The sequence below is a fragment of the Neoarius graeffei genome, chromosome 5 (genome assembly GCF_027579695.1).
Source record: "Neoarius graeffei isolate fNeoGra1 chromosome 5, fNeoGra1.pri, whole genome shotgun sequence".
Lineage (NCBI taxonomy): Eukaryota > Metazoa > Chordata > Actinopteri > Siluriformes > Ariidae > Neoarius > Neoarius graeffei.
In genome coordinates, this window is record NC_083573.1 from 50480116 (window position 1) to 50530800 (window position 50685).

Sequence of the window (50685 nt, forward strand, 5' to 3'; positions counted from 1 at the left end):
TTTTTCATCCACATACTCACACATGCACGTCATGTTGGCAAACAGTATTCTTCTCAAGGGACTTAGTAGACCAAGAGCATACTTTTAAACCTCAAACAGACCCCTTAAAACAATTCCAAAGTTAAGTAATGATCAATTTGTAGTGTCCATCTTACCAGGGCTGCAAGTGGGAATGCTGAAAAACTGCATGTTTTCGGGAGGCAATAAAGTCAAAGACTAGTCTTCTAATATTAGCATAATCTTTGCATAATAATTAATTAGGTAACATTTTCTTTATTTCAGAGTTACCAAATCAACACATCTATACAACATTCAAATTGGTGCAGGGTTAAAAATAGATATGTCTAACTGGTAACCTTTCCATCAGCACCCACTGTTTCCAAACCATTACTCGGAAAGTATGAACTTGTATCAAAAGAGCCTAGCTTTAGCATACCACATCTACAGTTGTGTCTGCCATCACCTTCCAGCAAGACTAAAGTTTCCCAGCCAAAATAATTTGATTCTTCTAAAGGAAATATGAGACAATCTTTACACAAACTCAATGATATTAAATATATGATCCAGTTGTTCTCTCTTGTCACAGTTTGGCAAGTAGAACTTACAATTTGGTGTAATGTGTGTTGAAAAAAAAATGCTGAACAGCCTTTTCTTTTTGACCACCCAGTGAAAATAGATGGCCAGTAGCTGACTCAGAACCCTATTTGCCAACTGTGAAGAACTGTTTAGCAACCACATACTATACAAGCTGACTATTACTCAAATATTAAAAAGACAAAAAAAGTCAGTGATATATGGTATGGAATGAATGAGTAAGCGATATATAAGTAGGATTTAAGAACAGAAGGGCTTCAGTGATTATCCATTGAAGAATTGGTGATGAAGCCAGCTTTGGACGTAGTTTGTTCCTCTTTTACAGAATTTACAAGAGCCAAAAAATGCAAGCCACAGTCTTTAAAAAAAAAAAAGAGAGAGAGAGAGAGAGAGGTAGACAGGGTGTGGAGGCTAACCCACCCAGATGTTCTTAGACATGCTGCTGTCCTGGTTCCACACCACCACACCCTCCAGATGTGCCACCAACCTGCTTCCACATCCCCACCCCTTAGACACAAACTGTAGGTACACAGAAATTGATTTGCCACCACTAGATTAAGCAAATCTTACATCTAGAAAGACAACTGAAATCAGGGTTGAACTCAACAAATCTTTACTAACCACTGACTTGTGGTGCAGTTATTGTTTTTTTTTTTTAAATAAGCTGCACATGTGGATTAACAAGAATGCCTTATAAACAAGAATTATTTCAAACTGTATAAATAGCATAAAATATTTAAAATTGGTTGTAGAGGTTTTTTGTTAATTAAAACTAACTAAAAGTTTAAATTCTAAAATCTCATTTTAAACTTCTGAGCTTTAAGTTAAAAACTTGGCATCATCCAGCAGTTTCTTCTCTAGGAAGCAGTTTTTGAAGCCAAAGTCCTCTCCCATTTCACTGCTACAATTTTATATAGCTCCATGGTGGCTTTTGCATCTTCTACTGAAGAGTGGCCCTTGTTTCCCATCTGAGGATACAAAGAAGATTTTTGTGAATGCTTCAAAGCAAGATTAAAACGATGCATCTTTAAATAAAAGCTGTTAATGTCACATCTGGCTGGACCAAGAGTTTTACAAAGCCAGGTTGGCTGAACGTATATCGTTTACTTGGATGGGGAATGAGGACATCTATATTTCCTGAATAAGTGTAATAATAAAAGACAAAGTGGCACACAGAACACTGCCAAAACTACATAGTCCCATTGGGAGTGGAGGAGAGAAACTGAATATGCATGAAGTTGATAATGACTTGATTATAACCATCCCCCAAAATATTTGCAACTAATTTTATTACACAGAATTAATGATCAGGTTTTGCACAAACACTTTTTCTTTAATGTGTGACAAACCTGTATATCCTTCTTTAATAGAACCTTTGTGAGGGTCTTCAGAGAGGCAGCTTGGTGCTCTGGCAGACCAGCTTTCTGATTCAGTATGGGAATGCGTGAAGTATCTCGTATGAGGTGGACAGGATGGAAATAATGCAAAGCCTTAAAATCATTCTGGACAGCATGACCCACAACCACTTTCCCTGTGAGGATCTTTAAAATCTGGGGGGTAGAGGTGTATTTGGAATTACTTTTCTACAGATTCACACATTTAGGAGAAATACATTGCAGTTCACCATGCTGCCAATTATGAAGCAGTTCAGAAAATATGACAATGCTTTACTTCTTTACCTCTCCCTGGGCTTTGTTGAAGGGTGTGGCATTACGGAGATCTTGCCAACGCACTCCACTCCAGCGAGTGCGGAAATCTGTGACTGGATTAACAGGCTTGATGAACTTGTCATAAATTACATCCCCATCATAGGAAACTATGCTGCAGCGGGCCAGCTCACTACAACGACCTTTGGGCCCGGTCCCTACCATCTCACAGTCAAGGGCTACATATTTCATTGGGTTGTGCAGTATTGAAGTGGATCCTGTTTGAGGTGTTGCCTTTGAAGACACCATGAATTTTTTGATGGTCACAGAGTTTCCATGGTGGGCTTGCGTGGAATTGGAGGGATTTGTGGACAGTTCGGGCTGTTGAGTTGTAAATTTGGGTAAAACAGCTCTGTCTTGTGAATGGTCATTTCTGTTCCAATGCAATTTATTCTTTTTGCAACTTCCATTTTTACTTTTGTTTTGCTTTTTGTTTAGAAAACCCCTACGCTCCAGGAAGCCCCTCTTTATAACAAATTGTTTGTGTCTAGCTTTTTTTTGGCCGTCATTATGGCTTGGGTCATCGAAATTTAAGTTAAGAGTAATTGTTGACATACTTCAAGAGAACATATGTCCCAGAGGAATAACTGCAATGTTACAAGAAGTTCTCTTCATTACAGGGTAGCGTTGTTAAGTCCAGTGGTGATGCTTAGCTGAACTGCTTACTCAGCCCATACATGTGGATGTTCTGTGCATCCTGAAAAAGAAAGAACAAGATGTTAATAAATGTAGTTCTTTTTTTTCTGCCATTTATTAGACGAGACTATAGAAAGCCAGTTTGTGTAAACTGTACCCATGCCAACTTAAAAGGATATATTTGGTGTGTAAAGTAACAAACATTATTGGACACCAATATTATTGACCTGATAGTGTTAGGTGTAGCTTCAGTGCAGTATAATTCAAACGAACTCTTTCACATACTTTTACAAGGAATATCAAGGATCAACAACCTATAACAGCAGTAAATGGAAAAAAATCTTTTTGGTTAAAATCTTATACTGGAAGCTACATTTACTCATACTTGTTTGTTAAATAAATAAACAAATAAATGCTACAATACCAATATCTAATACATAGGTACTACTATAGCACATAAGCCTTGAGTATGTTGTCATGCTAATAAGCTAACAGCTCTGTGTATATTTTAGTCAGTCATTCTGTTTTTCTTTCAGAAAAATAAATGAGAAAATGAAAAACAAATGGTGTTTTGATTTTCATTTCCATCCATTATCTGTAGCCACTTATCCTGTTCTATGGGCTATGGGCGAGAGGCGGGGTACACCCTGGAAAGTCGCCAGGTTATCGCAGGGCTGACGCAGAGACAAACAACCATTCACACTCACATTCACACCTACGGTCAATTTAGAGCCACCAATTAACCTAACCTGCATGTCTTTGGACTGTGTGGGAAACCGGAGCACCCGGAGGAAACCCACGCAGACACGATGAGAACGTGCAAAGTCCACACAGAAAGGCCCTTGCCGGCTGCTAGGCTCGAACCCAGGACCTTCTTGCTGTGAGGCAACAGTGCTAACCACTACACCACCATGCCGCCTGATTTTCATTTCAAAATCCAAAAATGAATATCTAAATAAGTCATATTTCATTTTCCTGCCCAGAACCAGCATATTCAAAATTTAAAAAAGGACTTCATTTTCTCCTTTGTAAAACAGAAAATAAGACTGCATGAAATAAAAACAAAAAATAGCCCGTTTTTTCATTTTTCTGAAACTGGAAGGGGGTGGCACGGTGGTGTAATGGTTAGCACTGTTACCTCACAGCAAGAAGGTTCTGGGTTTGAGCCCATTGGCCGACAGGGGTCTTTCTGTGTGGAGTTTGCATGTTCTCCCCGTGTCTGTGTGGGTTTCCTCCGGGTGCTCCGTTTTCCCCCACAGTCCAAAGACATGCAGGTCAGGCTAATTGGTGACTCTAAATTGACCGTAGGTGTGAATGTGAGTGTGAATGGTTGTCTGTGTCTATGTGTCAGCCCTGTGATGGTCTGGTGACTTGTCTAGTGTGTACCCCACCTCTCGCCCATAGTCAGCTGGGATAGGCTCCAGCTTGCGTGCGACCCTGCACAGGATAAGCGGTTACGGATAATGGATGAATGGATGAAACTGGAAGCCAACCACATGCGTGTGTCCCATATAAAAGTAAATTACCCAGAAGTTACAGCAAAAACTTACATAGCCTAGGGAGAAATTAACTTGCTGTTTGCTAATGGTGGCTTTGGATGAATATTCAAACATTGTCGAAAATAATGTGAAACAACACCTGTCATCAACTGAAATCTCGGAGCATATCTCACATGAGTATGGGGAAGTGAGAGCATTTTCCACAAGAAATAAATTAGGAGGTTTTGCGCTGAACATGGCTCAGGCTTGAGTCGACTCTGACACACATTTGGAGTTAGAGGTGGCAAAAACGATAAATAAGCCAAGTCAAGGACCTGCTATATCCCCCTTTCTGTGTGTGTGGGGGTGTATTCCGCATGTTCTTTTCTAAAGTTTTAATTACCTCACCCAGCATGGAGTCCACCAGGGGGCGAGGCACTGTTTTCGGTTGGGTTTCTTTGTTTTTTTGTTAACAATATTACGGGAAAACGGCTGGAACAATCTTCATGAAAATTTCAGGATAGATGGGCATAGGTCTCAAATAGAACCCCCAACATTTTGGGGGTTATCCAGGCAAGGTCAAGGTTTTTGTGGCTACTGCCTTATACACTCATAAGTAAGAGTGTAACAATCGTGCATTGTGCATGCGGATCACCAGAACGGTGAATCGTGATCTCGTGATATGAACAGCTGAGCTCACTTTATCATCGTTTTGTAAGAATGAGTGTAACAATAGCACACTGCACATGCACATAAGTATTACAATTATTACATAAGCATTACAATAGTACACAAGAACGAGTATAAGAATGTAAGAATCAGTGTAACAATAGCGAAAGTTCCCCTGTCCCAAATCACTCCCTACTCATTACATAGTGGACTATATAGCCAGGTCGCCATTTTGTAGTGCCTTACGAATGTATAATGAGCATTATTACACCTTATATAGTGCACTCAAAGTATTTCATAATGCATCACAAAAAGTAGTGCCACGGCAAAGAAGAAAAAAAAGGCCACAGCAAAGAAGTTGTTTTATCATTTAATCAATGAGCTCACTATGTAGTCCTTTACATAGTAATTTCCTATATAGTAAGTAGGGCGTAGTGAATGAGTGAGTGATTTACAACCCAGATTCCAAAAAAGTTGGGACAAAGAACAAATTGTAAATAAAAACGGAACGCAATAATTTACAAATCTCAAAAACTGATATTGTATTCACAATAGAACATAGACAACATATCAAATGTCGAAAGTAAGACATTTTGAAATTTCATGCCAAATATTGGCTTATTTGAAATTTTATGACAGCAACACATCTCAAAAAAGTTGGGACAGGGGCAATAAGAGACCTGAAAAGTTAAAGGTACAAAAAAGGAACAGCTGGAGGACCAAATTGCAACTCATTAGGTCAATTGGCAATAGGTCATTAACATGACTGGGTATAAAAAGAGCATCTTGGAGTGGCAGCGGCTCTCAGAAGTAAAGATGGGAAGAGGATCACCAATCCCCCTAATTCTGCGCCAACAAATAGTGGAGCAATATCAGAAAGGAGTTTGACAGTGTAAAATTGCAAAGAGTTTGAACATATCATCATCTACAGTGCATAATATCATCAAAAGATTCAGAGAATCTGGAAGAATCTCTGTGAGTAAGGGTCAAGGCCGGAAAACCATACTGGGTGCCCGTGATCTTTGGGCCCTTAGACGGCACTGCATCATATACAGGCATGCTTCTGTATTGGAAATCACAAAATGGGCTCAGGAATATTTCCAGAGAACGTTATCTGTGAACACAATTCACCGTGCCATCCGCCGTTGCCAGCTAAAACTCTATAGTTCAAAGAAGAAGCCGTATCTAAACATGAGCCAGAAGCGCAGACGTCTTCTCTGGGTCAAGGCTCATTTAAAATGGACTGTGGCAAAGTGGAAAATTGTTCTCTGGTCAGACGAATCAAAATTTGAAGTTCTTTATGGAAATCAGGGACGCCGTGTCATTCGGACTACAGAGGAGAAGGACGGCCCAAGTTGTTATCAGCGCTCGGTTCAGAAGCCTGCATCTCTGATGGTATGGGGTTGCATTAGTGCATGTGGCATGGGCAGCTTACACATCTGGAAAGACACCATCAATGCTGAAAGGTATATCCAGGTTCTAGAGCAACATATGCTCCCATCCAGACGACGTCCCTTTCTTGGAAGACCTTGCATTTTCCAACATGACAATGCCAAACCACATACTGCATCAATTACAGCATCATGGCTGCGTAGAAGAAGGGTCCGGGTACTGAACTGGCCAGTCTGCAGTCCAGATCTTTCACCCATAGAAAACATTTGGCGCGTCATAAAACGGAAGATATGACAAAAAAGACCTAAGAGAGTTGAGCAACTAGAATCCTATATTAGACAAGAATGGGTTAACATTCCTACCCCTAAACTTGAGCAACTTGTCTCCTCAGTCCCCAGACGTTTACAGTCTGTTGTAAAGAGAAAAGGGGATGTCTCACAGTGGTAAACATGGCCTTGTCCCAACTTTTTTGAGATGTGTTGTTGTCATGAAATTTAAAATCACCTAATTTTTCTCTTTAAATGATACATTTTCTCAGTTTAAACATTTGATATGTCATCTATGTTCTATTCTGAATAAAATATGGAATTTTGAAACTTCCACATCATTGCATTCCATTTTTATTTACAATTTGTCCTTTGTCCCAACTTTTTTGGAATCAGGGTTGTAGGACACAGCATTTGTAACCAATCAGCACTTATCCTGATCAAGTTCGATTACCTGTTCTATTTCTTGATAAACTTCAGAACAAGTCAGAACTAGAAACAAAATAAGAAAAACCTCATTATAACTCTGTAGTATTGGAAGATAATCGGCAGATAAAAAGACAAACGAAATTCACCTCGTTGTTCGCCGAGGCTACTGATTCAATATCAAGTAAGTGGTGTTTATTTTAAGAAAACTTACCATTTGATTATAATAGCTTTTGTTTGGTTCTTCTGAAAGGTCAAATGAAAGGTTTTGTAAGGTTTTTTTTTTTTAGCTTTTTGGCAGATATTTAGGCTTTACACTATACTTGTGAAACAAAATGTTCTTATTAGTATTAAAGAAAGCTTCTAAGACAATTCACTAGACTAAAGAAATCGCTTTCAGACATGTTTATGCTTATTACAAAGGGAAAGTGCGTTCCACTGAGCTCTAGTGCCAGGCCATTTCCGGGAAATAAGAGTTTCGGTCATGGCGACAGAGTGTGTATGTCAGCCTCGGTTCGGAGGTTTCAGTTTCGAAAATCGTAAGAGGTAAGAGTAGAATAATATAAAGTACAGACACTTGGTATATTTTACTTCTGTGATTTTTAAATTGCTCATTTTTTGATTACGCTTCATTTTTGTGGCTACTGCCTCATAGAGTAAATATATATGCTACAGTATATTTACTGTATGGACATGGTATCAGAAAACAATTTTATTTATAAACAGTAGCCACATGTACCAATAGGGTAGCTATATTTTTTTTGCGATATCTTCCTTCATATTCATTACAAGCACTACTGGGTGAGGTTTGTTTTGCCTGGCAACACTTGTTGATATTTGTACTGTAGTGTGGCAGCGGGGCCGTGGTCAAGCGTCGGTCTGTGACTGGAGGGCGGAGTCAGGGAAGGTAAGTGGCAGAATCACTACACCTGATGTCAATTAACCGGTGTTTGTGTGTCTTCCCAGTGACCGCGCCCTATATAAGGAGAGAGGGAGCAGAGGAAGAGAGCTCTCTCCCCAAGCAGATGACCTGTGTGTGTGCGTGCGTGCGTGTGTGGCTGGGAGAGTGTAAAAATCACTGAAAAGTGACAATAAAGAGTTTTTTTTTAACTCAGTTCTGGCCTGCCGTCCTTCTGTGCTCCACCCACCCGTCCAAATTTCTACATGTAGCTATGCATACAACGATGACAAAAAGTGTAACTGATCACAGTAAGCCTTTTCTTTTTAAAGTAGTTATTAATACAATACACCAGGGGTGTTCAAATTGATCCATAAAGGGCCGTGTGGCTGCAGGTTTTCATTCCAGCCATGCAGCAGCACACCTGACTTGGCTCATTCAATCAACTGAACTGTCTTCACACAGTCAAATACTTGCAGCTACACCCACCCTTGATTAAAGGGTGGGTGTGTCAGTTGATTGAATAAGCCAAATCAGGGTGCTGCTGCATGGCTGGAATGAAAACCTGCAGCCACACGGCCCTTTATGGATCAATTTGAACACCCCTGCAATACACAATACAATGCTTATCAACATTAATAAATAAGATAAAAAATAATATTCCCTAGACTTTTCGTATCAAATATAAAAGTTCACCATCAGAATGTACATAATAATGGTAATGAATAAAACAAATCATTATTAATAATATTAGTAAACATAAATCCAATTAAATGTGAAGTATATATTTATGTTTTATCGATGAAACCAACATATGGCTGGAAAATGATGAAGGGGTATTTGTCTATGAAAGGAGTTCATGCTGCAGAGGGATGAACTGGATCAATGCTTCGGACCATGCCTCAGTCTTACCATGAAGCAAGATACTGCATATGCTGTTTCTGAGCAGGAAAACGAAATATGACTTGTTATTTCGTTATTCATTTTTGGATTTTGAAATGAAAATCAAAACATTCATTTTCTCATTTTTCTTGCTCAAAGGAAAATAGAATGACTAAAATATACACGGCCTCTAACAGTACAAAATGACAGTGATCTGGACATAGTTTAGAATTAATGAAGGCAATAAAAGCAAAGCAGACTGCAAACTGTGCTCTGTGAAAATGTCAAGAGGAGGAACTACAACAACATCTTACAGTATAAGAAACCCTTAACTCTTTACCCCTTAATCAGACCCTCCAGGATTTTGCGATGTTGCGATTTGCAACTTCAATGCAAATTCAACCAATCCCTGCGAATTCAGGGAACTGTTGCAATTATATCCAATCACCGCAACTTTCCCGCAAATTTGACCAATCGTTGGCGTCGTCTTGAGGTGATGTCGACAAACTACCTTCCGCCTTACTTCCGTGTGTACGTTCAAGAGAAGCAGCATGTGCGAGTCAGTGTTTATATAGGCTTAAATTCTGTTACTGAAAGTGTGTTATGTTTACAGTGAAGGACTGTGTGCACTTTACATTATTTTTTTACTTAATACAAGAAATTAATGGATGCCAACATTTTTGCAAAAATGGTATTTTATTTTCCATTGTTTAGGCAGCTTCAGCATCATACTGTGAGATTCTGTTCAAATTATTATTTTTTTCTTCTATGAAGCCTGAGCCATTTATTGTATTAGTTTATAATTATTGTTTAATTTAGTCTTCAGGAGAGACTGCCTGCACACAGTACTAGTATTAATAGTTTTTTTTCCTTACATGAAAGCTGAGGCATTTATATTATATTTTAAGGTAACTTCATGTTGTGCTGTGAGGTTCTATGCACTTTAACTTTTGAACCAACAGGTGCATTTGGATAAGTAAAGCCTATTTTTTCTGCATTTTTGTAGTCCTAGTAATCTTTTATATTGGTAAAGATGTTTAAAGGACCATTTCTCAGTGTCTTTGTTTTTTTAATCAATAGTTTTTCAGTAATAACTTAATATTTAACATATCACTCAATTTTAATCACAAAAAGAGAAAATCGCAACAATTTCTCGCAACTTTCACTTCCTCCCGCAATGTAATCGCAACAAAAACCTAAAAAACACCGCAACTTTCATCGCAATTTTTTGGAAACCCCCCCCCGCAACATCAGACATTTTAGCCCACAACAATCACAAAAAAGACCCGCGAAATCCTGGGGGGACTGATTAATGACGACATATGACGCTGGCGTGTATGCACCATAATGACATTTGACAACTCTGAATTTGCCTCTGCATACATATTTGACCCTTTACAGGTATCCCAGGTGGGCAGCACGGTGGTGTAGTGGTTAGCGCTGTCGCCTCACAGCAAGAAGGTCCTGGGTTCGAGCCCCGGGGCCGGCGAGGGCCTTTCTGTGTGGAGTTTGCATGTTCTCCCTGTGTCCGCGTGGGTTTCCTCCGGGTGCTCCGGTTTCCCCCACAGTCCAAAGACATGCAGGTTAGGTTAACTGGTGACTCTAAATTGACTGTAGGTGTGAGTGTGAATGGTTGTCTGTGTCTATGTGTCAGCCCTGTGATGACCTGGCGACTTGTCCAGGGTGTACCCCGCCTTTCGCCCATAGTCAGCTGGGATAGGCTCCAGCTTGCCTGCGACCCTGTAGAAGGATAAAGCGGCTAGAGATAATGAGATGAGATGAGGTATCCCAGGTGAATATTTATGATAAAATGTATGAATTTTGAAAAGATAATTGAACAACGTTATATAAAGCATCTTTGTAAAGTTGCAGTAATCATTTATTGTACACCATTTGACATGAATTCTTCATGTAAAATGTGAAGATTGGTTTTCACACAGGTATTGCTCACGTTTCAGACACTACCTGTGAGTTGGTGAATGTTGAAACATAACTTTGAGTGATTTTTGCATTCTGTCATGGCCTCTTTTCAAAAATGTATAATATGTCCTGATTGTTTCAACATAATGAAGGAGAAAACTGATACGAACAAAACCTTGTCTTTAGACTTTTTTTCTTGTAAATATGTTCTAAGGGTGAACAGTATATACATATACAAGGGTGGCTGTAGCAACTGCTTTAAGGGGTAAAGAGTTAAGAAACGGGTGTACAACAGAAAGGGCCTAGAACTTTTTGTGTGCTCAAAAAGTTCATCTGACTCCGGCATTCCAGCTCACATCACATCTCCTGATACAGGAGTTAAGAGAGCAGATTGGCTCGACTCACCCTCAGTGTATGACGCCTAACTGTGTTGCGCTTGCGACCAATCACTGATCGCTACTCTTCCCAATGACCAATCACTGAAGACCAATATTCCCCACCGGCCAATCAGAGAGCACCACTATTTCCCAACAACCAATCACTGATCACCACCTGTTTGTCTCACTCACAATTCTTTTTAAACTCTGGTCTTGGAGATAATAATAAAAGCGAGCAAGCCTTTTTTTTCAGGACTAACTCACTGTCTCTTCTTCTGTTTGTCTGCATTCTTGGTAGAAATCACCAAAGCAAATTCCTTGTATGTGAGAACGGACTTCAGCTCGATTCTGATACGTAAACTAGTCTGTGACGTCATCCAACTACTTTTTGAGCATGCTTTAGTTATTTCCCTCAGAAAAGAGTTGGCAACCCCCCCCCAAAAAAAGGCCTGATGTGCCCAGGCATGTTACTATTAAAGTCCGATGCCACGAGTACTGATTTGATAGAGGCAATTTGTAGAAGAAAATCTAAGCGAGCAGTAATGCAGTAGAAATATGAGGCATGTTAAAATCAGGAAGACATTTGGTACAAGACAAACGAGAGCAACAACAGTATTAATAATCTTATTCAACTATACAGCAAAACGTAGATTACTGACTGAATCCTGCATTACTGAACCAGCTAAATAACTAGATTTTTTTTTTAAATTATCTCGTGAATACATAGTTAACTAAACAACCCATAAACAAAATAAACAGACAAATCTTTCGATCATTGTCTGTATGTTTAGCTCTCAGGCTAAAGTATGATCTCGGTATGTCTGTTCTGCCAAGCACTGCTTATCTTTTACAACAAAACAAATATGTCAAATTTAACATTAACTTATTTGAAATGAACACATTACCTTCCATGTGCCCGAGTCAGGTTTTATACACTTCCGGGTTGGAGGGCAAGCTTTCCTCAGAGGCCGACTTCCAAACAAGCCTCTAATTCAAGTGCACTAGTTAGGGTATGAAACAATAGCTTCTACACGCTATATAGTGCACATATTTAAGCCAACAGGACGTGATATGGGATTGAACCAGGATAGTAACAATTCTAGTTAGCTGTGGTTGTGAGTAGTGGCTCTCTGGTGGACAGTCAAGCAGATTCATGATGAAAAGTGCGTTAATGAAAAAGCCAGAGATGATGAGGAGACGGTGATGTTGTCAGGAAGTGATGTGAACATGTTTTCACTTTCAGAGCAGCAGCAGAAGGATTTAGCGAAGAGCCTTGTAACGTTCTTGTCGAGACATAAGCACATATCCGACTCCTACATTATTGTAACTATCACTTTTTAAAGTCTTATTTAAAACAAATATTTTTCTGTTTTCATTCTTTCTCTTAGTCCCTGAACAAAGTATTCTTGCTCAAAGTCTGTACCTCCAGTAAGTGGGTAGGATGGATGTGGGACCATGCTGCTGATAAAGCTTTAAAATTCCTTTCATGGTGTAACATTATTTACTGTATTATTTACTCTCAGGAGTTTTTCAGTGAGAACCTGTGGGAGACACTACCTGAAAGATGGCAGAAAGCTTTGCAAGATTTATCACCACCTCAGGTAGCAAACCTGCTGCTGGAAAGAGAGACCAAGAACAGAGTGTAAGTATAAACGGGGTGGCTGGAAAATATCAGAATCAGAAACACTTTTATTGCCAGGTATGTGGACACACATGAGGAATTTGACTCCGGTTCACTTAGCTCTCATAGTACAAAACAGAAAAAAAAAGCATATACATAAAACAAGCAAACAACAAAAATATGGGAATTCAATGCTGTTTGTATCATGCTTTTAAAGGGGAACTGAAGTTATTTTTAAACTTGCTTTATTTCTTAACGTGTTATTCAATTACGTTTTCTGTTTTATTAACCTTATATCGTGACTCGTATTGGCATATTATATTACACTGATCAGCCTTTTCGGTTTTTAGCCATGTTGAATGTAGTTCTTTTGGTCCACGGCAGGCGTCGCTTATCCACGCGATCTTCACGAGACTTGTGCGAGACTTCAAACGTGAAGTGTCAGCGCCGCCATTTTGAAAACTGTTTACACAACGGCCAGATTGCCATGTCATTCCAATTTAGATTAATTTCGAGATTTGCCAGCTACATCAGTAATGGAGTGTTAGTCCAGCGTGTGGCCGCCGGCCGGAGTGGAGTCCAGCGTGTGGCCGCCGGCCGGAGTGGAGTCCAGCGTGTGGCCGCCGGCCGGAGTGGAGTCCAGCGTGTGGCCGCCGGCCGGAGTGGAGTCCAGCGTGTGGCCGCCGGCCGGAGTGGAGTCCAGCGTGTGGCCGCCGGCCGGAGTGGAGTCCAGCGTGTGGCCGCCGGCCGGAGTGGAGTCCAGCGTGTGGCCGCCGGCCGGAGTGGAGTCCAGCGTGTGGCCGCCGGCCGGAGTGGAGTCCAGCGTGTGGCCGCCGGCCGGAGTGGAGTCCAGCGTGTGGCCGCCGGCCGGAGTGGAGTCCAGCGTGTGGCCGCCGGCCGGAGTGGAGTCCAGCGTGTGGCCGCCGGCCGGAGTGGAGTCCAGCGTGTGGCCGCCGGCCGGAGTGGAGTCCAGCGTGTGGCCGCCGGCCGGAGTGGAGTCCAGCGTGTGGCCGCCGGCCGGAGTGGAGTCCAGCGTGTGGCCGCCGGCCGGAGTGGAGTCCAGCGTGTGGCCGCCGGCCGGAGTGGAGTCCAGCGTGTGGCCGCCGGCCGGAGTGGAGTCCAGCGTGTGGCCGCCGGCCGGAGTGGAGTCCAGCGTGTGGCCGCCGGCCGGAGTGGAGTCCAGCGTGTGGCCGCCGGCCGGAGTGGAGTCCAGCGTGTGGCCGCCGGCCGGAGTGGAGTCCAGCGTGTGGCCGCCGGCCGGAGTGGAGTCCAGCGTGTGGCCGCCGGCCGGAGTGGAGTCCAGCGTGTGGCCGCCGGCCGGAGTGGAGTCCAGCGTGTGGCCGCCGGCCGGAGTGGAGTCCAGCGTGTGGCCGCCGGCCGGAGTGGAGTCCAGCGTGTGGCCGCCGGCCGGAGTGGAGTCCAGCGTGTGGCCGCCGGCCGGAGTGGAGTCCAGCGTGTGGCCGCCGGCCGGAGTGGAGTCCAGCGTGTGGCCGCCGGCCGGAGTGGAGTCCAGCGTGTGGCCGCCGGCCGGAGTGGAGTCCAGCGTGTGGCCGCCGGCCGGAGTGGAGTCCAGCGTGTGGCCGCCGGCCGGAGTGGAGTCCAGCGTGTGGCCGCCGGCCGGAGTGGAGTCCAGCGTGTGGCCGCCGGCCGGAGTGGAGTCCAGCGTGTGGCCGCCGGCCGGAGTGGAGTCCAGCGTGTGGCCGCCGGCCGGAGTGGAGTCCAGCGTGTGGCCGCCGGCCGGAGTGGAGTCCAGCGTGTGGCCGCCGGCCGGAGTGGAGTCCAGCGTGTGGCCGCCGGCCGGAGTGGAGTCCAGCGTGTGGCCGCCGGCCGGAGTGGAGTCCAGCGTGTGGCCGCCGGCCGGAGTGGAGTCCAGCGTGTGGCCGCCGGCCGGAGTGGAGTCCAGCGTGTGGCCGCCGGCCGGAGTGGAGTCCAGCGTGTGGCCGCCGGCCGGAGTGGAGTCCAGCGTGTGGCCGCCGGCCGGAGTGGAGTCCAGCGTGTGGCCGCCGGCCGGAGTGGAGTCCAGCGTGTGGCCGCCGGCCGGAGTGGAGTCCAGCGTGTGGCCGCCGGCCGGAGTGGAGTCCAGCGTGTGGCCGCCGGCCGGAGTGGAGTCCAGCGTGTGGCCGCCGGCCGGAGTGGAGTCCAGCGTGTGGCCGCCGGCCGGAGTGGAGTCCAGCGTGTGGCCGCCGGCCGGAGTGGACCTGAGCTCAATTAAGGAACTATGTCTTTGCCTATTTAAGGACTGTGCTGATGCATTTGCATCGCGAAGTATTACGATACACATTACCAAGCTTTTCTACCTGTTGTCTTGATTTCCTGTTTCTCATTTTTGTCCTCGCTTAGCCTTTGATATACTGTTTGTGCCTCGACTGACCCTTTTGCCTGTATTCTTGTTTGTGATCTAGCCTGCCATTTTGGATTGTTTGTTTGCCTGTGTATATATTGTCTCACTGTATACATATTCTGCACTTTATTAAACTGTATACTTCTGCACATACATCCGCCTCTCTCGCATACATGACCTGGAGATTATTCCATACGACTTCGAACCAACGTGGAATAGAGAAGAGTTGGAAAGACAACAGGAGAAGGACTAGTCCGTTACGCTGGTATTTACGTTATTACTGTCGCACAATTAAAACATGCTAAATCAGGTGGCTGGTGGGTTTTCAAAATAATAAATACATGCATGTATTTTTGTGATGCATACATGTTATACTGGGCACATTTCCCACATAATCCTCATTAAGGTTTCGGACAGCACTACAAAATGGCATCCCCATTATACAGTGAGTAGGAAGTGATTTCGGACACAGGGAAAACTTCAGCTTGATTACGTCAGCATTTGAAGGAGGGCGCGCATGCGCGTCTTTTGACAATGTTGGCAGATGTTGGTCACTTTGATTTCCGCTGTACATTTTACTTCCGTCCTATGATGTCTCGCACAAGTCTCAGTGAATCTTGTTTACAGCCATTGCTTTGACATATGGACTGATATATATTACATAGCATATTTCAAACACTCATAACTTGCTATAGCAGTGATAAAATAGCTATCAAAAAATGTATTTCTGCATTTTATAAAATGAGAGAAATAGAATTTTGATGATAAAAAAATTTCCCTTCAGTTCCCTTTTAACAATGGACACTGTCACAAAGCAGCTGTACATAAATATATAAATTTATCCTGAACGAGCAAGTCAAGAGATGTCAGTGGTGAGGGAAAATTTCCTGAGACGACATGAGGAAGAAACCTTTTTGATTTAGAAACCTTTATTATCCCTCTAGGGGAAACTTGATTTGCAGCAGAGGACACAACTCCTTGATCACAACATACAAAAAGAAACATACAAATGAGACAATAACCATATAGTTAAAAAGCAACCAATAAGAAGAAATATTAACCATAAAGTACTAATAATAGTGCAAACTGAGCACGTTACTTGCACTTGGCACAAAGTAAAATTTAAATCGGTTGCTCTTGACCTTGGGGTACTTGTATCTCTGTCCAGAAGGGAGAAGAACAAACTCCTCTAGAGGAGTTTGAGAGGAACCAGACTTAAAAGGGATCCCATCCTCATGTAGGCGACACTGGATAGTGTGGTTATAAATAATTTCCTTCTATAACTGTGTGATTTATATTATATGGTCAAAAAGTGCCATGGCGTAACCAGGAAATTCACTATAATTTTAACTTGTCTGTTTTGTTGACGTTATCAGCCATTCACTGATGGAGACTTGGGAGTAAAACTGTTCATATCAATTGCAGTCCAAAGCATCTTCATGGTTTCTAAGTGTATCTTTAGGCTGTCTGTATAGGGCCATCCTCACCAGGAGTGAGTCATTTCCAAGTCATGAGGGCTCCAACCAGAAGTAGGGCATCAGAATAGATCGCTGCCATCTTGGGAGAGGACGTCATTATTAAGTTTCATTTTTGGCATCCACAATTGGATTTTTGTGGGACCAAGCGCAACAGTACCATCAGTAGGGTGTGTTTTTTTTTTTTTTTTGTCTTGGGGAAAAAAATACACAGAATGGTGTATTATCAGGCTGCTGCACTCTCAGGAGTAGTGATATTGTGCATGAGCTGTCCAAAAATTGTGTATAATTGTGTGGAGAAACTGTTAAATATAAATGAAAATTTTCAGGTTCAAATATAACAATATTTACATTGCTATGTGTAAAAACTATAGAGTCTGTGCATAATATCAAAATTCAAATGACAACTAGACTATTAGTAAATTTCACATTCAATAGGTAAAACAGACAGGTTGGCTATTATTACTCTACTCTAAAGGTCTCACTTACAGTATAAGTTGTAAGCCAATGAAACCTGCTTTGTACACTTTAAGTGTCATAATAGTCCTCCAGCTGTTTGCTATCGCTGTGCATACAAGAGATAAACACCATTAATAGTCTGCAATATTGTGTACAAGGTTAGCGTGTGCTAGCCAGCGACGTATAGTGTTTTTAGTGCTGTTCACTATCTTCTCTTCTGCAGATTGCTGAAACTAGCACTTAGTAGCTCATTATCACTCATCTTGAAAGTACAGTAGCCTGAGAGTGCAGCATCTCCAAAGGTTGTAGCAATACTTGGCAGGTCTGATTTCTTTTTAGCCCAGATTGTAGATGACGGCTGTGTCAGGTGATTACACTGAATGAAACGCCCCCAGATTGGGGCTGATATTTTTCATTCCATGTTGCTGAATACATCCATAACACGTCATCAGTGCTGATTGAGAAGACGTGAAATACAGTCACAAATGTAATGAACATGAATGAGATGGATTATTTCACATATTTTTTTTCCCTAAAATGCATTTGGATGAGAAATTAAAAGTAGTTAGATTACGCACACATTATCCAGTCCAAGTACAAATTACACATGTGTAATTTACACAGATAGCAGAACAGTAAGTTTCCCGTTTTTATTTATTTATTTTTTTAAATCCGAAATGCGCCTGTCTGTGTGAAATGGTTTGCTCCGCACTGATCTTAATTATTCCATGAATGAGACTTCACAATATAATGCATTGCACCTCTTTAATTGTGGAGCTATTGAAATATATTATAGATAGATTTATCCCTCCTGTCTAATATCATGACCATCTATCACTGCATAAACAGCTCTTTTTTTTTTATAGTAGCTTCTGAGTTGACTGTAAATGGCACGTTAAAATATTCCTTTAATAAAAAATAAACACCTTGATTTTTGTGTTTAACGACATTTTGACCATTTTTTTTTAAGCTACCCTTCAGTGTGGCCTCTTTCTTTACTGGCGCTACGGGTCACAGCTCACACACTGGTGTTTCCCCGGATGTCTCCAGACCACCAGTCTGAGGACACGGTAAAGCCAGATGAATTTCACTCGAACAGCAGTCAAAGCTCTTTGCTTGGTCATATCTTCCGCAAACATGTGAAACCCAAGAAACAACACGAGATTCGTAAGCTTGGCATGGTAAGTTAAGATCTAGTACAGATTTGGTAATTTGCCTGTGCTTATTCACCATTATTTCATGAACATAAAAATAAATTTTCACCACTTTATTTCAGTTGGTTAAGCAGCTGTGTGACCGGACTCAGTGTAGCAGTGTGGTTGATGTTGGGTCTGGGCAGGTAAAACTTCTGTCACTTTCTGGTTGATTTTACTTTGGTTTGTACTGACAAAAATGTGGATGCTCACCAAACATCTGAACCATGGTTCATAGAAAATCGAGTGTCCCTGTGAAATGAATCATGTTTCAATGTTTCACACTATCATGACACGATAAAAGAGACTGAGGGCTGTCACTGTGGTAAAGTTGGTTCATTTTTGTCATTCATGTTTTTAGACTAAAATTACTGTTTGAATCGATGTTGTTTGTCAATACAGTTCCACAGATTCACAACAGTATGACCACAAAGAATGATGCATACTAACTGTTTTGGGAAATGCAATATATGACTGTTTGTCAATACAGAAAAATAATTTAACCATCTCTTATTTGTATAGCATACAAAAATCACTGCTTATGCATTTGTTTACCTTTAAATACATTAAGGAATATTTTGTCATCCCAATCAGAAATGGGTCAGTAAATAATTGTGGTGAGAAATTGATTTATTGGTCTTAAACTAAGGGAAATATATTCACTGTATTAACTGGTGGTTAATTATTCTAGCATTCTGTATTTTCACCAATAAAAATGAACTAGCATGATCTACAAAGGTGACGCAACAGCTATGATAACGTACAAATAAAAAATCCTGACGAATCAAGGAAAAACTACATAAAATTCAAATTCTAACAGTAATTTATTACTCTAAAATGGTCACTGCACTTACTATGTTACCCTGTCCCTCTATCCAAGTGTGGCTTCTTTGTGAACTGTTTTCATTGACAGAACAAAAATAAACAAAATATTTGGCCATTTTGTGTCTAAAATGTCACTCTTTTTTTAAATAGAACAATTGTATCAATGCAATAACACACTCGCATTTGTGCTTTTGTACTATTTATCAGCATACGGCCAAATCACATCTGTGCTGATGTTCAGTACAGTAGCACTCTTGTTTGTGTGAAATTGCTTAAGTGAAACAAAACAAACCAACTGAATAAAATGTTAAGAAAAAAATCTAATTCTGTAGTTGACATTAGTGAACTAGGTGTGAAAACAGCTGTATAATTCTTTATTTGTAGTTTTGAGTCTGTCATACTTTTGCACTGTTGACAACTCCATTACTTATTTATTTCATTATCATAGGGCCATTTGACCCGTTTCCTGTCGTTTGGACTTGGCCTGGATGTTACTGCTATTGAGGCTGATCCCAATCTAGTTTCAACGGCCTCTAAATTTGATGGACAGCTCCTGTCGACCTTAGCCAAAGAGACTCGAAAGGTATTTTTAAATCAGCATATTATGTTTCATCTATAGTTAACCAGAGAGAAATAAATACTCAGTGACTGCAATTGCAATTTTTCACTTTTTCAGACAGGCATCGCTCACACAACACTTGATCCTGTACCCCGGCATATAGGTGGCTGGGTTAACCCCAGAGACACCTGGGAGACTTTCCTTCAGCAGTTGGGGAAGAGGGAGAAAAACAGTGAGAGCTATCCAGGCATGCCAGGACCATGTAAAAAGAGACAGCGGGTATCAATGACATCAGGCAAGGAATGTGAGCTTGAAACGGAGCTCGTTTGTGGAGGCCAGCACTTGTGCACAGAGGAATACAGTTTGGTAGCTGATGAGAATCCAGCTAGGCCTGTTCTTCAGCAACATGAAAAGGAAAGCAATGACTGTGTAGCTCTGTCAGGCACTGTGATGTCAGAACATCGCCTTCAAGCAGGTTTTGGATGGACTTCATCTGTGCATTCCAAGGTCTCTTCTAGTGTTAAAGAACTGACGTGCTCAGATTTTATACTGACTGGACTTCATGCTTGTGGTGACCTTAGTGCTACTCTCCTCCGCCATTTTGCTAACTGCCCCCATGTTCGAGGAATCACCTCTGTAGCATGCTGCTATATGAAAATCACTACCAAGGAGAACCCTACACCTCCTGGTGTCTTGCTTCCCTCTCTGTCTGATAACATCAATGAAGCATCACCATTAGAATATGGCTACCCAATGAGCAAGTGGGTGAGACAGTTGCCCGGACATGAGCTGTCCTATAAGGCCCGTGAAGGAGCATGCCATGCAGTTGAGGACTATCTCCATAGGTTGAGAGATGAGAGCTCGTTACTTAAAACGCACTGCTACCGAGCAGCTTTGGAGAGCATCATCAGAGCAGAGAGGCCTCAGCTACGCAGAGCAGGAATCCAGACCATTAAAAAAGCCCATATGCTACCTTTCACAGAGTCAGTACCATTCCAACATTCTTATTAACAATATGCAGTTGTGTCGTAATAGTAAGTCAAGATGATTGATCTTGTTCTGCAACCTTGACCTTTTACCATTTCCTCAAGGGAGCTTTATCTGTTCTACCTCTCAGACACACCTCAGCAAAAGTGCAGTACTGCCAAACTTTATGCATGTTGTGTAGGAGCTCTGCATTTTTAATATCAGTGTCCTTTGAGTTACCACTCAAAAAAGCACCTAGGAAAGTGATTAAAATGCTGTTTTTGCTGACTGGAGTAGAACAACAGACATATTCAGATGGTGCAGTCAAGCCCAGGGAGGTCGATACTGAAGTGCACCTACTGTATATATGGTGTTTTATAGTAACCACCAGGTACTTGGGAGGAAAAAAGCTGCCTCTTGGCTATTTTAGTTATGATGTAGACACTAGAAAGGCCTAAATGCCCAATTTTTTTTTAATTAATTGCTGTACATCTTTTTCCTTGAATAGAAATAAAGAAATATTTTTCCTCTCATGGGCCTGGGAGTTACCCTAAAGCCCAATATATACGGACATACCAGCTTTTACCTTAGACATACAGTGGTGCTAGAAAGTTTGTGAACCCTTTAGAATTTTCTATATTTCTGCATAAATATGACCGAAAACATCATCAGATTTTCACACAAGTCCTAAAAGTAGATAAAGAGAATCCAGTTAAACAAATGAGACAAAAATATTAAACTTGGTCATTTATTTATTCAGAAAAATGATCCAATATTACATATCTGTGAGTGGCAAAAATATGTGAACCTTTGCTTTCAGTATTTGGTGTGACCCCCTTGTGCAGCAATAACTGCAACTAAACGTTTCCGGTAACTGTTAATCAGTCCTGCACACCGGCTTGGAGGAATTTTAGCCCATTCCTCCATACAGAACAGCTTCAACTCTGGGATGTTGGTGGGTTTCCTCACATGAACTGCTCGCTTCAGGTCCTTCCACAACATTTCGATTGGATTAAGGTCAGGACTTTGACTTGGCCATTCCAAAATATTAACTTTATTCTTCTTGAACCATTCTTTGGTAGAATGACTTGTGTGCTTAGGGTCATTGTCTTGCTGCATGACCCACCTTATCTTGCGATTCAGTTCATGGACAGATGTCCTGACATTATCCTTCAGAATTTGCTGATATAATTCAGAATTCATTGTTCTATCAATGATGGCAAGCCATCCTGGTGTAGATAAAGCAAAACAGGCCCAAACCATGATACTACCACCACCCATTTCACAGATGGGATAAGGTTCTTATGCTGGAATGTAGTGTTTTCCTTTCTCCAAACATAACACTTCTCATTTAAACCAAAATGTTCTATTTTGGTCTCATCCATCCACAAAACATTTTTCCAATAGCCTTCTGGCTTGTCCATGTGATCTTTAGCAAACTGCAGACGAGCAGCAATGTTCTTTTTGGAGAGCAGTGGCTTTTTCCTTGCAACCCTGCCATGCACACCATTGTTGTTCAGTGTTCTCCTGATGGTGGACTCATGAACATTAACATTAGCCAATGTGGGAGAGGCCTTCAGTTGCTTAGAAGTTACCCTGGGGTCCTTTGTGACCTCGCCAACTATTACACGCCTTGCTCTTGGAGTGATCTTTGTTGGTCGACCACTCCTGAGGAGTTTAACAATGGTCTTGAATTTCCTCCATTTGTACACAATCTGTCTGACTGTGGATTGGTGGAGTCGAAACTCTTTAGAGATGGTTTTGTAACCTTTTCCAGCCTGATGAGCATCAACAACGCTTTTTCTGAGGTCCTCAGAAATTGCCTTTGTTCATGCCATGATACACTTCCACAAACGTGTTGTGAAGATCAGACTTTGATAGATCCCTGTTCTTTAAATAAAACAAGGTGCCCACTCACACCTGATTGTCATCCCATTGATTGAAAACACCCGACTCTAATTTCACCTTCAAATGAACTGCTAATCCTAGAGGTTCACATACTTTTGCCACTCACAGATATGTACTATTGAATCATTTTCCTCAATAAATAAATGACCAAGTATAATATTTTTGTCTAATTTGTTTAACTGGGTTCTCTTTATCTACTTTTAGGACTTGTGTGAAAATCTGATGATGTTTTCGGTCAAATTTATGTAGAAATATAGAAAATTCTAAAGGGTTCACAAACTTTCAAGCACCACTGTATGATTTGTGAAATGACTATAACAACCTTTTACAACCCTCCCCCCATGGCGTGACTGCATTATTCATCTTCAGGTTTGGCAGGTCTGAAAATGTTTACCAAGTTTGTACAACCCCAATTCCAAAAAAGTTGGGACAAAGTACAAATTGTAAATAAAAACAGAATGCAATAATTTTCAAATCTCAAAAACTGATATTGTATTCACAATAGAACATGGATAACATATATCAAATGTCGAAAGTGAGACATTTTGAAATTTCATGCCAAATATTGGCTCATTTGAAATTTCATGACAGTAACACATCTCAAAACAGTTGGGACAGGGGCAGTAAGAGGCTGGAAAAGTTAAAGGTACAAAAAAGGAACAGCTGGAGGACCAAATTGCAACTCATTAGGTCAATTGGCAATAGGTCATTAACATGACTGGGTATAAAAAGAGCATCTTGGAGTGGCAGCGGCTCTCAGAAGTAAAGATGGGAAGAGGATCACCAATCCCACTAATTCTGCACTGACAAATAGTGGAGCAATATCAGAAAGGAGTTCGACAGTGTAAAATTGCAAAGAGTTTGAACATATCATCTACAGCGCATATCATCATCAAAAGATTCAGAGAATCTGGAAGAATCTCTGCGCGTAAGGGTCAAGGCCGGAAAACCATACTGGGTGCCCGTGATCTTCGGGCCCTTAGACGGCACTGCATCACATACAGGCATGCTTCTGTATTGGAAATCACAAAATGGGCTCAGGAATATTTCCAGAGAACATTATCTGTGAACACAATTCACTGTGCCATCCGCCGTTGCCAGCTAAAACTCTATAGTTCAAAGAAGTCGTCGTATCTAAACATGATTCAGAAGTGCAGACGTCTTCTCTGGGCCAAGGCTCATTTAAATGGACTGTGGCAAAGTGGAAAACTGTTCTGTGGTCAGACGAATCAAAATTTGAAGTTCTTTATGGAAATCAGGGACGCCATGTCATTCAGACTAAAGAGGAGAAGGACGACCCAAGTTGTTATCAGCGCTCAGTTCAGAAGCCTGCATCTCTGATGGTATGGGGTTGCATTAGTGCATGTGGCATGGGTAGCTTACACATCTGGAAAGACACCATCAATGCTGAAAGGTATATCCAGGTTCTAGAGCAACATATGCTCCCATCCAGACGACATCTCTTTCAGGGAAGACCTTGCATTTTCCAACATGACAATGCCAAACCACATACTGCATCAATTGCAGCATCATGGCTGCGTAGAAGAAGGGTCCGGGTACTGAACTGGCCAGCCTGCAGTCCAGATCTTTCACCCATAGAAAACATTTGGCGCATCATAAAACGGAAGATACGACAAAAAAGACCTAAGACAGTTGAGCAACTAGAATCCTACATTAGACAAGAATGGGTTAACATTTCTATCCCTAAATTTGAGCAACTTGTCTCCTCAGTGCCCAGACGTTTACAGACTGTTGTAAAGAGAAAAGGGGATGTCTCACAGTGGGAAACATGGCCTTGTCCCAACTTTTTTGAGATGTGTTGTTGTCATGAAATTTAAAATCACCTAATTTTTCTCTTTAAATGATACATTTTCTCAGTTTAAACATTTGATATGTCATCTATGTTCTATTCTGAATAAAATATGGAATTTTGAAACTTCCACATCATTGCATTCCGTTTTTATTTACAATTTGTACTTTGTCCCAACTTTTCTGGAATCGGGGTTGTAGAACAGATCCAGTAACCTGGACTGATTACTAAAATAACTATTTATTTGCTACACAAAATATCGTGCTTTTGTTTTGGATTTGTTTTGTGCAGTTTAGTACCAATATATTCAGTCTTTGAGAAACCACAACACTAAATATTTTGTTCTTAGTTTTTCCATCCTTTGAGACAACAGAGCTTGTTGCTTATGTTTTTTTTTTTTTTTAAATAGGTATGCCCGTCTGGGGCTTGCCCGTGTTGGCTTGCCTGCTGACCTGACCTTTGACTCTGTTAGTGTGGAAGGCCTGCTGGAGCAGCAGGGCAGAGTGGTGGTATATTTCAGTTTGGCTCTGCTGCTGGCTCCAGTTGTGGAGACTCTGGTTCTTCTGGACAGAATGCTCTTCTTGCAGGAGAGAGGTGAGCATTCAGGACAGACAGGGGCTTGAGTTAACTAATTGAGTATCATTATGCTGAGCTCTAATCATCATTTAACATAATTATTGTTGATCATCAACTTATCATCTAACGGCCCAGAGGTCACCATTCAGTACCAGTCCTGCATTTATCATGTTATGTTTCCGTTATGTTTTAATACTTCTCAGAAGAGTTCTGAGATGTGTGTGTGTGTGTGTGTGTGTGTGTGTGTGTGTATATATATATGAGACCTAAAACATCAGATTTTCATACAAGTCCTAAAAAGAGAACCCAGTTAAACAAATGAGACAAAAATATTATACTTGGCCATTTATTTATTGAGGAAAATGATCCAATATTACATATCTGTGAGTGGCAAAAGTATGTGAACCTCTAGCAGTTAATTTGAAGGTGAAATTAGTCAGATGTTTTCAATCAATGGGATGACAATCAGGTGTGAGTGGGCACCCTGTTTTATTTAAAGAACAGGGATCTATCAAAGTCTGATCTTCACAACACATGCTTGTGGAAGTGTATCATGGCATGAACAAAGGAGGTTTCTGAGGACCTCAGAAAAAGTGTTGTTGATGTTCATCAGGCTGTAAAAGGCTACAAAACCATCTCTAAAGAGTTTGGACTCCACCACTCCACAGTCAGACAGATTATGTACAAATGGAGGAAATTCAAGACCATTGTTACCCTCCCCAGGAGTGGTCAACCAACAAAGATCACTCCAAGAGCAAGGCGTGTAATAGTTGGCAAGGTCACAAAGGACCCCAGGGTAACTTCTAAGCAACTGAAGGCCTTTCTCACATTGGCTAATGTTAATGTTCATGAGTCCACCATCAGGAGAACACTGAACAACAATGGTGTGCATGGCAGGGATGCAAGGAAAAAGCCACTGCTCTTCAAAAAGAACATTGCTGCTCGTCTGCAGTTTGCTAAAGATCACGTGGACAAGCCAGAAGGCTATTGGAAAAATATTTTGTGGCTGGATGAGACCAAAATAGAACATTTTGGTTTAAATGTGAAGCGTTATGTTTGGAGAAAGGAAAACACTACATTCCAGAATAAGAATCTTATCCCATCTGTGAAACATGGTGGTGGTGGTGGTATCATGGTTTGGGCCTGTTTTGCTGCATTGGAACAATGAATTCTGAATTATACCAGTGAATTCTAAAGGAAAACGTCAGGACATCTGTCCATGAACATCTGTCCATGATGATCTGTCCATCCTCAAGAGAGGATGGGTCATGCAGCAAGACGACGACCCTGAGCACACAAGTCGTTCTACCAAAGAATGGTTAAAGAAGAAGAAAGTTAATGTTTTGGAATGGCCAAGTCAAAGTCCTGACCTTAATCCAATCGAAATGTTGTGGAAGGACCTGAAGCAAGCAGTTCATGTGAGGAAACCCAACAACATCCCAGAGTTGAAGCTGTTCTGTACGGAGGAATGGGCTAAAATTCCTCCAAACCAGTGTGCAGGACTGGTCAACAGTTACCGGAAACGTTTAGTTGCAGTTATTGCTGCACAAGGGGGTCACACCAGATATTCAAAGCAAAGGTTCACATACTTTTACCATTCACAGATATGTAATATTGGATCATTTTCCTCAATAAATAAATGACCAAGTATAATATTTTTGTCTCATTTGTTTAAATGGGTTACTTTTTATCTACTTTTAGGACTTGTGTGAAAATCTGATCATGTATTAGGACATATTTATGCATAAACAAATTCTAAAGGGTTCACAAACTTTAAAGCACCACTGTATATTAGCACTGGAAAAAATTTAAGAGACCACTTCAATTTTTACTTAAATTAGCATCTCTATGTATTGCAGCCATTTAATTCTGGTGTCTGTGCTGGAATTCCAACACAAGCACACCTCATTTTACTTAATGAGGTACTGATTAGGTGATCAGTAGAACCAAATTTTATTTAATAAGGAAGAGTATTTAAAAAAAAAACACTGCTGTGGTTGTCACTATCCTCTTGCAATACAACCAGTTTGGATGGCAAAAACAGTGCTAGTAGTACCTTAAATTTACTTGGAATACAAAAAAAAAAAACCTATTCATCATGCCAAAAGAGCTAAAAAGTTAAGTTTTGAGTGAGGAAAAAGAAGGGTTAAAATTTGGCTTTAATGGCTGAGGGATACAGTGAGCATCAGGTTGCTTCCATCCTCAAAATTTCAAAGACGGCAGTTCATAAGAACAAAGTCCAGCAGCAGACATTGGGGACAACAAAGTTACAGACTGGCAGAGGGTGAAAACGACTTTCCATGGACTGGAATGATCATCAACTCCTTCGAATGTCACTCATCAACTCCTTCGAATGTCACTCAACAACTGTAGGATGACCTCAAGTGACCTACAAAAAGAATGGCAAATGGCAGCTGGGGTAAGTGCATGGCAAGGAAAGTTTGAAACAGGCTCCTCTGGGCAGGGTTGAAGTCATGCAAAGCTAGAAAAAAGCCCTTCATCGAATCAGAAGCAAAGAAGAGCCAGGCTGAGGTTTGCTAAAGATTATAAGGATTAGATGGTGGAGGACTGGAGTAAGGCCATCTTCTCTGAGGAGTCCAATTTTCAGCTTTTCCCATCACCTGGTTGTCTAATGGTTAGACAAAGACCTGGAGAGCCCTACAAGCCATAGTGTCTTGCACCCACTGTGAAATTTGGTGGAGGATCAGTGATGATCTGGGGGTGCTGCAGCAAGGCTGGAATGGGACAGACTTTTGTTTAAAGGACACATGAATCAAGCCATGTACAAGGTTATCCTGGAAGAAAACTTGCTTTGTTCTGCTCTGACAATGTTCCCCAACTCTGAGGACTGGGTTTTCCAGCAGGACAGTGCTCCATTCTACACAGCCAGGTCAATCAAGGTGTGGATGAAGAACCACAAGATCAAAACCCTGTCATGGCTAGCCCAATCTCCAGACCTGAACCCCATTGAAACCCTCTGGAATGTGATCAAGAGGAAGCTGGATGGTCATGAGCCGTCAAACCAAGCTGAGCTGGTTGAATTTTTGCACCAGGAGTAGTATAAAGCCACCCAAGAGCAATGTGAAATAACAGTATTGTTATATAAAAGTACTTTACATATCTTTCAATGAATTTATTTTATAATCATGATTTATTTAATATACATGTATTTATCAAAAGTGAGGTGATGTTGGGTGCGGGAGGTTTTTGCATGACCCAATAAAATAACTTCAAAAAAGTAATATAATGAGTAAAAGTTCACCAAATGCAACATCAGGAAAGTAGACATTTTGAAAACACTTTCACAGTCATAACCCTAGTGGAGAGTATGCCAAGACGCATGAAAGCTGTGATCAAATCTCAGGGTTATTCTACCAAATATTGATTTTTGAACTCTTAAGTTTGAACATTGGTATTCTGTTTGTTTTGAACATGATCTTGATTTTCTGTGCATTAATAAAGGTCTGAAAACACTTCATCCTTATTTTGACCAGTTGTCATTTTCTGCAATTAAATGCTCAAAGTGAGAATATTTTTAGGTAGAATTTGGGGGAAATGTTGTCAGTAGGTTATGGAATAAAACAAATGTTCATGTTCCTTAAACACTTGCCTATAAATAGTAAAAGCAGATAAACTGATAATTTTGCAGTGGTCTCTTAATTTTTTCCTGTGTGGTGTTTTTTTTTAAATATATAAATAAAATATATTTATATATTAATAAATATATATACTTATACCATATTACATAACTGGCTGAATGTCTCTTCTATATAATTGTTGCTTGATTTCCTTGTGGCATGCTTCTGTGGTTAAATACAGCAAGTTTTATAGCTAACATGTAATGATTAATATTCACAGGTTTTCAAAGCCAGTTGATTCCACTGTTTGATCCAAGACTTTCACCACGAAACCTTGTGTTGGTGGCAATGAAACCCAAAGATGATGAAGACATCATTTAGGAGAACGATTCAAAACAGTCATCTGCAGTTGCTGTCCAGAATTCCAAAAATGTTCAAGATTGCATTTGCTTCAAGGGAAAGTGCACTGATGTAACTTGAGTGTGTTTTATTAATGAAATTGTTACTTAGATGCAGTGATCTGAATTTTAAATCAGTTTTTAAACCTGCTGACAAGTATCTTCTGCTGAGTTCTCCTGCCATTTTTTTTCTGCTTTATTGAACAAAACCAGGTCTGAAACTCAATATAAAATCCTTAACAGTGGAGGAACATATTTTAAACTGTTTCCTTAGTTTGAGACCAAATCTTGTCCAGAAAAATGAAATCTCTGTGGCTGTTCATACCTGTTGCAAGTTATGTCAAAATTGCATGAGTGATGTTATTGATTTTTATTTTGATATGGTTTCTAATACACAGTGGTTTCTCTATGTGTCTGTCTCTGTGTTCACAACTGTCTCAGACAGCCTACAAGAATAATCCTCTTTGGCCCACAGTGGAAGTTGTATAGACCGTCAGAGTTACCAGATTGAATGTGCTATACAGGTTGTTTTACATTAATCCATTTGATTAATTACCAGGTTTGATACACAATTAAAATACTGGGAGTACTTAAACCATTGTGTGTATTCAGTTACATTAGAACTGCTGAGTGGGTGGCCTTTGACTAGCATGCCCTGCCTGAGACCTAATTGTATTAATGAAGGTATCAGAGCTCAGGATCTCTGGTGCATCTCATAAAACATTTAGCATGGCACAGATATGAACCAACTATAACATTTTAGGCAGAATCAAAGTTGGAAACAGCTTAACTGAAGAAGTGAAAGACAGTATTTAATGCCTTCTCTCAGTTTCTGCCAGAAAAAAAGGGTAATTCATTGTTCTCATATATGCAGGTTAGGAATATCATGAGCAACTGTACATTTCAGTTCAACTCCAGGGACTTAAATCCATGCTCAGATTAAAGTTGATTTTCTGATTTTGTTTTTCTTGTACAATGGCTTGAAATCCATATGAATGAACATATATAGCAAACCTTTGTAAAACTAATTTTTAAAGCTTTTTCATCACCTTGTTCTTAAAATGGCATGTAATATGTATTACAACCATTTCTTGATGCCCTTTTATCTGTAGGCAGAGTTGATGAACAAAACCATCCACATCCTCATCAGCTGTTCAGCTTGTTAGTAGGATATTCTGTATCTCGGATTAAAGCGTTACTTTATTTTACTTACTGAATTATGTAAAATCTGAATCAAGTGTGTTTTTTTTTTTTTTTTTTTGGGGGGGGGGGGGGGGTATTTTTGGTTGATGATACAGTCCAGATGGTTTAAATTATTAGGGTTGTGAAAGTTTTCAAAAAGCAGAAAAAGGAACTGTTGTAAGATTAAGACTAATGTTGAAAAAAGTACAAGAAGTTGCATACATTTTAATTTATAATCAGTAAAGAATGATCAAGTATGATACATTAGATGTTATATTACTGTGCAGAAAAGAAAGTCCAGATGACCTGAACAGACATCAGTTTTTCATACACTCAACAAAGAAATCATTACATGCCACAGTGAGTGCTGCTACCAGAATTACAAATTCGTGGAAGTCCACCTCCCCATCTCTGTTCTGATCAAGATCATTTATTATCTTCTCCACAACCAGTGGATCTTTGCTTGCCTGGAAAGAAAGTGTGTGTAAGTCAGACTCTAAATCCAAGACAATCCAGATTTGAACATGGCAGTTAAGGCAATATTTGTAAAGATATCAAAAGGATGAAATAGCCTGAACCATATGGTTAAGAGTAATAATCTGCTTCCAGCAAGCCAGATATCATGTGAAAATGAACTCACAGCTAAGAAAACGCTTAGTTCTCCTTGTAGAAGACTCTTCAGCTCAGCTTTACTTAGTTTGTATTTGTCCCCCTCCTTGGAAGAATATGTGTGGAACACTTTGATAAGGGTCTCCATTGCATTTTCCAACTGAGATGCCATGTTTCTACAGTGATGGTCTGTATTGAACATTAAAAATAAAATAATTTCAACATAAACCTAATTCCGTAGGCAAATCAATGCACCATGCAGTTATATGAGACTTTTTAGGCCTTGGAACAGGCTTGGTACAAAATTGCTTTCTTCCTAGGGAGTTACCCCTACATGGAATTCAAGCAAAGTGGCAAAATATGAAATGCATGTTTATCACAATGTCAAATTACAGGCAAATATCTAGTCCAAATAACTGATGCTTAGTGGCAATATATGAAATAGTAATATATTACCAATTTTTGGTTTTTTTTTTTTTTGGTCTGCAATTGAGAGTTCTCAGCAGACTGAATAACCATCAGAAATGGACTCATTGTGCTCCTCCCAGTAAGTAATGTAAAGGCCAGATGTCAAATAAAGACTTGGGCAGGAAGATATCTTAGCTGCTTTAACCTAATTTAAATATACAATAGAAGTGAAAGATTTGACTATTAACACCTAGACATGGCTCCTGACATTTATTAGAATAAAACCATAAACCTATAATTGTGTACCTGTACTATTATAACCCATTCTTAATTTACTTTAATTTGAGAAACGTCTTAGATGTTTATTCTGCTGTTTGGCTTCATTATTATTATTTTTTAGTAATAGACAACCACCATTGTGTAATTTACTGTAGTTTGTATTAAAAAAATGCTAGTAAAAGACAATACCAAATCTTTATAATGAATGCTATGCAAATTTATTTGTAATTAACTTTGCTTTTCTTCTGAGATTCTAATCCATTTCAGACTGGTTAGCCTACATCTCAGAAAACATTATCTGGTCTAGTCAATTACACTAACAAATTGAGAAATTTGTCATCTTACCGAGAAAGGGAAGCTGCAGTTGACACCTGAGGAGATTCACTGTCTCCTCTTTCTTGCATCTCATGCATTAAATGGCAGTAGCTCACAGTGCAAGTCTGCCTTGGCTCCTTATAGGACTAAGCACCTCCTACTGCCAGTGATAATTAAAAAATTAGAAGGACTACATAACGCTATACAAAATATTTATAGTAAATTGTATAAGCAGGTCATTGGTTTCAGTCAAAATAGTACCCTATGACAAATAGTAAATATATTTGGAATTTGCATATTCTCCCCGTGTCTGTGTGGGTTCCTCTGGGTGCTCCGGTCCCCCCCAGTTTAAATACATGTGGTTAGGTTAACATGGGGCAACCACAGGCAGAAGTGTACTTGAGCAAGGCACCTAATCCCCAACTGCTTCCTGCGTGCTGCAGCATAGCTAACCACTGCTCTGGGTATGCATGTGTACTCACAGTGAACACACTTGTGTGTTCACTGCTTCAGATGGGTTAAATGCAGAGGATGAATTTCACTGTGCTTGAGTATGCACATGACAGGCGGCTTCTTCAGAATACTCTTCTTTTGGCTGCTGCTGATTAGGGGTCGCCACAGTGGATCTTTCGTCTCTATTGCTCCGTCTTCCGCATCCTTCTCTATCACACCTGCCACCTTCATGTCCTCTCTCACCACATCCATGTATCTCCTCTTTGGCCTTCCTCATTTTCATTTGCTTGGCAGCTCCATCCTCAACATTCTCCTTCCAACATGCTCTGTATCTCTTCTCAGGATGTGCCCATCAGTCTCCTCTCTCAGCTTAATTCCCAAGCTCTCCACATATGCTGTCCCTCTGATGTGCTCGTTCCTTATCCTATCCAACCTTGTCACTCCCATCGCAAACCTTAACATCCTCAACTCCGCCACCTCCAACTTTGCCTCCTGTCTGTTCATTAAGGGTACAGTCTCCAATCCATACATCATAGCTGGTCTCACTACTGTCTTATACATCTTACCTTTCACTTTTGCTGGGACTTTCCTATCACAAATGACTCCCGAAATCCTTCTCCAACTGCTCCACCCTGCCTGCACTCTCCTCCTCACCTCACTATCGCAGCCCCCATTTTCCTGCACAGTTGACCCCAGGTACTTGAATTCACCAACTTTCTTTACGTCTACTCCTTGCATCTTCACTACACTCATCCCCATTCTCACTGACGCACATGTATTCTGTTTTGCTACTGCTCACCTTCATTCCTCTTCGTTCCAATGCATACCTCCATCTCTCCAAACCCAACCTCCTTTCTACTTTCACCACATACATCATCCGCAAACATCATATTCTATGGTGACTCTTGCCTCACTTCATCAGGCAAGCTGTCACTATGGCAAACAAGAAAGGACTCAAAGCAGATCCTTGGAGTCCCACCTTCACCTTGAACCATTTGGTCATTCCAACTGCTGTTTCACTGTTCTCATACATGTCTTGCACCACTCTAATATACTTCTCATTCATGCCACACTTTATCACACAATACCATAACTCATCTCTCGGCACTCTATCGTATGCCTTCTCCAGGTCTACAAACACACAATGTAGCTTTCTCTGGCCTTCCCTGTACTTCTCCATTAACATTCTTAAAGCAAAAATTGCATCTGATGTGCTCTTTCTTGGCATAAACCCGTACTGCTGTTCAGATTGCTACCGCTCTTCTCAATCTTGCCTCTAATGCCCTTTCCCATAACTTCATGGTGTGGCTCATCAATTTTATTCCTCTAATTACTGCAGCTCTGTACATCTCCCTTATTCTTGCATATTGAGACTAGTACACTATCTAGAATCTTACTCTTCAAAATATTGCTATGCTAAAATGCTGGAAATGGGCTTGGAGCAATTCCAGTCATATTAAGCAATCAGAACTGCTCCCTTTTGTAATGGTTTCTTTATATGTGATGCATCTCTTGCACCTACCATTGTAACTGACCTCAATCACATCACCTCATTTATTCCCTCCCACACATTGAGCAATCTGAAAATTCTCCAGAAGGTGGGGCTATTAACACTCAAGTAACTTTTATAGGCCTTAATTCTTGTAAGTGGAAAAACTGCTGTGAACCTCCACCAGTGGAAAAATACATTTACAATTATTGAATTCCTACACCAAGCCCTTACATGTTTGCTTGTTAAATGACAAATCTGAATCTTCCATGCATGGAAGACTCACAAGGCACCTCTTAACACACTCAAGTCTTATCAGTATTGGACTCTCCTCTCACTCCCCTGAATTGCTTGCCTGTCACCATGAAGTTGACCTTCCTTTTGTGCGTGCCTAAAAATTGAGATTGATGTACTTGAGCTGGTGTAGGATTTGCAGTGCATCAATTCAACCCAACACCTTTGACATCATACCAACTCAATTACCCCCCCATCTGAATAAATGCCATATGTACAGTTTTAACTGATCTCACAGGGTCTTTAAGAGATATGAAAAGGACATAAGGGATGAAACACCCTGTATGGTCTTTTGTTTACTTGGAACACTTCTCAGCTAGATCCAGAACATGGTTTGGACTGTCAAGACCATAAATGTGTACCCCTCTTTGCCTTGTGGGGGGAGTGCATGTTCATAGCAGAGCACAGGGCCAATTACAGTCTGCTCTGCCATGGCTACTCCTGAATCCTTGTTCAAGAGCCCAATGCACACTCTTGGCAGTGCAGGAATTTCAACTCAACTTTATCCTTTAGCTGCTAGCCATTATTGGCTTGTTAAAATGCATGTCTTCTCACTAAAAATATCAGCATACATTTTATTACTATGAGCTCATTTGTACCCATTGTAGATTTCACATTTGCTCAGGAAAAGGGGGAAAAACCCTACAATGCAGTCAGATGCACCATTCTCAAAAAAAAAAAAAAAACCCTCATCCCAAGCAGGTTAGCCTAAAATGATTTTAGTTGCCATCAAGTTGGCCTGTACGTCAAGTCAAATCAACTAGCAATTGTGAAACAATGGGGAGTTTGATTAGTGTTGTAGTCAAACATGACATTTACAACTGCACCTTTCCTCAGTAGATAAAAGCTATTCAACCTGCTTCCATGAAGACATACTAGGGCTGTACAACCAGGTCCTTCAACAACAAAGAATACTTTAAAGAAAAAAGTACCAAGACATACTCCGTGCAATACATTTTATTAAAGCAGAAGAGAAAGTCCAGATGACCAGAAGCAGCATCACTTTTCCATACTCTGAATAAAGAAGTCATTACATGCTACAGTTAGTGCTGCCACCAGAACTACAAATTCCTGGAAGTCCACTTCCCCATCCCGATTCTCATCCAGATCATTCATTATCTTCTCCACGACCAGTGGATCTTTACTTGCCTGGAACAAATGGAAGGAAAAAAAAGCAGGAGTCTCAGACTTTTATTTATAAAAAAAAAATCTGGCTAAAGTTTGTTCATCTGGCATAGAAAGTTAACTTACAGCCAAGAAGTCACTTAGCTCTTCTCGTATAAGATCTTTCAGCTCAGTGTTACTCAGTTTGTATTTGTTCCCCTCCCTGGAAGAGTATCTGTGGAACACTTTGATAAGGGCATCCATTGCATTTTCCAACTGCGAAACCATTTTTCTCCAGGGAGTGATTACCTGTGCAGATCAAGGTCCACTCAAGCCTGTTAGTTCCAATTTCTCATTAACACCACTATTTATATTAAAAAAAAAAAAAAAAAAAAAAAAAAACACATCTGAAGGCACATGACTACACCTATTTGTAGCCAACTCTATGCAGTTTAGTTAACATTTGTCACCTCTTTTCAAAGTGATTCTCCAGTAAAGTAACTCACTTGAGAACAGGACATGTTGTCCCTCTATTACACACCCACCTCTATCTATTATAAAGACCTACTGACCCCTTAACAAGGCTGATCCACTGACCAATTTCTGACTGCTATGGAGGGATCCGGTGTCTCAGGGTAACAAGTTGTTTGGCCCTAGTAGACTGATGATGTTCAGAGGAAATAGGAGGACTGGCATGCATCAAATATTTAACTTGTCTTTTGTTACAGTTTAACAGGTTGAGAAGGACCATCTAAAATTAAGTAATGTGCTTCATCCAGTTCTAGAAAAAACAAGGGAGGGAGAAAAACAAAAAAGACAAACAAAAAAACCCCACCACCCTTGGCTCATTGTTACCCAGTTTAAACTAGACGCATTTTTTTTTAAATATGAGCAAAAGCTAGCCACATGCCATGTAAACAAAAACACTAAAGATGAGATTTAAGAATCATCTGAGCTTTACATCTTTCTAGAACACACTACATAGCCAGGAGCTCTTCATCACTAGCCTACATTCACTCAGTGTCCTCCACCCAGAACCTTGCATGTAGTGTACTTTACATCAGGTTTGTCTAATTATGGCCCAATTGTGCAGTTTAATTTAAAAAGAAATCCAAATATATTTAAAAGGTAAAGGGGTACAGTAAAAAAAGCCCACCCTTTTTTTTTTTTTAAAGAGACTTTAGTACCCTTTTCCCTGAGTGTTATTCTCCATTAAGTCTAACCAATTTCACACTAGTTGACCTGTCTCTTTAGAAAGTTTTTCTAACCTATAGATTATTCCTTGTCGTTGCCTTTTCAAAAAACCCTTCATTAACTTACCTAGAAAATGACCGCTGTAGCTGATGCCAGAAAAGATTCACTGTGTTTCCTTGACACACGTCACGCATTAAATAGCAGCGGCTCACCCGCGTGCTCTAATTAACTGTGTGTCAGACCCCAGGTCAGCCCTCGCCCCCTACAGGCGCCTCCTAAAGCGCCCAAACAACAAGGAACAAGCAAACAAACAATCGTTAACAGTCAATCGTTTGGCAGCAGAGCAATGCATAAAATCATGTAGATACAGCCAGCTTCAGGTAAAATTCATATTAATCATCAGAATGACCTCAGTGAGTCTGACTGTGACATGAGTATTTCTACAACTGTGGATCTCCTGGGATTTTCATATTAGAGTTTACTCAGAGGGCGGCATGGTGGTGTAGTGGTTAGCGCTGTCGCCTCACAGCAAGAAGGTCCGGGTTCGAGCCCCGTGGCCGGCGAGGGCCTTTCTGTGTGGAATTTGCATGTTCTCCCCGTGTCCGCGTGGGTTTCCTCCGGGTGCTCCGGTTTCCCCCACAGCCCAAAGACATGCAGGTTAGGTTAACTGGTGACTCTAAATTGACTGTAGGTGTGAATGTGAGTGTGAATGGTTGTCTGTGTCTATGTGTCAGCCCTGTGATGACCTGGCGACTTGTCCAGGGTGTACCCCGCCTTTCGCCCGTAGTCAGCTGGGATAGGCTCCAGCTTGCCTGCGACCCTGTAGAACAGGATAAAGCGGCTAGAGATAATGAGATGAGATGAGTTTACTCAGAACGGTGCATTAGATAAAACATCCAGTGAGTCGCTGTTCTATGGACAGAAACACCTTTTTTATGAGACAGGTCAACAGATAATAGCCACACTGGTTAGAGCTTACAGAAAGGCTACAGCAACACAGATAACCGCTCTGTGCAATTGTGGTGAGCAGAAAAGCATCTCAGAATACACAACACATTGAACCTTGAGGTGAATGGGCTACAACAGCAGATGACCACATCAAGTTCCACTTTTGCCAGCCAAGAACAGAAAGTTGAGGCTGTAGTGGGCACAGGCTCACCAAAACTGGACAGTTGAAGACAGGAAAAAACTTAACCTGGTCTGATGAATCCCAATTTATGCTGAAGCATACAGATGGTAGGGTCAGAATTTAGCACAAACAGCATGAATCCATGGACCCAACCTGCCTGGTGTCAACAGCCTAGACTGGTGGAAGTCAGGGATGTGTCGAGAGTGTACTGAGGTCAGGGGCTTAGTCTACATGTTGCCTACATGCCCACCCCCCATACTGTGTTCTATCTTAGCATCCCCTTTCCTTTATGACCTCAATGAGAAGGCAGTCATGTAGTTCCAAAATATTCAATATTAGGACAGTTATTCATCTGCAAAGCTACAAAGACAACTATTATCACATTGAGTTGACAATGGCTCCACTCCACTATATAGCCTTCTTGATTTATTTCTAGCATAAGTTTTTAATCAAAGACAATCTATTCAAGGTAGTTTGTTCAAACTAGACCAAACTGTCTAACTGTTCAGACCAGATAAAATACAGAAAAAAATATTGGCCAAAGACACGTCTGGTAGTGTGTGTGTGTGCAAAATATATTGGATTGCTGGTTTTCCCATTTCATCATTTCACCTTGAAGCCTAAGATTACTGCTCTCCCTTTTGCCTACTACTAATGGTTTCTTGCTGAACTGCACCCTCAGCTCCTGTTCCAGCACTCTAATGAGCAGCAACCCCCCCCCCCCCCCCAAAAAAAAACCCAACCCCCCCCCCCCAAAAAAAACCTTCTGATGTCCATCACCATCTAGCTTGCCGAAATAAGCCATAATTTAAGTAAACACACACACACAAATGTAGCAGGAAACATATAGTATGCGTTTTTAATTATACAAATCATTGGATTTGACCAGGGCGGCACGGTGGTGTAGTGGTTAGCGCTGTCGCCTCACAGCAAGAAGGTCCGGGTTCGAGCCCCGTGGCCGGCGAGGGCCTTTCTGTGTGGAGTTTGCATGTTCTCCCCGTGTCCACGTGGGTTTCCTCCGGGTGCTCCGGTTTCCCCCACAGTCCAAAGACATGCAGGTTAGGTTAACTGGTGACTCTAAATTGACCATAGGTGTGAATGTGAGTGTGAATGGTTGTCTGTGTCTATGTGTCAGCCCTGTGATAACCTGGCGACTTGTCCAGAGTGTACCCTGCCTTTCGCCCGTAGTCAGCTGGGATAGGCTCCAGCTTGCCTGCGACCCTGTAGAAGGATAAAGCGGCTAGAGATAATGAGATGAGATGAGATTGGATTTGACCAAGCTCAAATGTTGGCTCTAACATTAGCCAGCTAACATAGCTATCTGTCAGTAGATTAATCCCACTGATGATTATATTATGATGGCAATGTCAAACTTTATATGGATTAACTGAACATAGTTACATAGCATAGTATATTAGTTATCCATGGCAACTATAATGGCAACAAAATGTTTTACCTCTCATGTCTTATTAAGTATTTGAAAAACCTGGAGAGATCAGGGAATGCAGTCGGGATTAGGGAACATCTATCTATGTGCATTTGGTGAGAATCAAAAAGAGACAGTAGCCCTGCAGAGGTAAGGAGAATGGTGGTGGGAGGAGCCAGGGGATTTTCGAGGATTGTTTTTGAACACACAAATGATCAAACTTGTTGAAAGTATGTGATAGTAATGTTAACCTATGCCATGGTCCCCCCCCATTCAAAAGAGAATGAAACCTATGTTCAGCAGGACAGGTTTGGGGTTATAGAAAAAAAATATCCAATTGCCTGGTCCTAGGCATGCCTCTGGTGGAGGTGTGTGCTCATCGCTCACTTGTGTGCATGCACATGTGTATGTTTACTGCATCAGATGGATTAAATGGAAAGGTGTATCCTCTAATTTAAATGTAATTTAATTTAAATTTAACTTAAATGCTTAAGTGTACATGTGTACAAAAGTGTACAAAATAAAGGCTTCTTCTTTTAATTGAAAAGCATTCCAGGTGACTGAAGCTGGTTAAGATAATGCCAATAGCATGCAAAGCATCATGAAGGTAAACATGACGCTTTTGAGTTGGTTTGTTAGGAGTACAACCCAACTCAACTCAGACGGCATGCCGCATGTGGCACTTGTCAGGTTTGCTAATGACCTCCACCCCACAGATTCTTTTGCTTTTACTATACTTTTATCCTCCGTGATTTGGGCTTGGCAGCTGACATAAACCTTGCCTGTCTCTCAGCCATTGTTACTCTTAACAACCCAAGTTCTTGGTTACTTTGAAGAATCTAAAATATGAAACACACACACACACACACACACACACACACACACACACACACATTATATATATATATATATATATATATATATATATATATATATATATATATATATATATATATATATATATGTGTGTGTGTGTGTGTTTCATATTTTAGATTCTTCAAAGTAACCAAGAACTTGGGTTGTTAAGAGTAACAATGGCTGAGAGACAGGCATATATATATATATATATATATATATATATATATATATATATATATATATATATATACACAGTGGTGCTTGAAAGTTTGTGAACCCTTTACAACCCTGATTCCAAAACAGTTGGGACAAAGTACAAATTGTAAATAAAATCGGAATGCAATAATTTACAAATCTCAAAAACTGATATTGTATTCACAATAGAACATAGACAACATATCAAATGTCGAAAGTGAGACATTTTGAAATTTCATGCCAAATATTGGCTCACTTGAAATTTCATTACAGCAACACCTCAAAAAAGTTGGGACAGGGGCAATAAGAGGCTGGAAAAGTTAAAGATACAAAAAAGGAACAGCTGGAGGACCAAATGGCAACTCATTAGGTCAATTGGCAATAGGTCATTAACATGACTGGGTATAAAAAGAGCATCTTGGAGTGGCAGCGACTCTCAGAAGTAAAGATGGGAAGAGGATCACCAATCCCCATAATTCTGCACCGACAAATAATGGAGCAATATCAGAAAGGAGTTCGACAGTGTAAAATTCCAAAGAGTTTGAACATATCATCATCTACAGTGCATAATATCATCAAAAGGTTCAGAGAATCTGGAAGAATCTCTGTGCGTAAGGGTCAAGGCTGGAAAACCATACTGGGTGCCCGTGATCTTCGGGCCCTTAGACGGCGCTGCATCACATACAGGCATGCTTCTGTATTGGAAATCACAAAATGGGCTCAGGAATATTTCCAGAGAACATTATCTGTGAACACAATTCACCGTGCCATCCACTGTTGCCAGCTAAAACTCTATAGTTCAAAGAAGAAGCTGTATCTAAACATGATCCAGAAGCGCAGACGTCTTCTCTGGGCCAAGGCTCATTTAAAATGGACTGTGGCAAAGTGGAAAACTGTTCTGTGGTCAGATGAATCAAAATTTGAAGTTCTTTATGGAAATCGGGGACGCCGTGTCATTCAGACTAAAGAAGAGAAGGATGACCCAAGTTGTTATCAGCGCTCAGTTCAGAAGCCTGCATCTCTGATGGTATGGGGTTGCATTAGTGCATGTGGCATGGGCAGCTTACACATCTGGAAAGACACCATCAATGCTGAAAGGTATATCCAGGTTCTAGAGCAACATATGCTCCCATCCAGACGACGTCTCTTTCAGGGAAGACCTTGCATTTTCCAACATAACAATGCCAAACCACATACTGCATCAATTACAGCATCATGGCTGCATAGAAGAAGGGTCCGGGTACTGAACTGGCCAGCCTGCAGCCCAGATCTTTCACCAATAGAAAACATTTGGCGCATCATAAAACGGAAGATACGACAAAAAAGACTTAAGACAGTTGAACAACTAGAATCCTACATTAGACAAGAATGGGTTAACATTCCTATCCCTAAACTTGAGCAACTTGTCTCCTCAGTTCCCAGACGTTTACAGACTGTTGTAAAGAGAAAAGGGGATGTCTCACAGTGGTAAACATGGCCTTGTCCCAACTTTTTTGAGATATGTTGTTGTCATGAAATTTAAAATCACCTAATTTTTCTCTTTAAATGATACATTTTCTCAGTTTAAACATTTGATATGTCATCTATGTTCTATTCTGAATAAAATATGGACTTTTGAAACTTCCACATCATTGCATTACATTTTTATTTACAATTTGTCCTTTGTCCCAACTTTTTTGGAATCAGGGTTGTAGAATTTTCTATATTTCTGCATAAATATGACCTAAAACATCATCAGATTTTCACACAAGTCCTAAAAGTAGATAAAGAGAACCCAGTTAAACAAATGAGACAAAAATATTATACTTGGTCATTTATTTATTGAGGAAAATGATCCAATATTACATATCTGTGAGTGCCAAAAGTATGTGAACCTCTAGGATTAGCAGTTAATTTGAAGGTGAAATTAGAGTCAGGTGTTATCAATCAATGGGATGACAATCAGGTGTGAGTGCGCACCCTGTTTTATTTAAAGAACAGGGATCTATCAAAGTCTGAGCTTCACAACACATGCTTGTGGAAGTGTATCATGGCATGAACAAAGGAGATTTCTGAGGACCTCAGAAAAAGCGTTGTTGATGCTCATCAGGCTGGAAAAGGTTACAAAACCATCTCTAAAGAGTTTGGATTCCACCAATCCACAGTCAGACAGATTGTGTACAAATGGAGGAAATTCAAGACCATTGTTATCCTCCCCAGGAGTGGTCGACCAACAAAGATCACTCCGAGAGCAAGGTGTATAATAATCAGCGAGGTCACAAAAGATGCCAGGGTAACTTCTAAGCAACTGAAGGCCTCTCTCACACTGGCTAATGTTAATGTTCGTGAGTCCACCATCAGGAGAACACTGAACAACAATGGTGTGCATGGCAGGGTTGCAAGGAGAAAGCCACGGCTCTCCAAAAAGAACATTGCTGCTCGTCTGCACTTTGTTAAAGATCATGTGGACAAGCCAGAAGGCTATTGGAAAAATGTTTTGTGGACGGATGAGACCAAAATAGAACTTTTTGGTTTAAATGAGAAGAGATGTTTGGAGAAAGGAAAACACTGCATTCCAGCATAAGAACCTTATCCCATCTGTGAAACATGGTAGTGGTAGTATCATGGTTTGGGCCTGTTTTGCTGCATCTGGGCCAGAATGGCTTGCCATCATTGATGGAACAATGAATTATGAATTATACCAGTGAATTCTAAAGGAAAATGTCAGGACATCTGTGCATGAATTGAATCTCAAGAGAAGGTGGGTCATGCAGCAATACAACGACCCTAAGCACACAATCCATTCTACCAAAGAATGGTTAAAGAAGAATAAAGTTAATGTTTTGGAATGGCCAAGTCAAAGCCCTACCCTTAATCCAATCGAAATGTTGTGTAAGGACCTGAAGCAAGCAATTAATATGAGGAAACCCACCAACATCCCAGAGTTGAAGCTTTTGTGTATGAAGGAATGGGCTAAAATTCCTTCAAGCCGGTGTGCAGGACTGATCAACGGTTACTGGAAACGTTTAGTTGCAGTTATTGCTGCACAAGGGGGTCACACCAGATACTGAAAGCAAAGGTTCACATACTTTTGCCACTCACAGATACGTAATATTGGATTATTTTCCTCAATAAATAAATGACCAAGTATAATATTTTTATCTCATTTGTTTAACTGGGGGGCGGCACGGTGGTGTAGTGGTTAGCGCTGTCGCCTCACAGCAAGAAGGTCCTGGGTTCGAGCCCCGGGGCCGGCGAGGGCCTTTCTGTGCGGAGTTTGCATGTTCTCCCCGTGTCCGCGTGGGTTTCCTCCGGGTGCTCCGGTTTCCCCCACAGTCCAAAGACATGCAGGTTAGGTTAACTGGTGACTCTAAATTGACCGTAGGTGTGAATGTGAGTGTGAATGGTTGTCTGTGTCTATGAGTCAGCCCTGTGATGACCTGGCGACTTGTCCAGGGTGTACCCCGCCTTTCACCCGTAGTCAGCTGGGATAGGCTCCAGCTTGCCTGCGACCCTGTAGAAGGATAAAGCGGCTAGAGATAATGAGATGAGATGAGATGTTTAACTGGGTTCTCTTTATCTACTTTAGGACTTGTGTGAAAATCTGATGATGTTTTAGATCATATTTATGCAGAAATTTAGAAAATTCTAAAGGGTTCACAAACTTTCAAGCACCACTGTTCATATCGTTTACCACATAACTCCATATGATCTGTATCTTATTTCATAGTTTTGCTTTCTTCAGTATTGTTCCACAGTATAGAAAATTGTCATAATACAGAATAACCTATGAATGAGTAGGTGTGTTCAAACTTTTGACTGCTACTATATATACTTAAATGTTTTCATTTTTAAACCTGTTGACATCTGTACACATTGTTGTGGCCATTTTGTCTACTCTAGATTTTGTCTGCTCCTCTGGGTCAGATAATGTCTTTGTCCTCAGTTCTTAGGCTGGTATCTCTGATCATGTGTTTGTTGAGTACACTTTTATTCTTCCCCTCCCAACACTAACTAGCCATATCATTTTCTTATTGCAAGTTAAATCTGTTGAGCCTTTATTGTTCTCTATTTCCCTGAGAGCGAGCTTCTACTGTCCTAGACTTTACTATACTTTCCTCTCCTTTTGCTATACTATCAAACTATACTCATGCTATTTCTAAAGCCTTAAATTAAACTTGTAACCTCATCTCACTTGTCCCCATGGTGCATTCCTGGCTATAAAAGATACTTATAAATGTGTTGTATGGCTCGTGAAGAATGGTTAAGGGCTTCTTAAAATTCTTATTATTTCAGAACAATCCTCTGCCTGATGGAGAAAAATGGCACGTGTGTGTGTGTGTGTGTGTGTGTGTGTGTGTGTGTGTGTGTGTGTGTGTGTGCCCACAGTAACATCCTTATCTCTGCTATGTATTAAATGTTTTGAGAAATAGCTTTTTGTTGTGAGAAACCAGAGAGTGAGTGAAAGTTTGTTGTTGTTGTTGTTGTTGTTGTTGTTGTTGTTTTTTGGCATGCAGAGAGTGTGTGTCTTGGGCAGAGAGAGTGTCTTGGACAACACTGGTGTACATACATGAAGCTTCTTTAATAAAATCTATCTATCTCTCTCATTAAGTGTGTCTGCCTGCAATCTTTACTGAAGGGGCAACAGAAAATTTACTTCACAATATAACACTCGGGGCGGCACGGTGGTGTAGTGGTTAGCGCTGTCGCCTCACAGCAAGAAGATCTGGGTTCGATCCCCGTGGCCGGCGAGGGCCTTTCTGTGTGGAGTTTGCATGTTCTCCCCGTGTCCGCGTGGGTTTCCTCCGGGTGCTCCGGTTTCCCCCACAGTCCAAAGACATGCAGATTAGGTTAACTGGTGACTCTAAATTGACCGTAGGTGTGAATGTGAGTGTGAATGGTTGTCTGTGTCTATGTGTCAGCCCTGTGATGACCTGGCGACTTGTCCAGGGTGTACCCCGCCTTTCGCCCGTAGTCAGCTGGGATAGGCTCCAGCTTGCCTGCGACCCTGTAGAACAGGATAAAGCGGCTAGAGATAATGAGATGAGATGAGATATAACACTCTACAGACAAACTGGTCTTTCTGTTCACTTTGCAGCATAAAATATATGGCTTAAATATAGGGCTACCCTCAATGACGCCATCTCTTCCTAGTTCTCCTCTGTTATTAGAAATTCCAACTTCAAGTCCAAAACACTCCTCATTACCACAAATAAACTTACTCAGCCTGCTGCAAATGTTATGGGTTGGATGAGTTATGTACATCCTTCCCTAACTTCTTTCGAAATAAAATTATTTGTATACAATGCCTATATTTTTCTACTGACAACCATCATACCCCTCCAGGAGTTTCATCTTGAGTATTCTGTTCACTGTTACAAGTTTTACTCATAACAACCCATCATCTGTTATTGGGATAATCATGAGATAAAATTCATCATTTTGGCAGTTAGATCTTGCCCCAGCATACTCCTTAAAATGATGCAACTGCTTTCATTTCTTCCTTTAATTGTTCAATTGCCTCTGCTACTGTTCTGTTGGAACTAAAGAAAGCAATATATCCTTCTAGCCTTTAAAAGCCTGAGCTGGATCCAACTCTGATAAACAGCTACAAACCTATCTCTAATCTCCATTTTGTACTAAGGAGAATTATTGGTTCACATCTGCATGTCCACTGAGTCTCCAATAATCACTATGAGCATTTTCAATTTGGTTGTCACCTATCTTAGCACTCAGATGGCACTTGTCAGGTTTGTTAATGATCTCCACCCCCATAGATTCTTTTGCTCTTACTGTACTTTTATCCTCCTTGATTTGAGCTTGGCAGCTGACATACACCTTGCCTGTCTTTCATCCATTATTACCTCGCCCGCGATGGAATAAGCGGGGTGAGGTATTGTAATCAGTGCGGTTTGTTTGTTTGTTTGTTTGTGTGTCTGTCTGTCTGTTAACAATCTAGTGTCTAGACGGTTGCACCGATTGACTTCAAATTTTAACGGTAGATGGGCAATGGTCCGTAGATTACCTGATTAAATTTTGGGGATAATCGGGTCAAGGTGAAGGTCAAGGTCACCAGAAAGGTCAACCTTTTGGTCAAAATAACATATTTTCCATTATAACTAAAAAATGGTTCCCAATAGACAAATGTTTACTATTATGAGCATATAGGAACTCCCATATGTCCTTTCATTTGGCACCATGATTCTTGACTTTGAGTAACATTGAAAGGTCAAACTCAAGGTCACAGATTTTCAGAGGTCTGTAACTTGAAAGTGGTTGATGGTAGACAGATATTTACCATTATCAACTTATAGGAAGTGCCATATGGGCTTTCATTTGGCACCATGACCTTTGACCTTGAATTACTCTGAAATGTTGAACTCAAGGTCATGGATTTTCATAGAACTATAACCTGACAGCTGATGATTGAGAAATATTACCATTATTAACATATAGGTATAAAATAAGCACTGCCAGGCACGGTTTGTTTTGCCTGGCAACACTTATTATCACAGGTTTCTCTCTCTCTTGGTTTAATTCTCATCACACAGACAGACAATACTTCATTTCATTTGAGAAAAACATATCCTCCACTATACCCCTCAACTCATGATGTCTCCCATGGATCTGTTCTTGGCCTTCTTCTCTTTATAATCTATTTGCTTTTCCTTATGGCATCATTATCCATCATGTCACCATTATGTTGATGACACAAAGATTTACATTTCTGTATTCTTTTTTGCAGCCTTCTCCTGATAAGTGGCATAAAGGACTAGAGGATTGTTTTTTTTATTTTAAATTAATTATTATAATATTATTAATAATTAATATAATTCGTATATTATTTTATTATATTATTAGTTCCAACAGAACAGTAGCAGAGGCAATTGAACAAATGATTGTTTTTTTATTTTAAATTTATTATTATTATTATTATTATTATTATTATTATTATTATTATTAAGAAAATGCCCATAATTTTCTCACTTTATTAAGTTCAGTATTTACCTGTATATTCTTCAGTTTATTAGTTATTTTTATACATACTGATGTAGATAATACAATAGTTAATTTAAAAAATATATTATTTTTTGTTTGTGTTTATTTATGTATGAAATTTTCTTTTCATTTATTTCTCAATTTACATATGTCTTTATTTAATTTTTTTTTGTATCTGTCAAGTGCTGCATTTCTTCATCTATGATAATGATACAATAATAATTTGATTAAATTTAAATAATTTGAACTTTACATTTTTTACTTTTACAATATAATGATGTTGACTTTTAACTAGCTGGTTTTCATATTGAACCTCCAAATTCTGTTTTATATCTTTTGTGAAATTAATTTATTTATCAGGACCTTCTTGAAAATCACATTAATAAGTGAAGAAGCTTCCTGTTAAAATATATAAAAAGAAAAAAACAATGGAATGAGATGTTTTTATATTAAGCATTGCTATGATGTACAGTTTAGAGATGAACGTAGTGGTTTTCAACCTGTGGGCTGGGGCCACCCAGTGAGTCATGGTGGTACTGCAGAGTATTATGTTTGAATATATATACGATTAGTTCAAGTTATTTTTTCACTTTTTCACATTTTCTCATCCACTTGCCAAAAGCTCAGCTTAACTTGAGACAATTCCAAGGTAATTATGTGATTATAGCATGAAACACATGTTGTAATCAATCGCATAATTAGGTTTTATGTAACTTTTATATAAAGTTAGTTTGTCTGTGACGTCATACAAATAGGTATAATTTACACATACTGTTTAATCCTATATATGTCATCAACAGATTAATAATTTTAAAAAACAATACACAATTGTTCATTCAATGCTTATAAGAATAAGACTGTTGTTCTTGATAATTGGCTTGTTTTTTTCCGTGATTATTCATGACATACGGTATAAGGTTTTAAATGTCTCAACATGTCTCTCTGTTATTTTGACTTACACACAAATTAATTAGGTACACCAAAATGTTTTAAATATTTGTTTTATTCCAGAATTTCAATTCACTCAAAAGATTAAAAAACACATTTTCAAATGGCTGCAAACAATTGAGCAATTTTGAGGATCACCATCTATTATAATACCTGCTAATTCTGATTGTTGAGTGTGTTGATGTCGGATCTGTTCACATTGACTTTAATGGTCAATGTTAATGAGTAAAGTGTGAGCCACTCCAAACCCTGTTAATGTCAGATTATGCAAATACAGTGGTGCTTGAAAGTTTGTGAACCCTTTATAATTTTCTATATTTCTGCATAAATATGACTTAAAACATCAGATTTTTACACAAGTCCTAAAAGTAGATAAAGAGAAGCCAGTTAAACAAATGAGACAAAAATATTATACTTGGTCATTTATTTATTGAGGAAAATGATCCAATATTACATATCTGTGAGTGGCAAAAGTATGTGAATCTCTAGGATTAGCAGTTAATTTGAAGGTGAAATGAGAGTCAGCTGTTTTCAATTAATGGGATGACAATCAGGTGTGAGTGGGCACCCTGTTTTATTTAAAGAACAGGGATCTATCAAAGTCTGAGCTTCACAACACTTTTGTGGAAGTGTATCATGGCATGAACAAAGGAGATTTCTGAGGACCTCAGAAAAAGCGTTGTTGATGCTCATCAGGCTGGAAAAGGTTACAAAACCATCTCTAAAGAGTTTGGACTCCACCAATCCACAGTCAGACAGATTGTGTACAAATGGAGGAAATTCAAGACCATTGTTACCCTCCCCAGGAGTGGTCGACCAACAAAGATCGCTCCAAGAGCAAGGCGTGTACAACCCCGAATCCAAAAAAGTTGGGACAAAGTACAAATTGTAAATAAAAACGGAATGCAATAATTTACAAATCTCAAAAACTGATATTGTATAATAATATCAGTAGAACAATAGAACATAGACAACATATCAAATGTCAAAAGTAAGACATTTTGAAATTTCATGCCAAATATTGGCTCATTTGAAATTTCATGACAGCAACACATCTCAAAAAAGTTGGGACAAGGGCAATAAGAAGCTGGAAAAGTTAAAGGTACAAAAAAGGAACAGCTGGAGGACCAAATTGCAACTCATTAGGTCAATTGGCAATAGGTCATTAACATGACTGGGTATAAAAAGAGCATCTTGGAGTGGCAGTGGCTCTCAGAAGTAAAAATGGGAAGAAGATCACCAATCCCCCTAATTCTATGCCAACAAATATGGCCCTTTTCCACTACCCTTTTTCAGCTCACTTCAGCTCGCTTCAGCTCTCTTCAGCCCGACACGGCTCGCGTTTCGACTACCAAAAACCAGCACGAATCAGCTCGCTTCAGCCCTGCTTAGCCCCTAAAACTCGCACTGTTTTGGAGTGGGGCTGAAGCGAGCCAAACCGTGCCGAGTGAGGCTGGGGGCGTGAGCAGACACTCCCCTGTGCACTGATTGGTGAGGAGGAGTGTCCTCACATGCCCACACACGCCCCGCGAGCGCGCTGGGATCTGTAAACACCGTAAACCCAGAAGAAGGAGAAGAATTACAAATTACGAGAATTTCTGAAGCCTTATGCGCCTCGCCTCATCTATACGCTCTTGCCAGTATCTGTAAGCGTTGTTGGTGACAACAAGCCACAGCACCAAGACCAGCAACACTAAAGACTCCATGTCCTCCATGTTTATTGTTTACTATTCGGGTCGTGAGACTACCGCTTAAAAGATCACTGATGTCACTGTTTGCGCTGCTTAACGACATCACGTGACGTCCACCCACTTTCGCTAACTCCACCCAATGTGTCCACCCACTTCCAGCCAGCACGGTTCAGCGCGGTTGTAATCGAAATGCAACTCCAACAGCCCCGCTCAGCTCGACTCAGCCGCGTTTGTAGTGGAAAAGCGGCAATAGTGCAGCAATATCAGAAAGGAGTTCGACAGTGTAAAATTGCAGAGTTTGAACATATCATCATCTACAGTGCATAATATCATCAAAAGATTCAGAGAATCTGGAAGAATCTCTGTGCGTAAGGGTCAAGGCTGGAAAACCATACTGGGTGCCCGTGATCTTCGGGCCCTTAGACGGCACTGCATCACATACAGGCATGCTTCTGTATTGGAAATCACAAAATGGGCTCAGGAATATTTCCAGAGAACATTATCTGTGAACAAAATTCACCATGCCATCCGCCATTGCCAGCTAAAACTCTATAGTTCAAAGAAGAAGCCGTATCTAAACATGATCCAGAAGCGCAGACGTCTTCTCTGGGCCAAGGCTCATTTAAAATGGACTGTGGCAAAGTGGAAAACTGTTCTGTGGTCAGACGAATCAAAATTTGAAGTTCTTTACGGAAATCAGGGATGCCGTGTCATTCGGACTAAAGAGGAGAAGGACGACCCAAGTTGTTATCGGCGCTCAGTTCAGAAGCCTGCATCTCTGATGGTATGGGGTTGCATTAGTGCGTGTGGCATGGGCAGCTTACACATCTGGAAAGACACCATCAATGCTGAAAGGTATATCCAGGTTCTAGAGCAACATATGCTCCCATCCAGATGACATCTCTTTCAGGGAAGACCTTGCATTTTCCAACATGACAATGCCAAACCACATACTGCATCAATTACAGCATCATGGCTGCGTAGAAGAAGGGTCCGGGTACTGAACTGGCCAGCCTGCAGTCCAGATCTTTCACCCATAGAAAACATTTGGCGCATCATAAAACGGAAGATACGACAAAAAAGACCTAAGACAGTTGAGCAACTAGAATCCTACATTAGACAAGAATGGGTTAACATTCCTATCCCTAAACTTGAGCAACTTGTCTCCTCAGTCCCCAGA

At 40.6% G+C, this 50685-nt stretch overlaps 4 protein-coding genes across 6 annotated transcripts; 1 reads left to right on the forward strand and 3 right to left on the reverse strand.

Annotated features, from left to right (window-relative positions):
- Nucleotides 1-253: 253 nt before the first annotated feature.
- On the reverse strand, nt 254-12208 carry isg20l2 (interferon stimulated exonuclease gene 20-like 2). Of its 2 annotated transcripts, none has more exons than XM_060920573.1 (4): nt 12150-12208; nt 2274-2997; nt 1944-2144; nt 254-1562 (listed from the first exon to the last, which is right to left on the reverse strand). In XM_060920573.1, exons 2-4 carry the CDS (start codon nt 2853-2855, stop codon nt 1452-1454), a joined length of 894 nt encoding a protein of 297 aa, XP_060776556.1. In that variant the 5' UTR covers nt 2856-2997; nt 12150-12208; the 3' UTR covers nt 254-1451. The 2 variants fall into 2 exon arrangements, with proteins under 2 accessions (XP_060776556.1, XP_060776557.1); XM_060920574.1 differs by lacking the exon at nt 12150-12208 and adding an exon at nt 7196-7227.
- Nucleotides 12209-12341: 133 nt separating this feature from the next.
- mettl25b (methyltransferase like 25B) lies at nt 12342-30139 on the forward strand. Of its 2 annotated transcripts, none has more exons than XM_060921941.1 (8): nt 12342-12567; nt 12768-12886; nt 18111-18321; nt 18417-18479; nt 19607-19741; nt 19835-20700; nt 24811-24995; nt 28836-30139. In XM_060921941.1, the coding sequence occupies exons 1-8, from the start codon at nt 12448-12450 to the stop codon at nt 28934-28936; spliced, it is 1800 nt and encodes a 599-aa protein (XP_060777924.1). In that variant the 5' UTR covers nt 12342-12447; the 3' UTR covers nt 28937-30139. The 2 variants fall into 2 exon arrangements, with proteins under 2 accessions (XP_060777924.1, XP_060777925.1); XM_060921942.1 differs by having other exon boundaries at nt 12475-12672.
- Nucleotides 30140-30452: 313 nt separating this feature from the next.
- On the reverse strand, nt 30453-31844 carry LOC132886035 (protein S100-A1). Its single transcript, XM_060920575.1, has 3 exons — nt 31777-31844; nt 30776-30920; nt 30453-30602 (listed from the first exon to the last, which is right to left on the reverse strand). The coding sequence occupies exons 1-3, from the start codon at nt 31842-31844 to the stop codon at nt 30453-30455; spliced, it is 363 nt and encodes a 120-aa protein (XP_060776558.1).
- Nucleotides 31845-34981: 3137 nt separating this feature from the next.
- Nucleotides 34982-35374, reverse strand: LOC132886036 (protein S100-A1-like). Its single transcript, XM_060920576.1, has 2 exons — nt 35234-35374; nt 34982-35131 (listed from the first exon to the last, which is right to left on the reverse strand). Exons 1-2 carry the CDS (start codon nt 35372-35374, stop codon nt 34982-34984), a joined length of 291 nt encoding a protein of 96 aa, XP_060776559.1.
- Nucleotides 35375-50685: the final 15311 nt, after the last annotated feature.

Coding starts and splice junctions, on each gene's coding strand:
- isg20l2 (XM_060920573.1), bottom strand. CDS start 2,855: ATGTCAACAATTACTCTTAACTTAAATTTCGATGACCCAAGCCATAAT. Junction 2,145..2,273: donor TCAACAAAGCCCAGGGAGAG/GTAAAGAAGTAA, acceptor TCTACCCCCCAG/ATTTTAAAGATCCTCACAGG. Junction 1,563..1,943: donor TATTAAAGAAGGATATACAG/GTTTGTCACACA, acceptor TTGTATCCTCAG/ATGGGAAACAAGGGCCACTC.
- mettl25b (XM_060921941.1), top strand. CDS start 12,448: ATGTTGTCAGGAAGTGATGTGAACATGTTTTCACTTTCAGAGCAGCAG. Junction 18,480..19,606: donor TTGATGTTGGGTCTGGGCAG/GTAAAACTTCTG, acceptor TCATTATCATAG/GGCCATTTGACCCGTTTCCT. Junction 20,701..24,810: donor CATATGCTACCTTTCACAGA/GTCAGTACCATT, acceptor TTTTTTAAATAG/GTATGCCCGTCTGGGGCTTG.
- LOC132886035 (XM_060920575.1), bottom strand. CDS start 31,844: ATGCATGAGATGCAAGAAAGAGGAGACAGTGAATCTCCTCAGGTGTCA. Junction 30,921..31,776: donor ACTGCAGCTTCCCTTTCTCG/GTAAGATGACAA, acceptor CCATCACTGTAG/AAACATGGCATCTCAGTTGG. Junction 30,603..30,775: donor AACTAAGCGTTTTCTTAGCT/GTGAGTTCATTT, acceptor CTTTCTTTCCAG/GCAAGCAAAGATCCACTGGT.
- LOC132886036 (XM_060920576.1), bottom strand. CDS start 35,374: ATGGTTTCGCAGTTGGAAAATGCAATGGATGCCCTTATCAAAGTGTTC. Junction 35,132..35,233: donor AGCTAAGTGACTTCTTGGCT/GTAAGTTAACTT, acceptor CATTTGTTCCAG/GCAAGTAAAGATCCACTGGT.